Raw genomic sequence first — 70,000 nt, forward strand, 5'->3', positions numbered from 1 at the left:
CACTTTAGCAAACCTTTCCACCTCAACTCCCTTACCTTCTGGTTTACAAGATTTACTTCATCTTCAACACCTGCCTCGTCAATAACACATCTCCACATTGGCCTTCCACGTTGTGAGTGACGTCAAAAGACGAGGAGCGAGACGTACCAGTAGCGGCGCTCCACTTAATGCTAACAATCCAAAAAATGTTTCCAAAGTGCTGCACAACAATATTAAAAACAATATTCAAATATTATCCTTAGCTACACCAATGACTGAATAAAAACAAAAAATAAATAAATATAAAACCAATATGAAAATAAATATGATTAACAACGATTTTAAAAGGTAAAACCAATTAAACAATTTAACACAGAGGACAACAGAGGACCACACAACTCACTTATTGTTAAAAGCCAAAGAATAAAAGTTGGTCTTAAGACGAGACTTAAAACACTCCACTGTGGGAGCACTTTGAACATGGAGGGGCGGAGTGTTCCAGAGCTTAGGGCCGACCACAGCAAGACAGCTATCATTGGCTGTCTGGGCAATGCTAGGCCGAGAGGAACTCTGTCGATGCGCTTCATGTCGGTCATCATCAGCTCCATGACATTGGTGAGCCTTCGACCTGAGCGATGTGGAATGGCAATGCTAATAACACACAATGCTAACAACACGGCAAATGGTTGTAACTGTCCACTTTAACAACTTTGGGCAGAACAATTTACACCCATGGTTTTAGCACGTGGAAGCTCAGTTCTAAATTGGATGTATTTTTATATAGAGGCCGTTTTGTAGTGGCTGGGTGACTTCCATAACAATGACACTTGGAGAATCCTCCGGGCTACCGGTAAGTACTGTAATCTACAGTAAAACCTGCTCAAGGCTACTCTATTGAGTGAAATACGTGTAAAGGCTGTTATTGATTAACTACCATGAATTGATCAACGTGGACCCTGACTTAAACAAGTTGAAAAACGTATTCGGGTGTTATCATTTAGTGGTCAATTGTACGGAATATGTACTGTACTGTGCAATCTACTGATAAAAGTTTCGATCAATCAATTTATGTTTAGAAGGCTTTAAATGTGGTTTTTAAAAAACGTATTTAGAAGGTGTAAACCGTTTTTTATGCTAGCCTCTAGCTATGTAAAAATGTTTAATTTATTAGTAATAATCCTCAAGCCTAAATGAAATAACCACGGGTGGACTGTATTTCCTTATCAGTGACGGAGAAGGAAAGGGCTAGGAATATGTGTGTGATAAACTTCCTTATGAACTTCCCTGTCATTCATTGATTGACATTTGACAGCGCCTGCAGCATCTGATCCCTACTGTAACACATAATGACTAGTAAGACGTGTGTGTGTTGTGATGGTGCGTCGTCTTACAGTGGTAAACAGGCCCACCACTCCTTTAAAAATGGGGTCTCGGTACCCCCACAGCAGCTCTTTGACGGTGCGGCGCTGGAACAAGGAGGACTTAGTGGACTTGATCAAGGTCTCCAGTATGGGGTGCAGCAGTTTGGGAACCAGCTTGTAAGCCCCCTGATTAAAAGAAAAAAAAGACATAAACAGCAAAGTCACATTTCTGCTGATTGAGGAGGAATGGGATGAGATAAAGGTGATAGAGACGGCAGTTTATCAAATTGTATAACCGTTTCCAACTTGATTAGCTTGATAGCATCAGTCTTGGTGATAATTGCTCTTATCTTCGCTGAAGGGTATAATAAAAAAAAAAAACCTGAAATGATTGCTGACCGTGTGAACGCCAACACAGCACTGAGTCACTCAGTGGTAAACAAACAAAAATAGTCCAGCGTTTAAAACATTTTTAACCACAACAAATCCCTTGCAGAATCATTGATTAGCAGGAATAGCTCTGCAGCAGCACTATTCCGCTCAATTCCTCCTGTGGCCACGTTTTTAGAAATACTCTTTTTATTTCGTATATAATGTCCATCCAAACTTCATATATTTAACTCACTAAAACGATAATGTCGTCATAAACATAGTCATATTTTTTTTTTTTTAAAGGCCTGGGGCCGTACTTATCAAGCTTCTTAGAATTACTCCTAAGAAGTCTGCTAAGAGTTGACTTAAGAGTAAATAAATTCTTCGCTGAAAGCTGCACTTAAAAGTTAGTTATCAAGCGTCTTACTCACACTTTCAGCGAAGTGTAGGACTGAATCTTAAGTGTCACACTCAGAGCTGAATTACGACATTACTATGTGCCGTAAACGGAATTTTAGGTGACGTCATTTCTGTGTCCATAGAAATGACCAATCACGGAAGGGAATCCGTTGTCTAAGAATAAAGAAATATCTTGGAAATATTTAAGTGGACAATGGGTGTATATTTTGACAATAAACTACAAAATAATACAAAACAAACTAGTCCCCGCCGGCACTCACGCTACCGCTCCCTCTCTTCTATCGCCCACACACTCACTGACGTCACTCACCTCACGGCCACACACATACGCTACTGTCATAACATTTTCTTTCCAATTCATTAATTAGGCAACTAATTTGAAACTGGTGTGGGTGGCTCTATATATACTAGCCCACTGCAGACACATGCAGAAATCAACAAGGAATCGAAAAGTATTAAATCTGTGACAAAAATAATATCCGCTCTGTCCAAATGATACCGTTTGATCAGCTGCTTGTCATCAAAAAAAAAAAAAAACATTGTTCCGTTCCCTTAACGTTCGCGCACGTCTCTCTCGCCTCAGTGCCATCCCCTGCTGGCAACTCCTAACCACTTAAGACACCTCTGAAGGTCTCTTAAATATCGTGGAGAGTAGGAGTGATTCTTAGACTTAAGAACGTTGATAAAAAGCTTTTATTCTTAAGTTTGAGAGTAGGACTAAATTTCGCAAATTCTCAGGACTTAAGTGTAAAATGGCACTCTAAGAAGCTTGATAAGTACGGCCCCAGGCCAATTTTTGAAAAACCTACAGCCAAACCAAAAACACAAGTCAAAGATTACCTAAATGACAGGAGCTCTCTGCGGTTTCCAAAAACCTACCGCCGGACTGAAAACGGAAGTCAAAGATCCTAATTATATGACAGGAGCGCTCTGGAGTTTTCCAAAACATACTACATGGCCATTTTTGAAATGCAAATCAAAGATCGTTTTTTTGAAAGGAGTGCTGTGCTGTTTTCAAAAACTTCCAGTCGGGCCAAAAACGCAAGTCAAAGATTTTCTAATTGACAAGAGCACTTGCAAGTCAAAGATCCTCTTTATGACAGGAGCACTCTGTTGTTTTGAAAAACCTACCCCCAGGCCAAAAACGCAAGTCAAAGATTTTCTCATTGACAAGAGCACTTGCAAGTCAAAGATTTTCTTTATGACAGGAGTGCTCTGCTGTTTTCAAAAACCTAGTCGGGCCAAAAACGCAAGTCAAAGATTTTCTCATTGACAAAAGCACTTGCAAGTCAAAGATCCTCTTTATGACAGGAGTGCTCTGCTGTTTTCAAAAACCTAGTCGGGCCAAAAACGCAAGTCAAAGATTTTCTCATTGACAAGAGCACTTGCAAGTCAAAGATCCTCTTTATGACAGGAGCGCTCTGCTGTTTTCAAAAACCTACCTCCAGTCCAAAAACGCAAGTCAAAGATTTTCTCATTGACAAGAGCACTTGCAAGTCAAAGGTCCTCTTTATGATAGGAGCGCTCTGCTGTTTTCAAAAACCTACCACCAGGCCAAAACCATAAGTCAAAGATTTTTTAATTGACAAGAGCACTTGCAAGTCTAAGATCCTCTCTGACAGGAGTGCTCTGCTGTTTTCAAAAACCTAGTCGGGCCACAAACGCAAGTCAAAGATTTTCTCATTGACAAGAGCACTTGCAAGTCAAAGATCCTCTTTATGACAGGAGTGCTCTGCTGTTTTAAAAAACCTACCGCCAGGCCAAAAATGCGAGTCAAAAATCCTCTATGTAACAGGAGAGCTTGTAAGTCAAAGATCCTCTATATGTAAAAGGAGTGCTCTGCTGTTTTTAAAAACCTTTGCAAGGCAAAAAATGCAAGTCAAAATCCTCTGTACGATGAATGCACTCTGCTGTTTTTAGGAATGTACTGCTCGGCAAATATGAAAGGAAAATATCCTTTATATGACAGAAGAACTTGCAAGTCAAAGATCCTCTATAGTCTATACAGGTGTTTCTCGACAACATGGCTGGGACCCATTGTTGGGCCGCCAAAAAAATATCTGTTTCTCCATATGGGCACTCAGTTGTAATACACTTTTCCACCAATTGTGGCAGTAATGACAATATCAAACAAACAGAAGAAGTCTGGAGCTAAAGTCATGAAGAAGTTTCATAAGCGCAGAAATTATAATTAAAGTGGTGAATATTTTTATTTGCGCTTTCATTTTACTGACAGTTACTTTAACAAAAATATTGATTTTAATTCAGTTTATTTATTTTAGCATAACATCATTTTATGTGGATGTATTTTTTCAGTTATTTTTGATTCCCTTCTTATGCAGTAATTAAGTTAATCGTTATATTTCTAATCAGCCTGACCAAATCCTAAAGTTTCTATGTGTTAAATAAATAATCTTTGTGATTAACACATGCTTTCGTGTCATTTGACAAGGTCGTAAACTGTAAGTAGGTTAGATATAATTATTGAATATGATTAAAAGCAAGAGTAGGATTACTAATTCAATTTTACTATTTGAGAGAACCTGGTATATATTTATATAAATTTTGTCACAGCCTGGGCGCTCGTTAGTGCGCATTCATGTGTGTGCTGCGCTGAGTGCACCTCCAGGAGCGCGCCAGGCGCGTGTCAGTCCGGCGGCAGCAAGCGACTGCAATCAATCACCAGCAATCAGCGCACCAGTGGCTGATCAGAGGACCTGCCTTCATAAGCCTGTACAACCTGCTATCCCGGGCCAGAACGTAGTCATCTGTTCCAGTACAGTAAGCCGACTAAACAAGCTCTATGCATTCTCTCTCTGTGTTTCTCCACCGTCGTGTTGAATTGTCTCGTGTCCTTCCTTGTCGTCCTCCCTGCAGCCTGCCTTCGTTCCCACGTTACGAGCTGTGTGTCTCGTCTTCCCACGTTCCCTCTGCTTCCCTGGCTGCCTCTAGGATTTCGACCTCCCGCCTGGACACGGACCTTCGACGCCTCGCTACCGCCCCCGACTTCCTGCCTGCTCACGGATCTACGAGCCTGCTCTGCCCCTATTGGACTTCCGCCTCTCTCGCTCAACACTCAAGGTAACACTCAGCAGTTAATTTCCACACATAGTCACACACCATACACTCTTGGGTTTAGTCACACTCCATTCCCTTGGTTATTAATATTACTATTTGTTATTTATATATATATATATATATATAGTGTATGTATATAAATAAGTAAAGTTTAAACGACGTCCCTCCCTGTCTGTGCCATCTCCTCCAACTGTACACGTAACAAATGTATTTATATTAATATTTTTGGCCACTGTAACATTACACACAGTTTGAATAGTAACACTGTGTTTTAATATTTAATCAAGCGATTATATGGCGTACCACTAGATGGTGCCCGCGTGCCACAGTTTGAGAATCACTGCTCTTGAGGCAGTAGTGTGTTGTGGGAGCTGAGGGATCAGGCTAATTGCTGGCTGCTGGTTGATCAGCACACAGCCAGGCTGACACTCACTTACAGCCACAGCCAAGTTGAGCGAGGTGATGTTGTCTTCCTCCGATCCCACGGACAACGCAGGTGCAAACATGGCCTCCTGAGGCAGCTTGTAGGAGACGGTGTGATTGGGGTTCAACGTGATGTTGGCTTTGGGTAAATATCCTACCCTGAGAGAAGGAAAGAAAAAAATTTTTAATTGCGATGTTTTATCTTCATTTGTTTCAGACATGCTTGACAAAAGTTATAGAAAGAACGTCGCTAGTTTACTTTCTAAATACGTCCGAAAAGGATTAGGAAGAAGCAGAGCTTATTTAATCCTCTCCATGGTTTAGCAATAATTTGCAATACTGTGCTCACTCCCAGTGTAACATGTTACCATTTTAAAGTAAACGTACGGCCGGATCAGGCCCGCGAAAAGCTTTTATTTGGCTCGCGGGATGAGTTAGCTAAGTACAAAAATGAGCCGAAATGTTTTAATAAAAGAAACTGCTGTTCTTAATGTGTCCACTGGATGTCGCAATAGCAATTCTTTGTAGATGATCCTACATATGTTAAAAAAAATACAAATAAATCAACCACATGATGTTAGTGCACCAGTTGAGGAAAATGAGCAGACTACATAAATAACATCCTTTAATTTGATTTTGATATTATTTTTTCATCTTGATAGATTGAAATTTAACACCAATGTGTTGACTGATGAACATCATCACATAATTTATTCAGAAAGTATAAATAACGACAAATAAAGATAGAATACTATTAACCGCAACGTGTAAGTATAACAAAAAAAACAACAACAACATTACGAATTGTACATTTTCAGAATGTGCTCGTTCTATTTTTAATCAAAGAAAACAATCTGAAGTTGTCTTTATTTTTAAGTTATCGTGCCGTGATTTTACCAGTTCGGCCCGATAGTAGTAGGAGTAGATTTTTCACCCCCGATTTAAAATTAGTTTGACACCCCTGCAATAGACAAAGAAAAGAGTAATATACACATAATAATAGATGAATAAATAGATGGCTTATTCAGTCATGAATGAAATAAAATCAGACACTGCGGCTTCTAATGGATAACGATAAAAGAAATACAGAAAAAATATACCAGACACCGTGGCATTCATTGGATTATAATAAATTGAGTGAAATCAGGATGAATAATATAATATACTGTGGTATTCATTACATACTAAACTAATTAAATCTGAATAAATTATATTAGACATTGTGACTTATATTAGATAATAATGAAATAATTCAGGCAAAATGACATCATACACCGTGGCTTCTATTAAATAACAATGAAATAATTCTGGACAAATTACAGTATGCCAGACACTCGCATTCATTAAATGATATCAGACACTTTGGCCTTCATTAGATATCAATAAATGAATGAATTCAGGATAAATGACATCAGACACTCTGGCCTCTATTAGACAATAATGAATACATTCAGAATACATGTTATTGGATATTGTGACATCCATTAGATAGTAAAGTAAGTTAATTCGGGGACAGCATGGTGCGGTTGGAAGAGTGGCCGTCCCAGCAACCTGAGGGTTCCTGGTTCAATCCCCACCTACTACCAACCTTGTCACGTCCGTTGTGTCCTTGTCACCCTTGCTCCTGATAGGCCGTGGTTAGGGCCTTGCATGGCAGCTCCCGCCATCAGTGTGTGAATGTGTGTGTGAATGGGTGAATGTGGAAATAGTGTCAAAGCGCTTTGAGTACCTTGAAGGTAGAAAAGCGCTATACAAGAATAACCCATGTACCATTTAATTCTGGTTAAATGATATCAGACACTGTGGCATTCAGTATATTATAAAATGAACAAATTCCGTCTAATTTATATCAGACACTATGACCTTTATAAGATCGTAATGAAAGAAATTGGGACACATGATATCAAATTGTGTAGCAGTGAATATAAATTATTGAATAATTTCAGGATAAATGGTATTACACACTGCAGCTTCTGTTAGATAACAATGAAATAATTCAGGGTAAATGATATCAGACACTGTAACTTCTATTGCATAACAATTAAAGCTTTCTGGACAAATTACGGTATGTCAGACACTCACATTCATTAGATGACAGCAAACAAATGCACATATATCAGACACTGTGGCCTTCATTGGATATCAATAAATGAATGAATTTGGGATAAATGATATCAAGACACTGTGGTCTTCATTAGAAATCACTAAATGAATCAATTCAGGATAAATGATATCCGACAATGTGGCCTTAATTAGTTATCAATAAATGAATGAATTCGGAATAAATGATATCAGACACCTTGGCCTTCATTAGATATCAATGAATGAATTTGGGATAAATTATATCAGACACCTAGGCCTTCATTAGATATCAATAAATAAATACATTTACAACAAATGATATAAGACACTTTGGCCTTCATTAGAAACCCCTAAATGAAAGAATTCAGATAAATGATATCAGACACCTAGGCCTTCATTAGATATCAATAAATAAATACATTTACAACAAATGATATAAGACACGTTGGCCTTCATTAGAAACCCCTAAATGAAAGAATTCAGATAAATGATATCTGACACTGTGGCCTTCATTAGATATCAAAAAATGAATGAATTTGGGATAAATTAGATCAGACACTGTGGTCTTCATTAGAAATCACTAAATTAATCAATTCAGGATAAATTATATCCGACAATGTGGCCTTTATTAGTTATCAATAAATGAATGAATTCAGAATAAATGATATCAGACACCTTGGCCTTCATTAGATATCAATAAATGAATAAATTTAGGATGATGATATCAGACACTGCGGCCTTCATTAGATATCAATGGATGAATTCGGGATAAATGATATCAGACACCTTGGCCTTCATTAGATATCAATGAATGACTACATTTCCGACAAATGATATCAGACACTTTGGCCTTCATTAGAAATCACTAAGTGAATAAATTCAGGATAATTATATCAGACACTGTGGCCTTCCTTAGATATCAATGAATGAATTCGGGATAAATGATATCAGACACCTAGGCCTTCATTAGATATCAATAAATGAATGAATTCAGATAAATGATATCTGACACTGTGGCCTTAATTAGTTAATAATAAGTGAATTGATTTGTGATAAATGATATTAGACACCTAGGCCTTCATTAGATATCAATAAATGAATACATTTACAACAAATGATATAAGACACTTTGGCCTTTATTAGAAACCCCTAAATGAATGAATTCAGATAAATGATATCTGACACGGTGGCCTTCATTAGATATCAAAAAATGAATGAATTTGGGATAAATTATATCAGACACTGTGGTCTTCATTAGAAATCACTAAATTAATCAATTCAGGATAAATTATATCCGACAATGTGGCCTTAATTAGTTATCAATAAATGAATGAATTCGGAATAAATGATATCAGACACCTTGGCCTTCATTAGATATCAATAAATGAATAAATTTAGGATGATGATATCAGACACTGTGGCCTTCATTAGATATCAATGGATGAATTTGGGATAAATGATATCAGACACCTTGGCCTTCATTAGATATCAATGAATGAATACATTTCCGACAAATGATATCAGACACTTTGGCCTTCATTAGAAATCACTAAATGAATAAATTCAGGATAATTATATCAGACACTGTGGCCTTCCTTAGATATCAATGAATGAATTCAGGATAAATGATATCAGACACCTAGGGCTTCATTAGATATCAATAAATGAATGAATTCAGATAAATGATATCTGACACTGTGGCCTTAATTAGTTAATAATAAGTGAATTAATTTGTGATAAATGATTTTAGACACCTAGGCCTTCATTAGATATCAATAAATGAATACATTTACAACAAATGATATAAGACACTTTGGCCTTTATTAGAAACCCCTAAATGAATGAATTCAGATAAATGATATCTGACACTGGTCTTCATTAGAAATCACTAAATTAATCAATTCAGGATAAATTATATCCGACAATGTGGCCTTAATTAGTTATCAATAAATGAATGAATTCGGATTAAATGATATCAGACACCTTGGCCTTCATTAGATATCAATAAATTAATAAATTTAGGACAAATGATATCAGACACTTTGGCCTTCATTAGAAATCACTAAATGAATAAAATCAGGATAATGATATCAGACACTGTGGCCTTCATTAGATATCAATGGATGAATTTGGGATAAATGATATCAGACACCTTGGCCTTTATTAAATATCAACGAATGAATACATTTCCGACAAATGGTATCAGACACTTTGGCCTTCATTAGAAACCACTAAATGAATTAATTCAGGATACTGATATCAGGCACTGCGGCCTTTCTTTGAAATAAATGAATGAATTCAGGATAAATGATATCAGACACCTAGGCCTTCATTAGATATCAATAAATGAATACATTTACAACAAATCATATAAGACACTTTGGCCTTCATTAGAAACCCCTAAATGAATGAATTCAGGATAATGATATCAGACACTGTGGCCTTCGTTAGATATCAATGGATGAATTCGGGATAAATGATATCAGACACCTTGGCCTTCATTAGATATCAATAAATGAATACATTTACAACAAATTATATAAGACACTTTGGCCTTCATTGGAAACCCCTAAATGAATGAATTCAGATAAATGATATCTGACACTGTGGCCTTAATTACTGTAGTTATCAATAAATGAATGAATTTGGGATGAATAATATCAGATACCTAGGCCTTCAATAAATGAATACATTTAGGACAAATGATATAAGACACTTTGGCCTTCTTTAGATATCAATAAATGAATACATTTAGGACAAATGGTATAAGACACTTTGGCCTTCATTAGAAACCACTAAATGACTGACGTCAGGATAAGTGATATCTGACACTGTGGCCTTCATTAGAAATCAATAAATGAAAGAATTCAGGATAAATGATATCAGACACTGTTTTTCTCAGCATTCTTCTGCCATGTACCCTGACAACACCATGCCAGTACTGTTTCTTAAAGGTGACCCTATCATGATGAAGAAAGGTGTGTTGTACAGTATGTACAGCTTACATGTAGGTATAAGGTCCCTTCTCCACCAGCGCTGGACGGGCACCCTGCTCCACCACCTCCTGGGGGTTTTGCACCTCAAAGAACCAGAACTGCCTGTACAAGGGTGCCGGCGATGACGCCCAGTTTTCGTACGCCGGCGTGCCGGGCTCAATGACAGCCTCCTAAACGCCACAGAGACTATTTTTAACATGAATCAATGCTGCCAGCATCCCCGCTGATGCATGAAACTGCAGATGGCGGCAACATTTGCTTTTTGAGCACATGCTTGAAGACAACTTGTCCTCCAGATGGCATCAATAAACCGCCGCCGGTTTCCCACCTTGATCCCCAAAGCGCCGTACCTTCTTGACGGTCTTCTCGATGATGTTGTTCCCCACCGGGATCAGGATGCCTCCCAACAGGGCCACCGCAGCCCCAATGACGGCGCCGGCGATCAGCCCGCACCTGGCGTTACAGCAGGACTCCATGGCAGCGGGTGTGTGCCTGCCTCCGTCTGCCTGACTCTGTCTCCGGGTTGGCTGTCACCGGGGCGTGTAGCTGCAGAGAGCGAGCGCGGACAGAGCCTGCAGCATCAGCAGTGTGCACGGGGCCAGGTGCAGGTGTGAACCTTATACCTGTCATTGAAGGGTCAACGTTCAGGCGCCCTTATCAGCGATAAACGGTTGAAAGGTTGATGGAGGAGTTGCACCAACGGCTTTCCTCCAAACACTTTGCACTGCCAATTAAATGTGCTTATCTATTGCATATTATATGGAAGCATTATTGTCCTATTAGCCTAATAGCATAATGCTACCCCTTACTCCCTTAGGACACATTTTATTTTGCTGTCATCGCTAAGAAAAATATATATATTTTGGTGTCTGGATTGTGGCTTGAAGACGCACGCAGCACATTTACAGAATTGGACAATCTTGCAGGACGTTACAGTTGCCACTTGGGGGCAGTGTCAATCACCTTTCTGCATGTATGATGGACTCTGTGTATGCATGGTGTTATTTTCTTTAGTGAATGATGTGTTATTACTAGGGCTACCAAATTTAACGCATTAACTCATGTAATTATTCACCCAAAAAAATCGCATTATTCAAGTAGAAACACAGAATAATCATGCGATTTTAGGTGGCCAAACCTGGTTGAATGGTTTATTTTGACGTTGCGCTGCCATTTAAAATGACATCTTAAATGTCATTTTTAACAAATCAATGATTTGACAACGCTAATTATTGCATGTTCTTTGTTATCTTCTTTGCTTGTTAGAAATGCTGACATTTAACACAGAAAGTGAACAAACAGTAGTATATAGTTTATCCCACCTTTGTTTGGACATCTTGCGCAAAAAAAAAAAAACGTTTGGTGTACTTTCTTTCTTTCATGTTTATTTCGAATATGTAGACAAAACAAAAACAAACAAATTTTGCAAAAAAACAACAAAAAAGCCATTCAAGAATGAATAACAAAAACAATAATAATAGTAATAATAATAGTAATAATAAAAAGCAAAAAGAAACAAGAAATTAAAATAAACATTAATGTAAACATATCCGAAAAGGAGTGAGAAGAAGTAAAAACGTATGTACTCCCACCCCTCTTATTACTTACTGTATGTTTAATAATAGTATATAAAAATGTTATGTTATATAAATACATATACATATATAAGTATGTACACTACCGTTCAAAAGTTTGGGGTCACATTGAAATGTCCTTATTTTTGAAGAAAAAGCACTGTACTTTTCAATGAAGATAACTTTAAACTAGTCTTAACTTTAAAGAATACATTGCTAATGTGGTAAATGACTATTCTAGCTGCAAATGTCTGGTTTTTGGTGCAATATCTCCGTAGGTGTATAGAGGCTCGTTTCCAGCAACTATCACTCCAGTGTTCTAATGGTACAATGTGTTTGCTCATTGGCTCAGAAGGCTAATTGATGATTAGAAAACCCTTGTGCAATCATGTTCACACATCTGAAAACAGTTTAGCTCGTTACAGAAGCTACAAAACTGACCTTCCTTTGAGCAGATTGACTTTCTGGAGCATCACATTTGTGGGGTCAATTAAACGCTCAAAAGGGCCAGAAAAAGACAACTTTCATCTGAAACTCGACAGTCTATTCTTGTTCTTAGAAATAAAGGCTATTCCACAAAAATGTTTGGTGACCCCAAACTTTTGAACGGTAGTGTACATATATATATATATATATATATCTACAACATACATTTAACAAGTAACTATGAATGTGACTGTAATGTGGTGTACTTTCATGTAACTTTATTGAGCATGCGCCAAATAAACTTCACCACTTTGTTGTGCATGTTTAATTATGTAATTAGAGACTTCCTTATGTGTTTTTTATGTCATGGAAACTTAAATAGAACGTGCTTTGATGGCTCTAACTGCAGGACAGAAAGAGAACTGCAGCTATGAATCCAGCAGAGGGCGCCACTTCACGAGTTAATTCACTCAACCTTTTTCAGCAGGAAGATGCTGTGACATTATGTCAGTGCTTTTACTGCATTTACTTTTTAACTTTTGTATCTTTACCTACAAGACTGTTCGAAAGTTCTCCAAAACAGCAGAGTTACATGGAAAAATAACTTAAGTGCGGAAAGTCCTTTCAATACAGTGTAAAAAAAAACCAACCAACAACTTGCAGCTCAGCCGCCAAAATGTTACTGTAAAATGTATGCTGCCTTTTATGCAGAATTACTGTAAATCAAAATACGGTATGTTATTTTTGTGGTAAAATTCTGACTGAGTTTTCAGTATTTTGCCATAAAATGTTCTAACCTTTACAGAAGGGGTGCCCAAACTACGGCCCGCGGGCCGGATCCGGCCCCCCAGCATCCAAAATCCGGCCCACGGGAAGTCCCAAGTTAGAAAAAAAAGGTGTTTTTTTTTTGTTTTTTTTTTTAATTTATTTATTTATTTATTTTTTAAAATGTATTTTATCTTTCCTTTCTAATCCATTTTATACCGCTTGTTACTCTCGGTGTCTCCTAGCCGCTCAGGCAAGTCATATTGTCTAAAAATGAATTTTCCCATCGATAACGTGACAATGTTAAATGTTGATGAACATTAATGTTAATTGATGTTAAATGACCAAACGGATTAACTCGCTGGAATATAAAGACAATGTGTATATATATATATATATATATATATATATATATATATATATATATATATATATATATATATATATATATATATATATATATATACACAGCCCGGCCCCCGGACAAATTTTTTTAACCCAATGCGCCCCCCGAGTCAAAAAGTTTGGGGACCCCTGCTTTCCAGTGTAATACAGCAAATGTAAAAACGGTAAAAAAAGGTCTATTTTACTGTCAAATTCACGGTCGTTGTTTTTACAGGGAATTACTGTAAACTGAAAAACGGTAACACTTCTATATTTACTTTTTATATTTATTTAATCGATAAATGGATTAATATAATTTTGCAAATGCTGTCAGTTATTAATGTAAAATCCACAGGCCTTTTTTACAGTGCATTACTGTAAATGCAAAAACGGCACCATTGTTATTTTTACGGTGAAATTCTGCCGTCTGGCACCTGAGCTCTCAGTATTTTACCGTGAAATCTGCAGTTGTTGTTTTTTTTATTTTTATTTTTTTTATTTTGCAAATATATTTTATTGAATTTTACAGTTAAAATCAAATTTGACAGTCATACTTTGCTAACGCAGAACCTTCATACAGGCACACATCCACTCATACACACTCACTTGCACACTTGAGGAGAGAGGTGCACTTAAACTTTAACAACTCAAGGTTTCCAGTATAGACATTATTAGAAAAAATACCCAAATATTGTATATATATCCATCCATCCCGCTCTGGCTCAGGATCAGCAGGCTATCCAGACCATAGCAAGATGGATGAATATTCCTCGGCATCAAGGATCCTCAGGAAGTTATCACTAGATCACCTCCCGAGGACCTCTCCACCGTTCACACTTAAAAAAAGAAGAAGAAAGTCACAGGGCTTGGCTTGATCAGATGCAAAAAAAAATACAAAATAAAAAGTCACAAAAAAAAAGCAAGTGAACCGTGACGAAACCATATCAAAAGTGACACAAAAAAGCAATAGTAGTGTGGGATCAATACAACAAAATTATAATAATAAAAAAGGATTACAACTACAAAAAAGATATGGCAATTTTTTTAAATGTCTATAAGTTATGATTCAATATATGTCAGTAGAGGTTTCCAGGTTAGTTCTCATGTATTCATATTTGTAGAGTTTATAAATCTTATTTTTTCAAGAGTCATTACATTCACAAGTTCATTTAACCAGTTCCTGAAGTTGGGTGCAGATGGGGTTTTCCACTCTTTGAGAATGAGTCTTTTGGCCAAGACTGTCCCGAGAAGCAACACAGCTGTAATATATTTTGGAAGTTTTTGTGTTTCTGAAGACCACCCAAACAAGATTATATCCCTGTCAGGGACAAGTTTTCTCTGGTATACCCCCGAGTAAACGAAGAAGATGCTGGACCAAAATGATTGAATAATTGGACATTCCCAAAACGAATGAGACAGTGCTCCTTCAGCTGATTTACATTTATCCCAAAGTGGAGATGTATCAGGATCAAATTTGAAAATTACAGTTGTTGTTTTTACAGTACTTCACTGTAAATTGAAAAACGGTACCACTTTTATTTTCACGTTAAAATTCTGGCTGCCAATTTTTTACTGTAAAATCCAAAGTCGTTTTTACAGTGCATTACTGTGAATTCAAAAAGGGCGCCACTGTTATTTTTACAATAACATTTTGGCAACTGGGCTGCCAGTATTTTACTGTAAAATCAATGTTTTTTTGTTTTTGCAGCGCAGTGCATTACTGTAAATGGAAAAACGGCACCATTGTTATTTTGACGGGAAACTTCTAGCAAATGAGCTACCAAAAAATCTGCAGATTTTTCACAGTAAAATCAAGTGGCATGTTTCCTTAAAGAGACAGTAACTTGAACTTTCTATCCTAACAGAAACATGAAACAAGATGTTTCCATGACATGACCTATTACTGTGACAGAACGATTTGAATAAACTTCATCTCCATCCTCATGAAACAGGACTTACGTTGTTTTGTGTGATCTAGAACATGTAACAACTGAACAAACAAGACATGAAGTGGTTTTGTGTCATGCTCTTGGTGAATCAAAATGTTCTTGTACATTTATTTGACTTTCCAATACAGGGCAGCGCGGTGGAGCAGTGGTTACAGCGTCTTGCAGCGCCCAAACACAGAGCACACACACTGTTTTGGTTTCTAGGAATTGTTTTGGGGTGAAGAAGAGATCAAAAGTGACACCGACCAACAACCTTTGGACACACTGTTGACTTTGTGCATGACACTGGTTCAATTATTTAAAGCACAAGCAATGAGTGTGTACACGAGTCCAACAAGGACATTGCTACTTGTTTGGTTCCCATAGCAACCTACTGGACATTCATCTTTTTTAATGTAACATTGCCAAAAAAGTATAATGTATCTTAGGTCTCTTATTATATAGTTAATTTTAAGCACGTGTTACATTAAATAATAGAACATGTCTGAAAAGGAGTAGAAAGAAGGAAGCAGATTGTTTTTATTATTAGCTTCTTGTTAAACACATGTGAACATTTTATATTATATTCAAATACTACTAAATTAGCATGATGGCATAGCTCTACTATTCAAATATATTGAATTTTCCAATCTTTATATAATAAAAAAAAACATTTTTTTAATAGTTTAGTATACTTGCTAGGGGTGTGGGAAAAAATCGATTCAAATTCGAATCGCGATTCTCACGTTGTGCGATTCAGAATCGATTGTCATTTTAAAAAAAAATCGATTTTATTTATTTATTTTCTTTTTTTTTTTTTTTTTTAATTAATCAATCCAACAAAACAATACACAGCAATACCATAACAATGCAATCCAATTCCAAAACCAAACCCGACCCAGCAACACTCAGAACTGCAATAAACAGAGCAATTGAGAGGAGACACAAACACGACACAGAACAAAGCAAAAGTAGTGAAACAAAAATGAATATTATCAACAACAGTATCAATATTAGTTACAATTTCAACATAGCAGTGATTACAAATCCCTCATTGACATTATCATTAGACATTTATAAAAAATAAAAAGAACAATAGTGTCACAGTGGCTTACACTTGCATCGCATCTCATAAGCTTGACAACACACTGTGTCCAATAATTTCACAAAAATAAAATAAGTCATATTTTTGGTTCATTTAATAGTTAAAACAAATTTACATTATTGCAATCAGTTGATAAAACATTGTACTTTACAATTATAAAAGCTTTTTTACAAAAATCTACTACTCTGCTTGCATGTCAGCATACTGGGGTAGATCCTGCAGAAATCCTATGTATTGAATGAATAGAGAATAGTTTTGAATCGGGGAAAAAAAAATCGTTTTTGAATCGAGAATCGTGTTGAATTGAAAAAAAAAATCGATTTTGAATCGAATCGTGACCCCAAGAATCGATATTGAATCGAATTGTGGGACACCCAAAGATTCACAGCCGTACTTGCTAGTATGTATTACTGTTCGTGTTATTATTAATTGCGTAAGTAAAGTTCTAGGATGTTTGAACCGCCTTGAGCGTGACGTCGTTTCAAAATAAACCTATGGCTACAATTGCTTGCATCGTCCCGTGTCAAGAAAGTCACCTTAATGTGACGTTTAACGTGGCTATCCATTCTCGAGATCAAACATTACAGAGAGCATAATGGAAATTTAATGAGGTTGTTACATGAAAAATGCATGATAGCGTAAACAATGATGATGATCGCAGGCTTTTATTTTTTTTTTATTCTGAAGCAACCCAGAAAAGTGTGTGTATTTCCGGTTAATGAACACAAGCGCGAGGCTGCCCAGCGCTCACATTTCAAGCTGCAACCGCAACGTATGGAGGCGAGAGAGGATCTCTACCCCGCCTGATGAGCTCCATCTCGGATACCACCTCCTAAGTATCCCCGCGGGCTGTGAAAAGACACTTTTTTTTTTTGTTTAAAAAAGAAAGAGCCCACATCCTCTCACCAGGACATCGACCGTGTGAGGGGTTTTATTGGAAAAAAAAGGGCGTGTGTGTTGTCAGCAGTGGATGTGTTAGTGAGGACATTTTGACACCACCTGGCCAGGATGGGCTGCACGCTGAGCACCGAGGACAAGGCGGCGGTGGAGCGGAGCAAGATGATCGACAAGAACCTGCGGGACGACGGCGAGAAGGCGGCCCGGGAGGTCAAGCTGCTGCTGCTGGGTAAGTAAGGCCGGTGGGCGGCGGCGAGGCTGGCGAGCTACGCCCTCGTTGACCATGATGAGCCACGTCGAGGGGCTTCATATTTGTCATTTTAACATCGTTTTTTTTATGCCGTGTCACTGCGAACTTCCATTCTGATAACTTTGAGCGCAGTATGTCCGACAAAAGTTGTTTCTAGTCAGGTAGAAGAACGCAATCAACTGGCGGCACGCGGGCCAAATGTCGCTCGTTAATGACGTCACACTGGCCCGCGACTTCAGTTCAAAACGAGGGAGCAACTTACACAGTATGAAAAAAAATTTGAAAAGGAATTTTACCTTTGCAACCTCATTATACTATTGGCTAAGTTTTATATTCATGAATGTAAGTTTCTCAATACCCGACCTGTTTTTTGTGCCTTTAAAAAAGATTTAGAACTCTACATTAAAACACTCTCTACCTGTAACAACCAAAAAGCTGTGAAAACGATGATGCTGTGTTCCAAATTTAAGTTATTTACTGAGATTGAGGGAGCCTATGGCTTTGCACTTTGTTTATTTGTTTGTTTAGAACACTACTGTCTTATAAGATCTTTGATTAACATCCCTTTTAGTCGGCCCTTAAAAACTGCAGAACACTACTGTCTTATAAGATCTTTGATTAACATCCCTTTTAGTCGGCCCTTAAAAACTGCAGAACACTACTGTCTTATAAGATCTTTGATTAACATCCCTTTTAGTCGGCCCTTAAAAACTGCAGAACACTACTGTCGTATAAGATCTTTGATTAACATATTTTGTAGTCGGCCCTTAAAAACTGCAGAATACTACTGTCTTATAAGATCTTTGATTAACATATTTTGTAGTCGGCCCTTAAAAACTGCAGAACACTACTGTCTTATAAGATCTTTGATTAACATCTTTTGGAGTCGGCCCTTAAAAACTGCAGAACACTACTGTCTTATAAGATCTTTGATTAACATCCCTTTTAGTCGGCCCTTAAAAACTGCAGAACACTACTGTCGTATAAGACCTTTGATTAACATATTTTGTAGTCGGCCCTTAAAAACTGCAGAATACTACTGTCTTATAAGATCTTTGATTAACATATTTTGTAGTCGGCCCTTAAAAACTGCAGAACACTACTGTCTTATAAGATCTTTGATTAACATCTTTTGGAGTCGGCCCTTAAAAACTGCAGAACACTACTGTCTTATAAGATCTTTGATTAACATCCCTTTTAGTCGGCCCTTAAAAACTGCAGAACACTACTGTCTTATAAGATCTTTGATTAACATATTTTGTAGTCGGCCCTTAAAAACTGCAGAACACTACTGTCTTATAAGATCTTTGATTAACATCCCTTTTAGTCGGCCCTTAAAAACTGCAGAACACTACTATCTTATAAGATCTTTGATTAACATCCCTTTTAGTCGGCCCTTAAAAACTGCAGAACACTACTGTCTTATAAGATCTTTGATTAACATATTTTGTAGTCGGCCCTTAAAAACTGCAGAACACTACTATCTTATAAGATCTTTGATTAACATCCCTTTTAGTCGGCCCTTAAAAACTGCAGAACACTACTGTCTTATAAGATCTTTGATTAACATATTTTGTAGTCGGCCCTTAAAAACTGCAGAACACTACTATCTTATAAGATCTTTGATTAACATCCCTTTTAGTCGGCCCTTAAAAACTGCAGAACACTACTATCTTATAAGATCTTTGATTAACATCCCTTTTAGTCGGCCCTTAAAAACTGCAGAACACTACTATCTTATAAGATCTTTGATTAACATCCCTTTTAGTCGGCCCTTAAAAACTGCAGAACACTACTGTCGTATAAGATCTTTGATTAACATATTTTGTAGTCGGCCCTTAAAAACTGCAGAATACTACTGTCTTATAAGATCTTTCATTAACATATTTTGTAGTCGGCCCTTAAAAACTGCAGAATACTACTGTCTTATAAGATCTTTGATTAACATATTTTGTAGTCGGCCCTTAAAAACTGCAGAACACTACTGTCTTATAAGATCTTTGATTAACATCTTTTGGAGTCGGCCCTTAAAAACTGCAGAATACTACTGTCTTATAAGATCTTTGATTAACATATTTTGTAGTCGGCCCTTAAAAACTGCAGAATACTACTGTCTTAAAAGATCTTTGATTAACATATTTTGTAGTCGGCCCTTAAAAACTGCAGAACACTACTGTCTTATAAGATCTTTGATCAACATCTTTTGGAGTCGGCCCTTAAAAACTGCAGAACACTACTGTCTTATAAGATCTTTGATTAACATCCCTTTTAGTCGGCCCTTAAAAACTGCAGAACACTACTATCTTATAAGATCTTTGATTAACATCCCTTTTAGTCGGCCCTTAAAAACTGCAGAACACTACTGTCGTATAAGATCTTTGATTAACATATTTTGTAGTCGGCCCTTAAAAACTGCAGAACACTACTGTCGTATAAGATCTTTGATTAACATCTTTTGTAGTCGGCCCTTAAAAACTGCAGAACACTACTGTCTTATAAGATCTTTGATTAACATCTTTTGTAGTCGGCCCTTAAAAACTGCAGAACACTACTATCTTATAAGATCTTTGATTAACATCCCTTTTAGTCGGCCCTTAAAAACTGCAGAACACTACTGTCGTATAAGATCTTTGATTAACATATTTTGTAGTCGGCCCTTAAAAACTGCAGAACACTACTATCTTATAAGATCTTTGATTGATTAACATCCCTTTTAGTCGGCCCTTAAAAACTGCAGAACACTACTGTCTTATAAGATCTTTGATTAACATCTTTTGTAGTCGGCCCTTAAAAACTGCAGAACACTACTGTCTTATAAGATCTTTGATTAACATCCCTTTTAGTCGGCCCTTAAAAACTGCAGAACACTACTGTCTTATAAGATCTTTGATTAACATCCCTTTTAGTCGGCCCTTAAAAACTGCAGAACACTACTGTCGTTTCAGATCTTTGATTAACATATTTTGTAGTCGGCCCTTAAAAACTGCAGAATACTACTGTCTTATAAGATCTTTGATTAACATATTTTGTAGTCGGCCCTTAAAAACTGCAGAACACTACTGTTTTATAAAATCTTTGATTAACATCTTTTGGAGTCGGCCCTTAAAAACTGCAGAACACTACTGTCTTATAAGATCTTTGATTAACGTCCCTTTTAGTCGGCCCTTAAAAACTGCAAAACACTACTGTCTTAAAAGATCTTTGATTAACATCCTTTTTAGTCGGCCCTTAAAAATTGCAGAACACTACTGAGATAGGCTCCAGCTCCCCCCGCCACCCCAAAAGGGACAAGCGGTAGAAAAATGGATGGATGGATACTGTCTTATAAGATCTTTGATTATCATCCTTAATAGTCGGCCCTTAAAAACTGCAGAACACTACTGTCTTATAAAATCTTTGATTAATATCCTTAAAGGGACAAGTGGTAGAAAATGGATGGATGGATACTGTCTTATAAGATCTTTGATTATCATCCTTTTTAGTCGGCCCTTAAAACTTGCAGAACACTACTGTCTTATTTAGGATCTTTGACCCCAAGAGGGACAAGCGGTAGAAAATGGATGGATGGATGATTAACATGTTTTTCAGTCGGCCCTTAAAAACAGCAGGGTACGCCTGTCATATAAAATAGAATAACTTTTATTGTTATTGTCTTACAAACAAGAAAATACATAGGACCTTTGGCATTTTTGCATTAGGTCCTCGCAAACAAAGCGTTCTTGTCAGTGTTTCTTAACCATAGGGCCGGGGCCGCCAAAAAAAAAAAAAAAGCTCAGTTGTGGTTCGTATGGGCCACAGCGGTACTCAGTTGTAATACACTTTTCTACCACTTGTGGCAGTAATGACAATACCAAACAAACAGAAGAAGCCTGCAGCTGAAGTCATAAGTTTCTTAATCGCAGAAATTATGACTAAAGTGGTGAAGCGGTATTTTAATTTGCACTTTAATTGTATTGACAGTTTATTCAGGAAAATTATTCATTATTAATTTGGTTTTATTTTAGCAAAACATAACTGTATTGAAATGTATTGTTGTCAGTTGTTTACGTTATGAGTCCCTTCTTATGCAGTATACTTGGTTGGCACTTATTTTTCTAACTATCCTGACCTAAACCTAAGGTTTATGTGCTAAATAAATAATAATCTTTGTGATTAACACATGCTTTCATATCATTTGACAAGGTGGAAATCTGTAAGTAGGTTAGATATAATTACTTAATACAATTAAGTAAGATTACTAATAGTCTTAATATTTGAGTGGGTCACAGCCCCCTTTGTAGTGGAAAAGTTGGGCCCTGAGGTCAAAAAGTTTAGGAACCCCTGATATATATGATCTTTGACTAACATTTTTGCAGTAGGTCCTCAAAAACAGCAAAGCGCTTCTGTATTAAATACGATCTTTGCCGTGTTTGTACTAGGTCCTTAAAAACAACAAAGTGCTCTTGTCATATAGAATATCTTTGATTAACATGTTTTGCAGTTGGCCCTTAAAGACCGGGCTACTGATCTTTGGTGTTTTTAGCAACATGTTTTTAAAAACCACAAAGTGTCCTCGTCATATAGAAGATCTTTGAAAATCTGTTTTTTTCCAAGTACAGTAGGTCCTCAAAACAGCAGATAACTCCTGTCATTAATACGGTGTTTGCAGTAGACCCTTAAAAACAACGAAGCTCTTTTGTCACGTAGAAAAACGTTTTTTTGCAGGCGAACTTTAAAAACAATAAAGCGCTCCTGTCATGCAGAATATCTCCAACATTTTTGGCAGTTAAATAAATCCGATAAATAAGAAATTAATTATATCTTTGCAATATGCCGAGGGCCAATAAAAATGAGATGTGGGCTACAATTGGCCACACTTAGGACATTCCTGTTATGAAGGATTTTTGACTTGTGTTTTTGCAGAAGAACCATTGAATATAAAAAGGTCTGACATAGCGTGGCTTTATTCCCAGAGCTGCCCTCTTGGAATCATTTGTGTTGTTTAAATCCCCTCCACAATGGAGGCGTCCTCCTTTTGTCTGTTCCAGTGTAGAACGATGCCCAATGAAGTGAAGTTTTTCGCCAGCTTGCACATTTCCCCATTATAAGCTTGGTTGTGCCCAACATGACTCCTGTGCATGATGGGCAGTTACATCAAATGAAACGTTGACATTTGTGTCAGAATCCCAATGTTTATTTTTGATGGACTTTATTGTTTTCATGCGGGGGAAAATGTTGTTATGCTTGCAAATAGAGAGCACAGGTGAGGAACTTTTCCATCGTGCTTGCAAATGTTGACATGAACACAGCAGTGCAGTATGTGGGTTACCAGGACGGGGCTTTTCATCGAATACCAATACCTCAACCCCAATGTACAGACGTGCACCAGGAGATTCACTTTTTTCGTTTACTTTTGGCAATTACATTTTGCAGGTAGTCAACATTCCTAAGGTGCTTGGAGGCCAAATGAAGCTTGCCCACTTGCAGCCGGCAAGTTTGTACACAGCCGCTTTGAAATGTTTTCATCGGCTCATCACGTGGCTTCTCTGTTTGTTTTCTGGGAATGCGGCTGCTTTGGTTATGATCGCAGCGTGCCAGGTCAGGGCGCCTTGCCTCTTCTCGTCGGCTGCCCGTGTTTTGATCATGTCCGCCGTGGTAATCCGGTAACACCGAGGCCTCTTCAGGTTACTGCCTGAGGTGAGGTCCGGCCGCAGAGGGGGGTGTAAAATGAGAATCTAAGCATTAAAAATGTAGAAAGTCGTCCACCAAAAAGTACCGCAGTTAAGTTATTTGGGCTGCGAAGCACAGTATGGGAGATCCGTGTCAACAGGAATGGAACAAAAAGAACATCAAGTTTTAGAAATAACATGGAACACAATGATTATGTTTAGACCGCAGGCCAAAGTGGCCCAAATCGCATTTTTCCAAATCAGATTTTTTCTAGCTGACTGTTTACAATGCCAGTAAAATTTGATCTTTATTAGACTCCAGTATAATGCCTCAATGTGTCCTCAAAGTCACTTGCATGCGCAGTCCGATAAAGTCAAAACAAGGAAGTTAACCTGATTCCGTAAATGAACAAGGAAGTCGCTGCTGCTCCTACTACAAAATAAAATAAGTCTCCACACCTTAAAAGTGAGTGTCTTTTACGTGAAAATAAATTCAATTAATGTATTATATAATATTGTATAAAGTGTAATATTATATTTGGGAGGTTTCTAATCTTTTTATGGCTATTAAGCAGAGGCAACACAAACATCAGCATGGATCTCCGTTTGCTTCATTTTTCAACTCACATACGTAAGCAACTTACGTAATGTACATAACATTGAAGCAAATACCCCAGAACGTCAATTCCAGTCCTTCAGCAATCGCTATGTATTTATTTTCATATATTACATATAGCCAAATATTTGCGCACTTTTGACGAATGATGCACTGAAAATTTGGTTGGTGAAAAAATACTCTGCAGAACGAAACCGGAAGTTGTGATGACGTATCCACTTCCGCTGGTGCGCTGCATATTTCCCTCAACACACAAATGACGTAACTCGCCCAAAGATGACCCAAAAGTCAATTTGCATTCAGGACTCACTTCCGTATATTCTCAAGTCACATTTGAAAAGATCAGATTCCAATAGGATTTGGACCTGAAAGCGATGTGAAAAGATTAGATTTGAAGCACTTTGGAGCCTTAGGACTGGCAAAAAAACCCAGAACTGTGTCACTTGAGTGCAAACAAAATCAGATTTGGTGTGCTGTGTAAACGGGGCATATGTTAGTATAATATTAATAGATATGTGCTGGTCGATCAGCCACAAATCAGTATCGGCCGAATAATGCTTTTTAATGCGAATAATTGCTTTATAATGAGGACGACAATTGTTGAGCCACTATGAGTCACACTTTATTTATTTTTAGTCCCCCGGCTGACAAGCGGCTGACAGATAATTGTGTGTCTCCATACACAGTATGGAGCCGCTCCTTTAAGCTATTAATAAGCTCCTCCATTAAATGAAATAAGCTGCATTTCTTAGTAACTTTGTACTATCAAGTATCCTTATCAAGTATTTTATCCCTAGAGCACAAAACATGTTACACGCCAGGAGCAGTCATGCTAATAGCTAAGCTAACAGCTAAGCTAGTTAAAAAAAACATAAATAAATGAGTGGCGGAAGCTGCCATGTAAGGCGCTAACCACGACTCATCCGGAGCAGTTAGGGGTTCGGTGTAAGGCTGAAACGACGCGTCGACGTAGTCGACGTCATCGGTTACGTAAATACGTCGACGCCGTTTTTGTGCGTCGACGCGTCGCATATTTACGTCACACTACCGTCATGGCGGACCGCAAAGCAGACGATCAAAGCAGACGATGCGAGCGGTGCGAGCGAGGGGGGAAAAGCATGCCAAAAGTGGTCAAAAGTGTGGGAGTATTTCAATAAACGGCCTAATAATGTTGTTGTATGCACACTGTGTCGAGCGGAAATGGCCTATCATAGCAGCACAACGGCTATGAACGAACATTTGAAAAGAAAACCATCAACTAGTCAATCGTCCGCGCGAGCATACGTTGTCATCATTACACAAAAACATGAATGTGTCATTTGTATCTGCTAGGGGTGTAACGGTACGTGTTTTGTATTGAACCGTTTCGGTACGGGGCTTTCGGTTCGGCACGGGGGTGTACCGAACGAGTTTCTAAGCTAAAGCTAACTTTAGCTGCTAAAGTCTTAACAAGCTGCTTCGCTCTTCTGCCTCTGTCTCAGCACGCAGCATTGTCCCACCCACACAACCACCTGATTGGTACACACGCAGCATTGTCCCACCCACACAACCATCTGATTGGTACACACAAAGCATTATCAGCCAATCAGCAGTGTGTATTCAGAGCGCATGTAGTCAGCGCTTCAGCGTGGAGCAGATAGGTGTTTAGCAGGTGAGCATCAGGCAGCGGACTCTCCCCAAATGATAATAAACACCTCCCAGTCAACTACTAGTAACATCACTATGAGCCCGTTGACCTTCTAGAAATATAAACTGCAGCTCAGCTCACTCGCAGTCCTGGCTTGAGGTGAAGGCTAATTACCTCTCAGTTCCAGCCACATCGACCCCTTCTGAGCGCCTATTTTCAGCTGCTGGGAATATTGTAAACAAGAAAAGAACCAAACATGTACACATGCTAACCTTTCTTCATTACAACTGTTAGTCACTCACTGGAATGAGTAGAATTGGTTATTGTGTACTGTGTTGGACTGGATGTTTATTTTGCACATTTTAAAAGCAATACTTAATGTTTACAGTGCTCCAGAATATTTAGATTGGCACTTTTTTGTATTGGATGTTTATCTTTATTTTTGCACATTTTAGAAAATAAGCAATACTTTCACTTTTGTTGAAATGTTTACACTGTTGTTACAGAATATTTTGTTTTGCACTTTTTTTGTACTGGATGTTTATCTTTATTTTTGCACATTTTAAAGTAAAATAAGCAATACTTTTACTTTTGAAATGCTTATACTATTGCAGAATATTAAGATTTGCACTGGATGTTGACTTTTATATTTGCACATTAAAAAGCAAATAAGCTACTTTTAATTTTGTTAAATGTTAAAAGTTTTAAATGTTTACATTGTTACAGAATATTTAGTCATGTTGTTGTCAATGTTGACTGAGTGGCCATACTTCTTTTTTTTTGTAAATAAAAGCCATGCCTTTTGAAAAAACGGGCCTACATTTATTTTTTCATCTTCATTTTGAATAAAAAAATAATCGGTAAAAGGAAAAATAATCTATAGATTAATCGAAAAAATAATCCATAGATTAACCGATTAATCGAAAAAATAATCTATAGATTAATCGATAGAAAAATAATCGTTAGCTGCAGCCTTAGTTCGGTGTCTTGCTCAAGGACACCTGGATATGCGGTTGCCAGGCCGGGATCGAACCAAGTAAACCACTTTTGTAAATGTTTGGTTACTTACCTTAATTGTTTCCAAACGCTGCCTCTAACACAGCAGTAAAACGGCTGATCAAACAAAACAGAAATGTCATTGATGTCTTTATTCATCCTTTATTAAATGAATAACATTTTCTCCTTTTTTATTAAGGTTTTTAATATGTCTGTCACGATTCTTCTTCTTTGTACTTTGTAAACACTTTGAGTTTGAACAGTTTCTTAAAGTGGATAATTTTAGTACGTGGTTTGATTTCTTTGCTTAATCCATTCCAAAATTTAGCCGATAGCGAATAAAACATCCATAGATGAGCTGCACCTTTGTATAAGCCACAGGGTTCAAAGCATGGGGAAAATGTAGTGACTTATAGATCGTAAAATTTGGTGGGTTTTTTTTTACTTTACTTATTGTGTCCTATTGACTTTGTTTTCATCAAACAATTGTATGTTAAAAAATCAAAACAAAAAAATAGTTTGATATAGTTTTCCTTGCCCGTATGTGGGCTCTGTACCGAGGATGTCGTTGTGGCTTGTACAGCCCTTTGAGACACTTGTGATTTAGGGCTATATAAATAAACATTAATTGATTGATTGATTGATAAACTGTCAATAGCACTCACTGTAAATACACAGAAAAATTAGCAGTTCATACATGTGATCGGTATTGGCATCGGCCGATCTCACTCATGGATGATTGGAATCGGTAGCATAAAATCTTGATTGGAACATTACTAAATACTACGCATCATCCATATACTATGTACAAAAATACAGTGAGAGGTACCTAAAGTGTGATGCTAGGCACGTCCGCACTCTGTTGATAAATTGATTACCGTATTTTTCGGACTATAAGTCGCAGTTTTTTTCATAGTTTGGCCAGAGGTACGACTTATACTCAGGAGCGACTTATGTGTGAAATTATTAACACATTACCGTAAAATATCAAATAATATTATTTAGCTCATTCACGTAAGAGACTAGACGTATGAGATTTCATCGGATATAGCGATTAGGAGTGACAGATTGTTTGGTAAACGTGTAGCATGTTCTATATGTTATAGGTAGTTGAATGACTCTTACCACAATATGTTACGTTAACATACCAGGCACCTTCTCAGTTGGTTATTTATGCGTCATATAACGTACACTTATTCAGCCTGTTGTTCACTATTCTTTATTTATTCTAAATTGCCTTTCAAATGTCTATTCTTGGTGTTGGGTTTTATCAAATAAATTTCACCAAAAAAATGCAACTTATACTCCAGTGCGACTTATATATGTTTTTTTCCTTCTTTATTATGCATTTTCGGCAGGTGCGACTTATACTCCGGTGCGACTTATACTCCGAAAAATACGGTAGATACTGTAGCACACAAATTTGTGATATCAGGTAATAATTAATTGATTTCAGGCAATGGAGACAAAAAAGAGTGCAGTACCTGACTGTAACTAGCAGGGGCGCTGTTGAGTCTATCCCAAGTAGTTATAATAAATGATAAATGGGTTATACTTGTATAGCGCTTTTCTACCTTCAAGGTACTCAAAGCGCTTTGACAGTATTTCCACATTCACCCATTCACACACACATTCACACACTGATGGAGGGAGCTGCCATGCAAGGCGCTAACCAGCAGCCATCAGGAGCAAGGGTGAAGTGTCTTGCCCAAGGACACAACGGACGTGACTAGGATGGTAGAAGGTGATTGATTGTAAAATAGTCTAACAAGCTAATTTAGTTCATTCGGCACGCATTTGTAATCTGGAGCATCCTAAAATGGACAAGAGTCGTGCTGGTGAAAAACTGGGCTAAACGTCCTTCCAAGTGTCTGACGGTCGCAGTAAAACGACAAGTGAATGCCTTCCCGCGAGCCAGCTGGCACTCTGGGAATTTGGCTCTCTGTCTTTATTTGGCTCTCATCATCGCAGTCATCCAATTATCCCGTTGTTCACATCGCCCTGCGGAAATAAGCTGTGTCTCATTCCCAGTTAGTTTTTGTAAGTGCGCTCACACTGACAAGTACGGCGAGTTGCAGTCACCAGAATAGTCACCATGTTGGCTGCGTAGCAAAACGGGAGGGGCTAACTTGGGTGGTTGCAATTCAGAATGAAAAATAAGAGAAGACGAAGAATCCGATAAATATTGCAATTGTCAATCGTAGTCAGTGAAATAACTAACGAATTTGAGAAATGAACAATGTACTTCAGTTTTTGTCATCTGTTCCTAAAGATCAGATGAAACCCAAATAGTATGAAATCAGCAATTTTTTTTCCCCCTAAGAAATAATGTTATTCCAATTATTTTATTCCAGACACCAAAACATATGAATACATTTTATTGGAAGTGTCCCAACACAACTTTTCATTTGTGATATGATATCGTTATTGGAGCCTTGAGTATTGGCCAATACAAATATTGATACAATACGCTATCAGCAGGAATCATACATACAGTTAATTCCGGACTATAAGCCGCTACTTTTTTCCTACACTTTGAATCTTGCAGCCTATAAAATGGTGTGGCTAATTAGTTTTTTTTCTTCGCTGACAGCGATAATGCAAGCAGTTTAAATAAAAACAAGCAAATACACTGAAAAGGTGTGGTATTGTTTGTACTATTGTACAATTTTGCTCACTGTAGGTGCTGCAGTGCTCTTCAGTTTAGAGACTTGAACCGGAAGTTTTGTCTTTTAAGTCATTCATAGCGGTTCTACATAAAAAGGATTCTTCATTCATCACTCTAAGCAACGTTTGTAAGTTTTACAATATACAGCGATGTGAAATGTCCGCGAAAACCAAAACCGAACCAGTAGTAGTTCTCGAGCATTTATTAGTAGCCAGCGAGAAGGTATATTTTTGACGTGTCGGATGTAACCAGAGGTTACAACACCGGAAGTATATTACCCGAGGGTGCGTGGCTATAGGATAGAGTTGCCAAATGGGAAACGTTTTCTGAGTTCTTTGCATGCATGTTATAGAACTTTACATTACATTTTCAATGATAATAATGTTAGTAAATTATCTACTGAAAAAACAAAAAAGTCTATGGGACATGTAGGTATCAGAAAACAGCCAAAAGAGGATGGTGGATGAGGATAAATCTAAAGATAAAATATAGTGTACAAACGCACCCAATTGCAGGAAATGTAGTCTTGATTTTCAACATTTTATTTCGGGGCTTTCATGAAAGCACTTCGTGCTGTCGTCAGTTTTCCTCTCTTTTTCTCAAATGCCCGAATATAACAAAAACTCTTTATACTTAGTAATCCGTCCCATGTGTGATGTTTGTCGGAGTGTTTTCATGCATATTTGTACGTGCAATCGTAATGTAATGAAGCTAGCGTCGTCAGCAAAAGCTAATATGCTAACAAGTATCCAAGTGTCTGTGTTAGTTGTTGGTATTATTAACTTACAATGGCATTATTTTTGTATTGTTTCACTTTCACAAATTCCTCAGTAAATTCACCAAAACCCCTTTGTGGAGTTATTGAGTCTGTTTAGCTGATTGGAGAGCTAGCTTACGTAGCTAGTGGGTCCATGAGGATGACTTCTGTTTTGTTTGATCAGCCATTTTACTTTCGTGTTACAGGCATCGTTTGAAAACAATTAAGGTATGTAAAGAAACATATACAGAATATTATATAATTCATTTCGCAACGTATATATCTGCGGTTATAGTCCGGTGCGGCTAATATATGGAAAAATATTTTTTCCCTAAAATTTAGTGGAGGTGGCTTGTACCATGTGCCAGTGCGTTATATAGTCTGGAAACTACGGAACTTTAGAAAAAGGTTTGATCAAGTTAAAATAATCAAACAGAGAACAATGTTAGGTATGAAAAACTAAACAATTTATTATTAACTGTCTGGAACGAACCTCTGCTGTCTTTAAGTTGAAGTGGAGTGGTAATTATTTTTTGGCAACACTTTATGGCCACAAAAATTTAAATAAGCTCATAATGCAGTAAATTGAATGATACGTTTATTACTGGATACTTTCTAATCCCGTTGCGTGTGTAAAATGCAACTATAATTATTTGATACTTGTTTATATTGAGAAATGTGATGTATTGGATCATATTGTATAATGTTCAATTATTATATATGTTTAGCTTGTGCGCTATTGTGTGCTTAGCTGTTGTGTAGCTTCTAGGTCCTAGTAACCTATAGACTACCATCTTTACTTTTTGTAAATAACCTGACAAAATTATATGAAATTACCAACCTTGTGTGCTTTTTGGAGGACATCTGGATGTTAAATGGCTGTCCAGTAAACATGCTGCAGGATTGCTTGTTTCGGAGCTTACTGTATCTCTGATATTTTACATACAAGTCGATATCTTCCCATACTTGTTTTTTTGCTGCTATCAGACCGATGGCCGATATCAATATTAGATCGGGACACTCCTACATGTTATAGAGAACAATTATAGTTTCACATGCAGAAAACAATGTGAAATACATATACAATGTATAAATGATTGTTTAACATCACTTATAGTTTTAATAACTGTTGTTGGCAAAGACAGTGATGAGCGGAGTGAGAGGCGGGTCAGGTAGAGTGCTGCGGATGTCACCATTGTACTTAAAGAGTTTTCTTCCTGAATTCAATAGTGTTTTCCACTTTCTTTATTAAAGTGCTAGCTAGCACTTAAAACTTTCTTTGGTCCAATGGTGGATTTTTTTTCAGTTGTACTCAATAAAAAAAAGACAGACTTAGTCACCTATGCGTGTGCTCTTTAAGTATACATTCCACTGAAGGATACCATAGTTTGTTACGCACAACCGATTGGCCGTACAATAACCAATACAGTGTACTGATGGGAAAAGTGGATCAGTACATAGTATACAGTTAGAAGTGTAGCTTTAGACTTCAGTCAGCACAAGCGACACGGAACTATGTTTGAGAGCGGAAATCGTTTGTGGTTGTTAATGTTGTTTCTGTGAGTGAGTCATATTTAAATGTCCATCAGGCAGAAGAAGCAGAAAGAAGTGCTGCAGGTCGACTGATCAAAATAGACGACGTGGGAGCGACTTTACTTACACGGAACACCTGAAGCTAATTTATAGTCAAACTGGTGCTGCTGTGCTTTTCCGTATAAAATCCGCGGGTGCGAAACATGACACCACATGAACGGCATCAGGTGGGGCCTGAAGCTCCGCGTAAACCTCAAAGCTGCAAATTCATTTTGAGTGTGAATTGTTTGTGTCTGGAGGCGCTGTATGGGTAGCCCTGCCCCCTTGTAATGTATTTTATGCTGCCAATAAGGTCACTGCATGAACACTGTTGCTTTATTATTAATTATTTATACCTGATAATGGACCAGAACATCAGCAAGGCTGCAGCCTTTTTTAATAAGAGCCAACATAAACAGCAGATATATGCGTCTAAATGTGTCGGAAGAGATTTGTTCTTATCATGTTTACATTGGTTACAGAATCTGGATCAGATCTGAAATCAGCTTGCTAATTGTGACCCAGCATGCACAGTAATTATCATTATATGAATGGAATATAGAGTTGTTCCTATCAAAACATTTTGAGCTTTTTTGTATTTTTTACAGGGTCATTAATGTAAAATAAAATAATTAGTGCTTTCAAATGATTATTTTTGATTAATCATGATTAATCACAGGTTATACTCGCTTGCATAGTTTAAATTAACTTCAAAAAGACCCCAATATTTGGACACAAATACCATTTTATTGTAAAAATATCATGCAGGAACATTTTTAAAAAGTCTTACTTGAATCCACATAATTTTTCTGCTCAAACTTGGTAACAGTTTTATCTAAACTTCCGTCAGGGTTTATTTTGGAAGCGAATTTGGAATTTGCTCCTCACTTGTCTTTGCACTGGAGTATGCCTGACCTGATCACTGGCCGTATACCAACTAGCGCCACCTTTCAGGTAACCATCTGCTGGTAATGTAAAAGAGCAAGTATGGTCAAAATAAATTGCATGTATGCATAACATTTTTATCTGTATGTATACATGATTAATGGTGTAATTTTTGTGATTAATCACATGAGTTAAGTCACTATTTTTGACAGCCCTAAAAGTAATCAAACACACAATGATGAAAAATATTACCAACTTGCTATGTGTTTTATACAGATATTATTTTCACAATTTTGTGAGTACTTTTAATGCCAAAACATGTTTTTGTCATTTGAAATAAAAATTAAATAAAGTGTCATATATTATTAGGAAAATAAAATGTGTTTTGTGAGATTTTGAATTTTTCATCAAAAAGTGATGACAATACTTTTAGAAACAAATAGTCCAGCTGTTTCTTCTAATTAAAATAAAATATTCACAGAATGTCACATGTTTTTAGTCAGATAGCAGCAGTATATATTTATTCAAATAAATGGTAATAATTTTCTATGAGGTTGTGATTTATTGATAAACTGCAATAGGAATATATTCATAAAAATAAAATAAAACAGTTTGACAATTAAAGGGGTTTGTTTGCAACCTTTATGCAGCTGCCTGGAGGCCGCTAACTTTATAACAGAGTTGTAAGCATTATATCCTGCCCTCATCCGACTTTAAGCACGTGATTTACGCCTCATGTAACACACACGAGTTATGTTTGCAATTTAACAAAGTTCATCGACTAACGTCAGCTATCATTGAATGTATATTCTGCCATAACAACAACTGCAAATTGTTGAAAAATGTAACTTAATATACAGGACTGTCTCAGAAAATTTGAAAATTGTGATAAAGTTCTTTATTTTCTGTAATACAATTAAAAAAACAAAAATGTCATACATTCTGGATTCATTACACATCAACTGGAATATTGCAAGCCTTTTATTATTTCAATATTGCTGATTATGGCATACATCTTAAGAAAACTCAAAAATCCTATCTCAAAAAATTAGAATATTTCCTCAGACCAAGTAAAAAAAAAAAAGATTTATAACAGCAAAACAAAATCAAAGATTTGAAAATGTCATTTAATGCACTCAGTACTTGGTTGGGAATCCTTTTGCACGGATTACTGCATCAATGCGGCGTGGCTTGGAGGCAATCAGCCTGTGGCATTGCTGAGATGTTATGGATGCCCAGGATGCTTCAATAGCGGCCTTTAGCTCATTCGCATTATTGGGTCTGGTGTCTTTCAGCTTCTTCTTCACAATACCCCACACATTCTCTATAGGGTTCAGGTCAGGGGAGTTGGCAGGCCAATCGAGGACATGGTCAGTACACCAGTTACTGGTGGTTTTGGCACTGTGGGCAGGTGCCAGATCATGCTGGAAAATAAAATCATCATCTCCATTGAGCTTTTCAACAGATACTGTATGTTGCAAGAAACAAAGTCGTTTTTGTTCAACATGAAATAAGTACCGGTATTGAAGTTGTCTTTATCACAAAATGTGTTGGGATAAAATTCCTTTTAAGTCATGCCGCCAAACATTTCAGATTATATGAACGTTGTTTTATGGCTGATGATCACAACAACTTAGCAGCCACGGCAGATTTTATCAAGCCTTCCAAACACAACATCAGATTTAATGGCACATTCTTCTGTTGTCATCTGACGGGCTGGCAGCGCCTGCAGCGAGCAGACAGATCACAACCTTTTTCCACGTGCACAGCACGGCTTCCATTGCACTTTCACGCCTCGTTCGTGGTGGTGCCATTTTGCAAATATGAAAGGTATTATTAAATTATATTAAATTTTTTTGTCTTCTTTTGCAGGCGCCGGAGAGTCGGGAAAGAGCACCATCGTCAAGCAGATGAAGTAAGTTTACCAAAGACACGTCCACGACACTTTTTTTTTTTTTAAATGCACAATAATTTGTGCTGTTTTTATCTTGATTGACGTTATATATAAAATATATCCATTTATAACATAAAGATACTAGTTTTTTCCAACACAACAAACCAGAAATACTCTTCATCTACACCAGTGGTAATCAAACTGTTTCCCCTAAGTACCATAATGGCCAACATTAAAATACAGTAGCGTATTAGGCCTAAGTATTCACTAAAACAAGGCAGGTGTTGATTTACACACAGTTTATACAGTAACAATGTATTCAAATATAAGAAAATAAAACACTTTACTTAAATTATGAATCAAATCTTTGGCATACCACTGAATGGAGCACGCATACCATATTTTGGTAATCACTGAGCTCAAAGAGGGGAAAAATAACAATAATTGTCATAAAAAAATAATAATAAAGAAAAGAAAGATTGTGTGTTTGAAAACGAGCAGGAAGAAGCAACGCTTATAATATCCAGTTTAACCACTCAGATATATTAATCTGATTCTTAATCAACAATCACCTGATAAATAACAATAGTCAATACATTATTACAAGATACATATCATATGTAATTACATCCACTTATATTCACAATAATGAACCCACTCATCATGTCTTTGAATTGTGTATAAATACATTACACGTTAAAATAATATTAATAATCTTGTATTAAACTCTAATAAAGTATGTATAAATCTGTTTCATTATCATAATACAGGTGTAATAAATCAGTCTTAAACTTTAAAAAAATATATATATATATATATATATATATATATATATATATATATATATATATATATATATATATATATACATATATATATATAATGTGTGTATATTAGTAACTAAAATAGCATGTTCCTGTATTTCTGTTTATATCTAAATAATATGATCCGATATTATATCAGCAGGAATCTACATACTTTTATTTTTTTGTAGTGTGGAATTTTAGAAAAAGTTTGATCAAGTGAAATTAGTCAAACAGAACAGTGGCAGGTATGAAAAACACTAACCAATGGTTGTGGTTTAAATTACAATATGATACATCATGTAATCCATATATTCTCATTTCTCTTTACAACATGTTCGAAAAGGAGTAGGCAGGAGAAAAGCTTTTTTAATCCTACCCCTTCAGTTAATAGCAATTACTAACACTTGTATTCATTTCCTGTTCTCATCTTGTAGCACATTTTACATGAATGAAACACTTTGTATAATTTTAATGAGATTTCAAGTTCATTTTAATATCTATTATTACACCCAAAAATGTGGTTTCTTTGCCCTTTCGATGTCTACTCCGTCTATTTGTATTTGTGTTTCTTTTTCTTCAACTGCTACAAAATAGCCTTAATTTAGTTTTACTGAATTTCAAAGATAATCTGTTTTTGTCAAATCATCTGTTTAATTTGTTAATTTATTCTGTTGTTATTAGTATCAGCTTCGGTGTATTTTCTCTTGAACAAAACGCAATTGTGACGCCCGCAAACAATACTAACTATTGCGGCCTTTAAGTTGAAGTGGAGTGGTAATAATAATAATAATTCATTAAATTAACCTGATGACGCGATAACTTCAATGATGCGAACACGTTTGCTTCTGGATACTTTTTAATATGCTTTTGCTTTGGAGACTTTGTATTTGTTAGTAATATGTAACTATAATATGCAATATCATTCAATTAAGGACATTTACTATGTTTGTACTAGCTTGTGTGCTTAGCTGTTGTGTAGCTGCTAGCTCCTATTAGCCTACAGCCTACCGTGTTTTTTTTTGTAAATGACTAAAATAGAAGAAAAGACCAACATTGTGTGCTTATTGGAGGACATTTAGATGTTAACTGGCTGTCCAGCTTTGCAGGACTGCTTGTATCGGACATTATACATGCAAATCGATGTCATTTTGCAGATATCGAACGTATATCTTATATCACTTTTGGATAGGGACACCCCTACATGTTACTGTGTACTAGTATATATACATTATTATTGTTATATATTTTTAAGTATCACAAATTATTTATCAAACTAGAGTATAGTAACAAATTTTTTTTTAGGCCAACTTGGTTTATTTTTAAATTATTTTATCCCCTTCCTCACTTCCATTGTTGTTATTTTGTCTTGTCGGTAGCTTTATTTTTACTTCTGATTGGCTAAAACTAACTTTATGACTTGATTGGTGGCAGTTAGAGCGCCTTGTGTTACTTTGAAATGCACTTCATTTATTTAAATGGTGTTATTTTTTTCCACATGGATGTTGGTGAATAAAATACAAGTGAGACAAAGTGTGTGTTTGTAAAGTTTCACACTGTCAATCAAATCTTCGCCTACTTTTTTGGCTAATTAATCGACCATTTGGCGGAGAAGATGTGATTTTCACACTTCTTCTCCACATCTGTCCATAAAAAACACTTTGCGTGGAGGCTGTAGCAAAAACGTCATGCACCTTAAAGAACTCGCAGGGAGGACTTGAAGGAGTTGTGATGACGGCGGGTCACAGGACCGATTCAACTCCACCATTAAAAGCGTAGCAAAAGCGAGTCATCGGAGGAAAACGGGACAACCTGCGGCGAAACTTGTCGCTCCAGGGAAACCACAGACACTTTTCCTTTCTCCCGACAGGATCATCCATGAGGCGGGCTACTCGGAAGAGGAGTGCAAGCAGTACAAGGCGGTGGTCTACAGCAACACCATCCAGTCCATCATCGCCATCATCCGAGCGATGGGCCGCCTTAAGATCGACTTTGGCGACACCGCCAGAGCCGTGAGTGAGATTCACATGCGTTTTGTTTGATGGAAAAATAACTGAATAATTATTTTGGAAAAGGCATATATTGCAAAAACAAACAAAAACAAGGTAGGTTACGGTAATGCAAGTATATCTGGGGAGCCTCACTCCATCAATATTTGTAAACCTACTTTTAAATTCAGCTTTCGCTTTATCACTAAATCATGTTGCAATTTCTACTTCCTGTTTCTCCTAGCTACCTAGTAATTGCGCCATCTGCTGGTTGCGTTTACATCCCTTTTACCTCAGATTAGAGATGTCAGATAATGGCTTTTTTGCCGATATCCGATATTCCGATATTGTCCAACTCTTAATTACCGATTCCGATATCAACCGATACCGATATATACAGTCGTGGAATTAACACATTATTATGCCTAATTTTGTTGTGATGCCCCGCTGGATGCATTAAACAATGTAACAAGGTTTTCCAAAATAAATCAACTCAAGTTATGGAAAAAAATGCCAACATGGCACTGCCATATTTATTATTGAAGTCACAAAGTGCATTATTGTTTTTAACATGCCTCAAAACAGCAGCTTGGTATTTGGGACATGCTCTCCCTGAGAGAGCATGAGAAGGTTGAGGTGGGCGGGGTTGGGGGTAGCGAGGGGTGTATTTTGTAGTGTCCCGGAAGAGTTAGTGCTGCAAGGGGTTCTGGGTATGTCACGGTGCGGATGTTCTCCTGAAATGTGTTTGTCATTCTTGTTTGGTGTGGGTTCACACTGTGACGCATATTTGTAACAGTGTTAAAGTTGTTTATACGGCAACCCTCAGTGTGACCTGTATGGCTGTTGACCAAGTATGCTTTGCATTCACTTGTATGTGGGAAAAGCTGTAGATATTATGTGACTGGGCCGGCATGCAAAGGCAATGCCTTTAAGGTTTATTGGCGCTCTGTACTTCTCCCTACAACTGTGTACACAGCGGCGTTTTAAAAAGTCATAAATTTTACTTTTTAAAACCGATACCGATAATTTTGAAACCAATACTGATATTTTCCGATATTACATTTTAAAGCATTTATCGGCCGATATCGGCAGTCCGATATTATCGGACATCTCTACATATAAACATTAAAAAAAAAACACACAAACGAGAAACGATCAACAGTATACAGGCACACTTTGTAGAACAATAAAAATGTAATACCTAATAAACCAATAAAATCATAGTGATTAAAGTGCTATGGCAAAATGAATAAATACAATCACCATGTGATAGCTTTATTTAAGCTTGTGATTGCAGCAGGTACACACGTATTCTTATATCGTTTAGTCTTACAAAGAGGAACAACGAACCGCCGACCAGAGCGAAGGAGCTGGAATTCACTGTGAAAAGGATTTTAAAGCTCATACAGAGCTAGATAAATCTGGTGGATGTTACTTTCGATACCAGCCTGTAATCTTGTGGAGTTAAAATAAGCTACATAAAAAGGTTATAAAATAATATATATATATATATATAATATATACACACACACACGTAGTCACTTTATAAGCAGTCGGCTTTCGGCCCCCGGCCAAATTTTTTAAGCCCAATGCGCCCTCCAGTCAAAAAGTTTGGACACCCCTTTCTCAGTACCTTTATCAGGAGTGTTGATGGATGATGGACCTAAAGCCATACTGACCGTCATTGAAGTATCATATAATCAATGTCGGTCAGTATGGCTTTAGGTCCAAACGAACAACCTCAATGGCGATAACTGAAGCTATTAAAGAAATTACTAATGTACTGGAGCATAAAAGATATGCAGTTGGTATTTTTATTGATCGATCTAAAGAAATCCTTTGATACCATTAATCATTCAATTCTACTACGTTTGTAGATAAAATGGGAAGATATGGAATTAGGGGGCTGGCTGGTGACTGGTTAAAAAGTTATTTAACAGGGAGGGTACAGTTTGTTAAAATGGGTCAATTTTTATCTGATACTCTTGGCATTGCTTGTGGTGTCCCCCCAAGGGTCCATGTTGCCAAAACTGTTTAATGTATATATTAATGATATGTTTAATACATCCAAAGTACTGAAATGTATACTATTTGCAGACGACACAAATATATTCTACAGTAGTGATGACTAAAATGAGCTCATAAATACAGTAAACACAGAACTAAACATAGTAAAAAAAAATGGATGGTCAGAAATAAATGATCTTTGAATATAAATAAAACTAAGATAGTGATGTTTGGAAATCGCAACATAATGTCTGAACAGAAAATAAGTATTGATGGTACCCAAATTGAAATCGTAAATTGAGAATACATTTTTGGGAGTAATAATTGATAGTAAACTATCATGGAAACCTCATGTCAGACACATTAAAACAAACATTTCCAAAAGCCTCTCAATTATAAACAAAGCAAAACTATACCTCAATGAAAATGCACTCCGTACTCTATACTGCGCCTTGGTACTCCCATACCTTACATACTGTGTTGAAGTATGGGGGAATACTTACCACAACACAATTCATCCTTTGATCGTATTACAGAAAAGAGCAGTGCGGATCATTCACAACGTTGGTTATTTAGAACATACTCATAATGTGTTTATGCAATTAAAGTTGCTCAAATTTGATGACCTTGTTAAATATAACACATTAATAATCTTATATAAAGCATTTAACAAATTATTGCCGCCTAAACTACGTTTTTTTATAAGACGAGTGCAGGCTCATAACTTGAGAGGCTTTGGATATTTCTTATTGCCGAGAGTTCAAACCACTCGTAAACGTTTTTGTGTGTCTGTATGCGGAGTAAAACTATGGAACAAACTGGACTTACAACACAAGCAATGCCAAGCTATTAATCGATTTAAACTATTATACAAACATGGGGTCTGGTTCAAATATAGAGATGAGGGTCTTTAATTTGACCTGCTGATGTACTCTGTCTCAAAGTGTTAACATGTGCTCAATGTTTCCTTACCATTATTGCTATGTTGTCTATTACCATTATTGCTATGTTGTCTATTACCATTGTTGGTATATTCATTATTCCTACATTGTTGATACTAATTATTGTTACAGTGTAATAATGATTGTTACCTGTAGTAATGCCACTATGATACAACATCTGTATTATAATCCTTGAACAAAGTAACAGTGAAACTCATGTGAATAATCACTGAATGGAGAACTGGGGGTGGGATTAAATAAGTTATCTTCTTCCCACTCCTTTTCAGGCAAAACTGGACATCATGCATTACATACCGGTACTATACGTTACCTTTTGCACTATATTAATTTAAATGGTTATGTGTTCAACTTTGTACTTTTTTATGTCATCGCCTGAAATAAATAAATAAATGAAATGAAAAATAAAAAATGAATGAATGATGCCTCCAACAGGACGATGCGCGGCAGCTGTTCGTGCTGGCAGGCTCCGCTGAGGAGGGCTTCATGACCGCCGAGCTGGCGGGCGTCATCAAGCGGCTGTGGAGGGACGGTGGCGTCCAGGCGTGCTTCAGCCGCTCGCGGGAGTACCAGCTCAACGACTCTGCCGCATAGTAAGTCACTTCCGGTGCACTAGTCGGCCACTTTTTAGGTACACATTCAAGTGTTGACAGACTTTTAATGACTTTAAAAAAAATCTAGCATCTGTTTTTGGTATTATTATAGAATGTATCGTATTTTCCAAACTATAAGGTGCGCGCACCGGATTATAAGGCGCACCTTCAATGAATGGCAGTGTTTCCCACACATTCATTTATTTGTCGCGGCCCGCCACGAAAGAATTACGTCCGCCACAAATAATTATTTTTTTTTTTTTTTTTGTCCTGTCCAGCTTCTCAGGCAAATCATATAGTTGATGTAGATGCCCATATAGGCTGTTCAGATTTACTTTACAAAAGAGAAGTGTAGGATACTTTTCTTGTTGCCTTATTTGTATTTGACAACTACTGTTTTCTGTTTATTTGTTACTGACTGTGGCAGGACACCTCTGCCTCTGTTTCACTTTATGTTGCTCGTAAATAATATGGTTGTAGTAGTAGGCTAAAGTTAAATTATTTAGTATGCACTAACTAAAGGGGCAGAGCTTTAAGAGACATTTTAGCTTTTATATTTTATAAGATATATTTTTTGTAATAACCACAATTAATAAATATATTTCAGTGAATAACTTATTGTTCAAATCTGTATATAAATATGTACATAAAGTGTTGTAATTATATTGTAAAATGGATGGATGGATGGATGGACGTTTAAAACAAAACTGTTATTATTAATTAGTAAGTATACATTTTTTGAGCCTTTTTAGAGAAAATCATATCATTGTAGTAAATTATGCAAATTACTCGATGGTGTCATGGTGACCACGCCCATAGCCACGCCCCCACCGCCACAGGTATCTTGGCAGTTTATGGGAAACACTGAATGGCCTATTTTAAAACGTTGTTCATATATAAGACGCACCGCATTATAAGGCGCATAAAATAGACACTACGGTAGAGGCTGGGGTTACGTTGTGCATCCATTAGATGGAGCTGCGCTAAAGGGAATGTCAACAAAACAGTCAGATAGGTCAGTCAAACTTTATTAATAGATTACAACTCAGCGTTCTGACAACTCCGTTCACTCCCAAAATGAATAAACGGCTGTTTTATTATTTTCCCCGAGGTAAAGTCAGTGACGTGGTATTTCGTTTATCTTTTAACAACAGCAAGGTATAACATGTAGTACAACATTTATATCACATAGTGGAGGGGAACTTTTCCTCGATTCAATAAACACGTAAAAAACAGTCTGATACTGTTACGGTAAATCAAACGTTAGTGCAATCACAATATAGTAACACTCGAAATAGTGCAAGGCAATAACAATATATCAATAACTCAATGTTGCTCAAACGTTAATGTCACACAACACAACACACAAAATAAACATGTAAAGTTATTCGTCATCCACGCCTCGAATTCTTCTTCTTCAGTGTCCGAATTAAACAGTTGGGCGAATACGGCATCCAACATGCCCGGCTCCGTCTCGTCGAAGTCGTCATTAATCGAGTCAGTGTCGCTGCTGTTGTCTAGCAGTTCAGTGACAATTCCTGCCTTCCTCATATATCCCAGCATGCACCGCGCGCTTCTTCTTCTACGGGGGAAAATGAAGTCGGCGGCTGCTTACTGTAGTTGCGAGACCTGTTGTGGCTCAATATTGGTCCATATATAAGGTGCACCGAATTATAAGGCGCACTCTCAGCTTTTGAGAAAATTTGAGGTTTTTAGGTGCGCTTTATAGTGCGGAAAATACGGGGTACTCGTGTTTAGAGAGACTCTACTTCTGTCCCTGGAAGTTCCTGACTAATGAGGCTGAAGCGAGCATGACACTTGCTTGGCACTGTTGCTCTAGTTGGACTTTCTCTTCTTAAAAGCTGCCACTGTCCTCTTAATATTTGCACATTTTCTAGATAGCTGTCTGTATAATCTATAATAATTACAGTGTTTCCCACACATTCATTTATTTGTGGCGGCCCGCCACGAAAGAATTACGTCCGCCACAAGTAAAAAAAAAAATATATATATATATATTTTTTTTTTGTCCTGTCCAGCTTCTCAGGCAAATCATATAGTTGATGTAGATGCCCATATAGGCTGTTCAGATTTACTTTACAAAAGAGAAGTATCCTACTTCTCTTGTTGCCTTATTTGTATTTGACCACTACTGTTTTCTGTTTATTTGTTACTGACTGTGGCAGGACACCTCTGCCTCTGTTTCACTTTATGTTGCTGGTAAATAATATGGTTGTAGTAGTAGGCTAAAGTTAAATTATTTAGTATGCACTAATTAAAGGGGCAGAGCTTTAAGAGACATTTTAGCTTTTATATTTTATAAGATACATTTTTTGTAAGAACCACAATTAATAAATATATTTCAGTGAATAAATTATTGTTCAAATCTGTATATAAATATGTACATAAAGTGTTGTAATTATATTATAAAATGGATGGATGGATGGACGTTCAAAACAAAACTGTTATTAATTAGTAAGTATACATTTTTTGAGCCTTTTTAGAGAAAATCATATCATTGTAGTAAATTATGCAAATTACTCGATGTCATGGTGACCACGCCCATAGCCACGCCCCCACCGCCACAGGTATCTTGGCAGTTTATGGGAAACACTGAATTCATTACAGATTAATTACACATTTTTTTCAAAAACTTGACAGCATCAATAATAATACGGTGTTGTGTTCCAACTTGACAGCATCAATAATAATACGGTGTTGTGTTCCGGATGTGGTTAGATCGTGCAGGTGTACCTAATGAAGTGCCTTTACATTCTTCCTGGAGAGTGATCTCCCACTTTTGCCAACAAGATTCCTGCGTAGCTGTCAGAGGGATGTTGGCCTGTTGTTCCAGCGTCTGAGCACTGGTGTGTTGTGCAAGTGCAGAGCAGCTGATAACAAAGCAGCGCTTGTGTGCTCTGTTTGCTGTTTTCATTGCGCCTTTTAACACGCCTGTTGCACAACCAACAACAGCTTGGCTGTCAGGAGACACACATTTTTTCCCAAAATTTGATTAAATGAGAAACAAATGACCAAAATAAATACATAACATTTTTTATTATATTCTGTCCTGTCCTGACCTCAAAGAGTTTATATTCAAGCGTGAGCGCGTCTGTTTTATTTTGGCAGCTACCTGAACGACCTGGATCGGATCTCACAGGGAGCCTACATCCCCACGCAGCAGGATGTGCTGAGGACCCGGGTCAAAACCACGGGCATCGTGGAGACCCACTTTACTTTCAAAGACCTGCACTTCAAGTGAGCACCAACTTGGACATTTCTTTGACTTCCTGTCGGTGATTTGTTGTCTCTAAGAAAATCCACCTTTTTTTCTGTGCTAGCGCTGACACAATTAAGGAAGTTTGTCAGCATCAGCTGTGATGACTCACTTGTGGTCTATTAATGAACTTAGGCAGGAAGTGTGTGGGGGTGGGAGGGTGTGGCAGGAGATGGTGTCACTGTAGATGCACTTTGCAAGCATCATCCACTTTGCTATTGTTGGCACTTATTGTGTGCTATTGAATGTAGTAGATGTTATTTACTGTTTTATTTCTTTTTTTATTGAATTTATCTTTTTTTGTGCAAAATTTGTTAAAATAGTTATGTTTTGAAATTTACCTTTTCTATATTTATTTTATTTATAAACTCTATAAGCCTAACTGACTGACCAATGCCTTTTCCTGAAATGACATTATTTGGGTTTATAGCGCCACCTGTTGTTTTTGTCGTACACATGTGGACATTTAGATATAAAGGTGTGCATGGACGTAGTCTAACTGTGCCCTGTTTCCAGAATGTTTGACGTTGGCGGTCAGCGCTCCGAGCGTAAGAAGTGGATCCACTGCTTCGAGGGCGTGACCGCCATCATCTTTTGCGTGGCCCTCAGCGACTACGACCTGGTGCTGGCCGAGGACGAGGAGATGGTGAGTATTTTCAAGCAAAGGTGTCTTCGTGAAACTAGATTGTCTTGCTTTCACCTCAGAACCGAATGCACGAGAGCATGAAGCTCTTCGACAGCATCTGCAACAACAAGTGGTTCACGGACACGTCTATCATCCTCTTCCTCAACAAGAAGGACCTGTTTGAAGAGAAGATCAAGAAGAGTCCTCTCACCATCTGCTACCCGGAGTACGCAGGTCAGACTTCCACCTGAAAACATAAGTGTAAATGTTGCCCTGAGGTTATGGTCCTCCATTTGTTCAAAACTGGGTAGGAAAGCTGCCTGTTATAACCAAAAATTCAATAGGTCTTCGTCTATTCAAAATTATGTAGGAAAACTGCCTATTTTAAGCTGAAACTTGTACCACTCCTTCCTTTGAACAACAGAAGGAAGAAAAACTGCCTATTTCAGCTCAAAACTTAAATACAACTTACCAGTACTTTATTCAAAATTTAGAAGGAAAACTGCCTGTTTAACCCGAATCTTGAGTAGTACTTCTTACCCCACTGTAAGGTTGAAAGGTACTTTGTTTTCTTTTTTTTCTTTCTATCTTCTCCTGATACGATCAGAACACTAAATATATCTAAACATTTAATCAAATCAAACACAAATAAGGCCATGGAGAAGTATCCCACACTTTTTGTAAAGTAAATCTGTACAGCAGATACATGCATCTACATCAACATGATTGGCCCATGTGGCTGCACAAAAAAAAAGAAGGTACATTGTCTTTTTTTCTTAACCCCTAACCCGTTTTTTTAAGTATCTACAAGGACCCAATTGTACTCCTTTATGCCCTTGAGGGGTCCAGTAAGGTCCCAAATGCTCCCAATGATAAATGGGGTGCCCAAAAAGGTCTGAAATGGACCCTTACGGGCGCCAGCTCTGGACCCGCCCCTGACTCTGGGTACATTTTGCACCTTTTAGAGCAGGTCTGGGCAATTATTTTGACTCGGGGGGGCCAAATTTTGAGAAAAACATGTGTCTGGGGGCCGGTATATCTATTTTTAGGAACACTAATACAAAACCTCACAACAATGTCTGATTGAATACTAAAAACGTTATGACAGACCGCTTAGAAAAATGGAATGGAATTTTTAATTGTTTTACTGAATGAGACCCAGAATGTACACGAAAATAAAGAATGTGGGATTTACAATGAACGTCTCACCCCCTCTCGATCGACATATTTTACAATCAAGCGAAACGCAACAAACAATATCAACGCGACGGGTAAAACAACCCCACCTACAATCTGATATATCACAAAGCTTTAGAACTTTGTTGTAAAAATCTTCTTCCGTGTCTGTCCCTGACACCCACGTTTCAGGCTGGCCGCCCTGGAAACACTCTGTGGAAACGCTCCCCACCCACAGTGCTTGGTGCTTCGTCTGAGCTGCTGTGATGTAGATTACCATAGTAACTAGTATATCATGCAATAGTATTGGATTGGGATTGTGCTGAAAATTGTAAATTCCCCTCGGAGAAAAGTATTTCTGATTCTGATTCTGATGCAAAAGCGCAGATTCCAACTATTGAAATACTTTGTATAGTTCAAGACTCACGGTAATTTTGAAAACATCACTGCACATCATAATGGCAGCGACAGTTTCGATCTTAAAGATCTAAAAAAAAAATTTGCGAATGTCCAGCGGGCCAGATTGAAAAGCTTAAATTTAATTTGCCCAGGTCTGTTTTAGAGCATCAGACTTTTACAGGTGAGTCTGTTATGGAGTACTTTGCCAATTGGTGCCCCTTACAGGTATAACAGGATAACACAACAAAAAATTCAATAGGCCTTCCTCTATTCAAAATGAGGTAGTAAAACTGCCTCTTTTAAGTGGAAACTCAAATCACTCCTTCCTTTGAACAACAGAAGGAAGAAAAACTGCCTATTTCAACCCAAAATTTAAATACAACTTACTCTATTCAAACTATGAATGAAAATTGTCTGTTTTAACCTGAAACTTTAATACTCTTTAATCTATTCAAAACTATGAAGTAAAACGGTCTCTTAACCCACACTTTAAAGGCCTACTGAAACCCACTACTACCGACCACGCAGTCTGATAGTTTATATATCAATGATGAAATCTTAACATTGCAACACATGCCAATACGGCCGGGTTAACTTATAAAGTGCAATTTTAAATTTCCCGCGAAATATTCTGCTGAAAACGTTTCGGTATGATGACGTTTGCGCGTGACGTCACGGATTTTAGCGGACATTTTGGGACAGCATTGTGGCCAGCTATTAAGTCGTCTGTTTTCATCGCAAAATTCCACAGTATTCTGGACATCTGTGTTGGTGAATCTTTTGCAATTTGTTTAATGGACAATGGAGACAGCAAAGAAGAAAGCTGTAGGTGGGAAGCGGTGTATTAGCGGCCGGCTGGACTCTTACCAGGAGGACTTTGAGTTGGATAGCAGACGCGCCACCGTGAGTACGCAGCTTTAGCTTCCAAACATTTGATCGCTTGCCCGTACGTGCGTGCCGCTATGTGCATGTCACGTACGTAACTTTGGGGAAATATATGTGCTGTATGAACTTTACGGAGGTGAACGGTACTTTGGGCTGTGGGATTGAGTGTGTTGTGCGGGTGTTTGAGTTGTATTGGTGGGTTATATGGACGGGAGGGGGGAGGTGTTTGTTATGCGGATTAATTTGTGGCATATTAAATATAAGCCTGGTTGTGTTGTGGCTAATAGAGTATATATATGTCTTGTGTTTATTTACTGTTGTAGTCATTCCCAGCTGAATATCAGGTCCCACCCGCCTCTCACAGCATCTTCCCTATCTGAATCGCTTCCACTGCCCTCTAATCCTTCACTCTCACTTTCCTCATCCACAAATCTTTCATCCTTGCTCAAATTAATGGGGAAATCGTCGCTTTCTCGGTCCGAATCGCTCTCGCTGCTGGTGGCCATAAATGAAAACAATGTGCAGATGTGAGGCGCTCCACAACCTGTGACGTCACGCTACTTCCGGTACAGGCAAGGCTTTTTTATCAGCGACCAAAAGTTGCGAACTTTATCGTCGATGTTCTCTACTAAATCCTTTCAGCAAAAATATGGCAATATCGCGAAATGATCAAGTATGACACATAGAATGGACCTGCTATCCCCGTTTGAATAAGAACATTTCATTTCAGTAGGCCTTTAAACTACAGTCCTGACTCTATTCAAAACTAAGATAGAAAACTGCCTCTTTTAAGTCAAAACTCTTATGCTTCAGCCTCCATTCATAACTAATAAGACAAACTGTGCGTTTGAACTCGAACGTTAAACAACACGCCTGACTATTAAAAACTAGGAAGGAAAACGGGCTGTATTAACCTGAACCTCCAACTATACTCTTTACTCCATTCAAAACTGCCTCTTTTAATCCAAAGCTGCTTACTACACTACCGTTCAAAAGTTTGGGGTCACCCAAAACAATTTTGTGGAATAGCCTTCATTTCTAAGAACAAGAATAGACTGTCGAGTTTCATATGAAAGTTCTCTTTTTCTGGCCATTTTGAGCGTTTAATTGACCCCACAAATGTGATGCTCCAGAAAGTCAATCTGCTCAAAGGAAGGTCAGTTTTGTAGCTTCTGTAACGAGCTAAACTGTTTTCAGGTGTGTGAACATGATTGCACAAGGGTTTTCTAATCATCAAATAGCCTTCTGAGCCAATGAGCAAACACATTGTACCATTAGAACACTGGAGTGATAGTTGCTGGAAATGGGCCTCTATACACCTATGTAGATATTGCACCAAAAACCAGACATTTGCAGCTAGAATAGTCATTTACCACATTAGCAATGTATAGAGTTAATTTCTTTAAGATTAAGACTAGTTTAAAGTTATCTTCATTGAAAAGTACAGTGCTTTTCCTTCAAAAATAAGGACATTTCAATGTGACCCCAAACTTTTGAACGGTAGTGTACATTCAAAACTATGATGGAAAAGTGGCTATTTTAACGATGTGTGGCCATGACTTCCAGGCTCCAACACGTACGAGGAGGCGGCCGCCTACATCCAGTGTGAGTTTGAAGACCTGAACAAGCGCAAGGACACCAAGGAGATTTACACTCACTTCACCTGCGCCACCGACACCAAGAACGTGCAGTTTGTCTTCGACGCCGTCACCGACGTCATCATCAAGAACAACCTGAAAGACTGCGGCCTCTTCTGAGGGCCACCGCGCACGACGACATTTTGTGGGGTTAGGTAAGCAAACAAGAAAGACTTGAGTTCTTGTCCTCGCCTCCTTCCGGCATTTTTACCTGTCTTTGTCTCACCTTTCCTCAGGCTGGAATGTAAACCGAGCGGGAGAAAAATCGTTCCCGCCGCCGCACTGTACCATAAACGCCACTTTTATCAGCTTTATTTATGTCTTTTTGTCCATGAACTATTGTGTTTGCATCCGTTTGTCGGAGGAAGAAGACACTCTCTCTTGTTGTCAAGAGCCAGAGGGGGGTTAAGGATCCCACGTTTGAGTCCCAGTCGGTTTGGTACTCGTGCCTTTGCATGCCCTCAAGTGCGGCCGCGGCCTCCAAGCTCGCTCTATTGCCTGCTGACTCCTTTTATTGTCCCCCATCATACGCCCGGGTCCTCGCTGTCGGCTGCGTGGACGCCGCCCTTGTCAAGAGAATGACACAGGAAGTCTCCATGGTGACCGACGTGTCGTCTCGCCATCGCCCGTGCAGCACAATAGCAAAATGTATATCGTTACATTCAGATCAGGGCTTGTCTTTTTCAAGGCTGTAAAATAATATCATCCTTTCATCTGACATTTTATTGCGGGGAGACGTCGCCGAGTGTTTGGGAGACACAAAGAAAGAGGACATGTCTTGTAGCTGTGGTTTCCGGCCCAACCACAAACAAAGATGGTGGACGTTTGAGTCCCGGTAGCCTGGCACTACTTTCCCGCGCGGAGGGATACAACATGTGTAACGGTCTCCACAGAGACTGATAACCTTTGTAGACTCACCTCCCTTATTTTGATAATAAAAACACACAAGTCACCTTTTGTGTCGCGGTGTCTTAACACTCAAGCAAGAACACTATTGGTTTGTTTACACAGCTGGGAGATTTGAGTCTTGAACTGTATCACCTAAAACTGGATCAAGACTGGGTTAAGACTAAGACCACTTGACTTTAGACTATGTTAATATTTGAAAGGGACAAGCGGTAGAAAACCTAGACCACTTGACCTTAGACTGGGTCAAGATGTTGAATGCATTACTGGAGGGTGGATTACGACTGGAACCACATGAGGTTAAGACTTACCCCATTACCTATTGCTGTATCAAAAATGGGACCACATAATTTTAGATTCGGTTAAGACATAGACCACATGACCTAAAGCTGTATTTAGAATAGGAACACGTGTCTTTAGAATGGGTTACGAGTTGGGCTTTTCGACCCAGAGCTGGGTCAATACAGGGACCACATGACCTAAAGCAAGATCAAGACTGTTACCACGTGACTTTGTATACTGGTTTAAGACTTGAGAATGGGACCACAAGCCTTTAGACTAAGTTAAGAGTCGGACCGCGTGACCTAAAGCTGGCCCTAGACTGGGAACATATGACCTAAATCTTGATCAAAACTGGTACCGCTAGACTTTCAAATGGGTTAACATTTAACCCACATGACCGAAAGCTGGAAGAAGACTAGAACAAATTGACTTTAGAGTTAAGACTTGGACCACATAACCCGAGTCAAGATCAAGCCTGCTTCCACATGACTTTAAACTGGGTTAAGATTTAGACCACATGACCTAAAGCTGGATTGAGAATGGAAACTTGCCATTAGACTAAATGAAGAGTTGGACCGTGTGACTTTTAAGATGGCACAAGACTGGGACTATATGACCTAAACCTGGACTGGTACCACGTGACTTTAGACTGGTTTAAGACGTAAACCACATAACCTAAAGCTTTATCAAAACTAGGATAATTTGACCATAGACTGAATTAAGATGTATATCACGTTACCAAAAGATGGATTGACACTGGCATCACATGACTTTAGACTGGGTTAAAACTTAGACCACATGACTTTAAAACAGATTGAGAATGGGAAGACATGACTTGAGATTGGAATAAGAGTAGGACCGCATGACCTGAAGCTAAATCAAGACTGGGACCACTTAAAGTTAAAGTTAAAGTTAGTTAAAGTTAAATTGACCTAAATCTGGGCTCAAGACTGGTACCAAGTGACTCTAGGCTGGTTTAAGACACCCCACAAGACCTAAAGATGGATCAAGACTAGGTCAATTTTACCTTTGATTTGGGTTTCATTACCCAAAGATGGATTGAGACTGGAATCACATGACCGTAGACTGGGTTAAGACTTAGACCACATGACTTTAAGACGGATTGAGAATGGGAACACAATCTTGAGACTGGGTTAAGAGTTGGACATAATGACCTAAATTTGGATCAAAACTGGGACCACGTGACTTAAATTTGGGATAAAGTCTGGTACCAAGTGACTTTAAACTGGATTACGATTTAGCCCACATGACCTAAAGCTGGATCAAGACTGGGATCATTTGACCTTAAACTGGATTGAGAATTGTAACACATGACTTTAAATTGGGTTAAAACAAGTACCACATGACTTTAAACTGGTTTAGGAAGGCGACCACGTCAAGCGAGGAGGGATTCAGACTGGATCAAATGACTTTATTGTACCCAGGATTAAAGCCAGGATTCCTTTAATGGTCAAAGAGGACTTCCTGGACGTCGGAGGGACCTTCTTTGCATGCGAACACATCCTCCAAGCAGGGACTTTTATTTGTTTATATTCCGCTAGAGCGCCCCCTTCTGCATCCAACATGGCTGTGAGAGTGGGCGTGGCCTATAATGCTGCTGTAAAAGCACACATTGATAAGTCATGTCTGCAGGCTGCAGTGTAAATAGAAACAACAAAGGTGTGTTTATTCTTTAAATGTCTGCTCTCTGCTGCCACCTACTTCTGGGACTGGGGTGCGGGGGGGAGATAAGAGGTCTTATCAGCCCCCTCCACACAAAACCAGCAGACTTTATCCTTGAGGGTGCTGATATCACGGGTCTGGACAGTTTTAAAAGATAACTCTTGTTATGAAGTGCTTTCTATTTTGTGCTGCAAACCAGAGTGAAAGTTGCAACTATTTCACACCCTATTCACCTTCCAGTCTTAAATCCATGACCCAATACTGCTTTCAGAATGACACCACATAACCCGGTTAAGATCTGCTTGAAACGTGGGTCTCCTGTAAGTCTTAGGCCTCCTGACCTTGAACTTTTTAATTACACTGCAATTGAGACTGGAGCCCCAGTATCTACAACCTGCAACATCATTTTAGACTGGACTAAGACTAAAACCACATTATTTTAGACTGGGCTAAGACTCAAGCCCCATCCTTTTAGACTGAACTAAGACCAAAACCCCACAATTTAGACTGAAATAAGACTAAAACCCACATCATTTTAGACTAGTCTTAAGACTCAAGCCCCATCATTTTAGAATTGACTAAGACTCAAATCACAATTTAGAGTGGAATAAAACTAAAACCACATCATTTTAGACTGGGCTCCAAGCCCCATAATTTTAGACTGGACTAAGACTAAAATATCATTTTAGACTGATCTAAAGACTAAAACCTCATCATTTTAGACTGGGCTAAAACTTAAGCCCCATAATTTTAGACTGAACTAAGACTAAAACCACATAATTTTAGACTGAGCTAAGAATCAAGCCCCATCATTTTAGGCTGTACTAAGACCAAAACCCCATTTTAGACTGAACTAAGTCTAAAACCACATCTTTTTAGACTAGGCTAAGACTCAAGCCCCATCATTTTAGAATTGACTTAAGACTCAAAGCACATTTCAGACTGGACTAAAACTAAAACCACTTAATTTTAGACTGGGCTCAGACTCAAACTGGGCTGAGACTCAAGCCCCATCATGTGATACTGAACTAAGACTAAAACCACATCATTTTAGACTAGGCTAAGACTCAAGCCCCATCATTGTAGACTGGGCTGAGACTCAAGCCCCATCATGTGATACTGAACTAAGACTAAAACCACATAATTTTAGACTAGGCTAAGACTCAAGCCCCATCATTTTAGAATTGACTTAAGACTCAAAGCACATTTCAGACTGGACTAAAACTAAAACCACTTCATTTTAGACTGGGCTCAGACTCAAACTACATCATTGTAGACTGGGCTGAGACTCAAGCCCCATCATGTGATACTGAACTAATATAAAACCACATCATTTTAGACTAGGCTAAGACTCAAGCCCCATCATTGTAGACTGGGCTGAGACTCAAGCCCCATCATGTGATACTGAACTAAGACTAAAACCACATAATTTTAGACTAGGCTAAGACTCAAGCCCCATCATTTTAGACTGAACTAAGACTAAAACCACATAATTTTAGACTGGGCTAAGACTCAAGCCCCATCATTTTAGAGTAAAGTAAGACCAAAACCCCACAATTTTAGACTGAAATAAGACTAAAACCCACATCATTTTAGACTAGTCTTAAGACTCAAGCCCCATCATTTTAGAATTGAGACTCAAATCACATTTTAGAGTGGAATAAAACTAAAACCACATTTTAGACTTGGCTCAGACTCAAACCACATCATTTTAGACTGGGCTCCAAGCCCCATTATTTTAGACTGGACTAAGACTAAAATATAATTTTAGACTGGGCTAAGACTCAAGCCCCATCATTTTCGACTGATCTAAAGACTAAAACCACATCATTTTAGACTGGGCTAAAACTTAAGCCCCATAATTTTAGACTGAACTAAGACTAAAACCACATCATTTTAGACTGAGCTAAGAATCAAGCCCCATCATTTTAGGCTGAACTAAGACCAAAACCCCATTTTAGACTGAACTAAGTCTAAAACCACTACATTTTAGACTAGGCTAAGACTCAAGCCCCATCATTTTAGAATTGACTTAAGACTCAAAGCACATTTCAGACTGGACTAAAACTAAAACCACTTCATTTTAGACTGGGCTCAGACTCAAACTACATCATTGTAGACTGGGCTGAGACTCAAGCCCCATCATTTGATACTGAACTAAGACTAAAACCACATCATTTTAGACTAGGCTAAGACTCAAGCCCCATCATTGTAGACTGGGCCGAGACTCAAGCCCCATCATGTGATACTGAACTAAGACTAAAACCACATAATTTTAGACTAGGCTAAGACTCAAGCCCCATCATTTTAGACTGAACTAAGACTAAAACCACATAATTTTAGACTGGGCTAAGACTCAAGCCCCATCATTTTAGAGTAAAGTAAGACCAAAACCCCACAATTTTAGACTGAAATAAGACTAAAACCCACATCATTTTAGACTAGTCTTAAGACTCAAGCCCCATCATTTTAGAATTGAGACTCAAATCACATTTTAGAGTGGAATAAAACTAAAACCACATTTTAGACTTGGCTCAGACTCAAACCACATCATTTTAGACTGGGCTCCAAGCCCCATTATTTTAGACTGGACTAAGACTAAAATATAATTTTAGACTGGGCTAAGACTCAAGCCCCATCATTTTCGACTGATCTAAAGACTAAAACCACATCATTTTAGACTGGGCTAAAACTTAAGCCCCATAATTTTAGACTGAACTAAGACTAAAACCACATCATTTTAGACTGAGCTAAGAATCAAACCCCATCATTTTAGGCTGAACTAAGACCAAAACCCCATTTTAGACTGAACTAAGTCTAAAACCACATCATTTTAGACTAGGCTAAGACTGAAGCCCCATCATTTTAGAATTGACTTAAGACTCAAAGCACATTTCAGACTGGACTAAAACTAAAACCACTTCATTTTAGACTGGGCTCAGACTCAAACTACATCATTGTAGACTGGGCTGAGACTCAAGCCCCATCATTTGATACTGAACTAAGACTAAAACCACATCATTTTAGACTAGGCTAAGACTCAAGCCCCATCATTTGATACTGAACTAAGACTAAAACCACATCATTTTAGACTAGGCTAAGACTCAAGCCCCATCATTGTAGACTGGGCTGAGACTCAAGCCCCATCATGTGATACTGAACTAAGACTAAAACCACATAATTTTAGACTAGGCTAAGACTCAAGCCCCATCATTTTAGAATTGACTTAAGACTCAAAGCACATTTCAGACTGGACTAAAACTAAAACCACTTCATTTTAGACTGGGCTCAGACTCAAACTACATCATTGTAGACTGGGCTGAGACTCAAGCCCCATCATTTGATACTGAACTAATATAAAACCACATCATTTTAGACTAGGCTAAGACTCAAGCCCCATCATTGTAGACTGGGCTGAGACTCAAGCCCCATCATGTGATACTGAACTAAGACTAAAACCACATAATTTTAGACTAGGCTAAGACTCAAGCCCCATCATTTTAGACTGAACTAAGACTAAAACCACATAATTTTAGACTGGGCTAAGACTCAAGCCCCATCATTTTAGAGTAAAGTAAGACCAAAACCCCACAATTTTAGACTGAAATAAGACTAAAACCCACATCATTTTAGACTAGTCTTAAGACTCAAGCCCCATCATTTTAGAATTGAGACTCAAATCACATTTTAGAGTGGAATAAAACTAAAACCACATTTTAGACTTGGCTCAGACTCAAACCACATCATTTTAGACTGGGCTCCAAGCCCCATTATTTTAGACTGGACTAAGACTAAAATATAATTTTAGACTGGGCTAAGACTCAAGCCCCATCATTTTCGACTGATCTAAAGACTAAAACCACATCATTTTAGACTGGGCTAAAACTTAAGCCCCATAATTTTAAACTGAACTAAGACTAAAACCACATCATTTTAGACTGAGCTAAGAATCAAGCCCCATCATTTTAGGCTGAACTAAGACCAAAACCCCATTTTAGACTGAACTAAGTCTAAAACCACTACATTTTAGACTAGGCTAAGACTCAAGCCCCATCATTTTAGAATTGACTTAAGACTCAAAGCACATTTCAGACTGGACTAAAACTAAAACCACTTCATTTTAGACTGGGCTCAGACTCAAACTACATCATTGTAGACTGGGCTGAGACTCAAGCCCCATCATTTGATACTGAACTAAGACTAAAACCACATCATTTTAGACTAGGCTAAGACTCAAGCCCCATCATTGTAGACTGGGCCGAGACTCAAGCCCCATCATGTGATACTGAACTAAGACTAAAACCACATAATTTTAGACTAGGCTAAGACTCAAGCCCCATCATTTTAGACTGAACTAAGACTAAAACCACATAATTTTAGACTGGGCTAAGACTCAAGCCCCATCATTTTAGAGTAAAGTAAGACCAAAACCCCACAATTTTAGACTGAAATAAGACTAAAACCCACATCATTTTAGACTAGTCTTAAGACTCAAGCCCCATCATTTTAGAATTGAGACTCAAATCACATTTTAGAGTGGAATAAAACTAAAACCACATTTTAGACTTGGCTCAGACTCAAACCACATCATTTTAGACTGGGCTCCAAGCCCCATTATTTTAGACTGGACTAAGACTAAAATATAATTTTAGACTGGGCTAAGACTCAAGCCCCATCATTTTCGACTGATCTAAAGACTAAAACCACATCATTTTAGACTGGGCTAAAACTTAAGCCCCATAATTTTAGACTGAACTAAGACTAAAACCACATCATTTTAGACTGAGCTAAGAATCAAACCCCATCATTTTAGGCTGAACTAAGACCAAAACCCCATTTTAGACTGAACTAAGTCTAAAACCACATCATTTTAGACTAGGCTAAGACTGAAGCCCCATCATTTTAGAATTGACTTAAGACTCAAAGCACATTTCAGACTGGACTAAAACTAAAACCACTTCATTTTAGACTGGGCTCAGACTCAAACTACATCATTGTAGACTGGGCTGAGACTCAAGCCCCATCATTTGATACTGAACTAAGACTAAAACCACATCATTTTAGACTAGGCTAAGACTCAAGCCCCATCATTTGATACTGAACTAAGACTAAAACTACATCATTTTAGACTAGACTAAGACTCAAGCCCCATCATTTTAGAATTGACTATAACTTAAATTACATTTTAGACTGGACTAAAACTAAAACCACATAATTTTAGACTGGGCTCAGACTCAAACCCCATAATTTTCGACTACAATAAGACTCAAACCACATCATTTTAGACTGGACTGAGCCCACATTATCGAAGAATGGTTTGAGTCTTGAACGTCATAAACTGCCTGGATTTAAAACTTTGACTACATGACCTAAAACGCAATTAAGATGTGTACTAAATGTCTTTGGACTCTACTTAGTGTTGAACCATATGAATTCACACTTGACTGGGAAAACAAGCTAGGATCGGCTTTACTCTTCGACCACGTGATGTAAAACTGTATCGAGTCCAGGAATACATGACCTAAAACTACCATACATTTAGACTGGGATCACATAATTTTATACTGGAGTAAGAACTGAACCACCTAACTTTAAACTAGACCAAGACTGGGACCACATGACCTAAAACCAGATTGAGTCTTGAATTTAATGAATTGAGGCTGTATTAAAAATGTAACCACACGCTCTTAAACTGGATTAGGTCTTTGACCAAATCTCTTTCAAATGGTTTAAGACTTTGGACCACTTGACATTAAACTACATTGAGATAACATAATCCGGGACCTTTTTAATTCCTGGACTAAATTACTTTAGATTAAATTTATGACGACATGATTTTAAATTGAATTGTATTACGTACCAAATCCACAAATTTAGACTGGGATGAGATTTGGACCATAATTTTAGACTATAAAGTCATGGACAACATGATTTAAGACTGGAGTAAGACTTGGACCACATCATTTTAGACTTGTCAAAAATTTGGACCACATGATCTGAGACCTTTTTGATTCCTGGACCAAATTACTTTCGATTAAGACAATGAACACATGACCTAAAACTGGATTGCGTTTGGGACAAAACCCTTATAGATTTTTATTCCTTTTTGGAGAAATCATTTTAGCCTGGGATAAAATTAAGACCACATAAATTTGGACTGGTTTAAAAGTTAAAGTGCCAATGATTGTCACACACACTAAGTGCGGTGAGGTTATCCTCTGCATTTGACACATCCCCACAGGGGAGCAGTGAGCAGCAGCGGTGGCCGCGCCCGGGAATCATTTGGTGATTTGACCCCCAATTCCAACCCTTGAAACGGGTCCCATTTTTATAGTCTTAGGTGTGACTTGGCCAGGGTTTGAACTCACGACCTACCGATCTCAGGGCGGACACTATAACCACTAGGCCACTGAGCAGGTGTTAAGACATGAACAACATAATTTTGGACTGGAATAACACTTGGGACCGCATGATCTGGGACCTTTTTGATTCAACTATATTGAAATTGGGACCAAATCCCTATAGATTGTGAATACCTTTTAGACAACATACATTTAGACTGGATTAAGACTCGGACAACATCATTTTAGAGTGTATCAAGTCTTGGACCACATGATTTTAGATTGAATAAAGACTTGGACCACATCATTTTAGACTATTGAGTCTTGGCCTACATGATTTAAGAGTGAATCAAGACTTTGACCACAACATTTTAGACTAGGATATGACTTGGACCACATAACTTTAGACTGGATTAAGATTTGGACAACATAAATTTAGACAGTATCCAGTCTTGGACTACATGACCTTAGATGAAATAAAGACTTGGACCACAACATTAGAGACTGGGATAAGACTAAGACCACATACATTTAGACTGAATTAAGATTTGGACAACATCATTTTAGACTGTATTGAGTCTTGTCATGCATGATTTAAGAGTGAATCAAGACTTTGACCACAACATTTTAGACTAGGATATGACTTGGACCACATAAATTTAGACTGGATTAAGATTTGGACAACATAAATTTAGACTGTGTTCAGTCTTGGGCTACATGACCTTAGACGGAATAAAGACTTGGACCACAACATTAGAGACTGTATTCAGTCTTGGACTACATGACCTTACACGGAATAAAGACTTGGACCACAACATTAGAGACTGGGATAAGACTAGGACCGCATAAATTTAGACTGAATTGAGATTTGGACAACATAATTTTAGACTGTATTGAGTCTTGTCATGCATGATTTAAGAGTGAATCAAGACTTTGACCACAACATTTTAGACTAGGATATGACTTGGACCACATAACTTTAGACTGGATTAAGATTTGGACAACATAAATTTAGACTGTATCCAGTCTTGGACTACATGACCTTAGACGGAATAAAGACTTGGACCACAACATTAGAGACTGGGATAAGACTAAGACCACATACATTTAGACTGAATTAAGATTTGGACAACATAATTTTAGACTGTATTGAGTCTTGTCATGCATGATTTAAGAGTGAATCAAGACTTTGACCACAACATTTTAGACTAGGATATGACTTGAACCACATAAATTTAGACTGGATTAAGATTTGGACAACATAAATTTAGACTGTATCCAGTCTTGGACTACATGACCTTAGACGGAATAAAGACTTGGACCACAACATTAGAGACTGGGATAAGACTAAGACCACATACATTTAGACTGAATTAAGATTTGGACAACATAATTTTAGACTGTATTGAGTCTTGGCATGCATGATTTAAGAGTGAATCAAGACTTTGACCACAACATTTTAGACTAGGATATGACTTGAACCACATAAATTTAGACTGGATTAAGATTTGGACAACATAAATTTAGACTGTATTCAGTCTTGGACTACATGACCTTAGACGGAATAAAGACTTGGACCACAACATTAGAGACTGGGATAAGACTAAGACCACATACATTTAGACTGAAGTAAGATTTGGACAACATAATTTTAGACTGTATTGAGTCTTGTCATGCATGATTTAAGAGTGAATCAAGACTTTGACCACAACATTTTAGACTAGGATATGATTTGGACCACATAAATTAAGACTGGATTAAGATTTAGACAACATAAATTTAGACTGTATCCAGTCTTGGACTACATGACTTTAGACGGAATAAAGACTTGGACCACAACATTAGAGACTGGGATAAGACTAGGACCACATAAATTTAGACTGAATTAAGATTTTGACAACATAATTTTAGACTGTATTGAGTCTTGTCATGCATAATTTAAGAGTGAAACACGACTTTGACCACAACATTTTAGACTGGGATATGACTTGGACCACATAAATTTAGACTGGATTAAGATTTGGACAACATAAATTTAGACTGTGTTCAGTCTTGGGCTACATGACCTTAGACGGAATAAAGACTTGGACCACAACATTATAGACTGGGATAAGACTAAGACCACATACATTTAGACTGAATTAAGATTTGGACAACATAATTTTAGACTGTATTGAGTCTTGGCATGCATGAGTGAATCAAGACTTTGACCACAACATTTTAGACTAGGATATGACTTGGACCGCATAAATTTAGACTGGATTAAGATTTGGACAACATAAATTTAGACTGTATTCAGTCTTGGACTACATGACCTTAGACGGAATAAAGACTTGGACCACAACATTAAAGACTGGGATAAGACTAGGACCACATAAATTTAGACTGAATTAAGATTTTGACCACATGACTTTAGACCGAATAAAGACTTGGACCATATGATTCTAGACTGGATTATAATTTGAACCACCTGATAGAAGACTCGATTGAGACTTGGACCGGACCTGCTTTACTTTTGGACCACATGATTTTGAAATAGATCAAGACTAGCAATACATGATTTAAGACTATATTGCAATTTGGACCACATGAATCTCGACAGGAATAAGTCTTGAACTACATGATAGACCAGGACCACAAGACCTGTGACCTGTTTGGTGGTAAACATATGACTTTACATTGCACCATGACTTTAAACCGGAATAAGATTTAAACTATTTAATTTTAGACTGGATTGAAACCTGGACCAATTATTTTTGCTTTGATGTGTGGAATAACAACATGATGACGTAAGGTCACATGACAACATGCGTCAGGTGGTCTTTTTCTCGTCCATGCGCTCTCTTGCCTGCTTTCATCCCCGCGCACACGCAGCCTGTGATGTCATTGATTGCCTGCGCCATGGCAACGGGGGAGTGGAGACGAGAGATGGCGACACAAAGATATTCTTTCATAGCTGAGGGATGAAGTTAAAAATAGCTGCTGGAGGTTTGTTTCCACGTGGGAACACAAGCAGCCTTACAACCTTGCTCAAGCTCTTGACAAATATGGCCCCCGAGTGCGCGACATCAATGCAATCCAATTGGACGCTTTCTAGTGGCGGAGTAGCCGTGAAAAAAGAATTACAGATTGTGCTTCGATAAAATGCTTTCATAAGCGGCTAACGAGTATTAGCATTTTTTTCCCCCTTGTTCACACTCCAGGCCAATAGGGGGCAGTGTTGTACCAAAAGTGACGTCAACAATTGGGATAAAATGACTCAAAACTGGATTGATATCAGGACTAAATCATTCTGGACCACATCATTTAAAACTGGGTTGTTATTGGGACTAAATCACTTTAGACCACATGACCTAAAACTGAATTGTGATCAGGTGCTATTTTGAACCGCATTGAAAAGACACAGCTAATTACTGGACTAAAACTTGAACATGACTTGACATCTACTTCAGGCTTAAACCACATGACTTAAAGGCCTACTGAAAGCCACTACTACCGACCACGCAGTCTGATAGTTTATATATCAATGATGAAATCTTAACATTGCAACACATGCCAATACGGCCGGGTTAACTTATAAAGTGCAATTTTAAATTTCCCGCCACACTTCCGCTTGAAAACGTTTTATTATGCTGACGTATGCGTGTGACGTCACGAGGACAAGGGAAGTATTCGGAGCCCGAAAAATCCTATACAAAAAGCTCTGTTTTCATTTCATAATTCCACAGTATTCTGGACATCTGTGTTGGTGAATCTTTTGCAATTTGTTTAATGAACAATGGAGGCTGCAAAGAAGAACGTTGTAGGTGGGATCGGTGTATTAGCGGCTGGCTGTAGCAACACAACAAGGAGGACTTTGTTGGATAGCAGACACTAGCGCCGGCGACCTCACCTTGACTTCCTACGTCTCCGGGCCGCCGACCGCATCGTCGATCGCTGGAACGCAGGTGAGCACGGGTGTTGATGAGCAGAGGAGGGCTGGCTGGCGTAGGTGGAGCGCTAATGTTTTTATCATAGCTCTGACGAGCTCCCGTTGCTAAGTTAGCGTCGTTAGCAACAGCATTGCTAGGCTTCGACAGGCGTCGAATACACATTAACCGTGTATTTACATGTCCAGTGTTTGGTTCGGTGTCTCCTGATAGTAGTATTGTTGAACTTCTGTCTATCCTTCCAGTCAGGGATTTATTTATTTAGTGTCTATCTGCATTTGAGACAGATGCTATCACGTTAGCTCATGCTAAAGAGCTTCGTCGATGTATTGTCGTGGAGATAAAAGTCACTGAATGTCCATTTCGCCTTTTCGACTCTCATTTTCAAGAGGATATAGTATCCGAGGTGGTTTAAAATACAAATCCGTGATCCACAATAGAAAAAGGAGAGAGTGTGGAATCCAATGAGCCAGCTTGTACCGAAGTTACTGTCAGAGCGAAAAAAGATATCTCTTGAACTGCATTCTTGTCCGTCACTCTAACGTTCCTCATCCACGAATCTTTCATCCTCGCTCAAATTAATGGGGTAATCGTCGCTTTCTCACTCCAAATATCTCTCGCTCCATTGTAAACAACGGGGAATTGTGAGCAGCACTACCGCTTGTGACGTCACGCTACTTCCGGTAGGGGCACGGCTTTTTTTTAATCAGCGAGCAAAAGTTGCGAACTTTATCGTCGATTTTCTCTACTAAATCCTTTCAGCAAAAATATGGCAATATCGCGAAATGATCCAGTATGACACATAGAATGGATCTGCTATCCCCGTTTAAATTTTTAAAAAATCATTTCAGTAGGCCTTTAAAACTACACTGAGACTGGGGAGACTTTAGACTGAACCAATACTTGAACCACATGTCTTTGAACTGGATTAAGACTTGGACAATGTGATTTAAGACCTGGACAATATGTCTTGAGACTGGATTGACACTTGGACCACGTTATTTTAGTCTGGGTTAAAACTAGGACCCCATGATTTTAGACTGTACTGTATGGAAAATTGGCTCCCATAACTTTGGACTGAAGAATCAGCACCTCCAAATCCGAGTCCATGGTTTTCGCCCGGAAAAGGGTAGAGCGCCATCTGCGGGTTGGGGAGGAGATCCAGCCCCAAGTGAATTGACTGAATTAGGACGGCATCATTTTAGACTGGATTAAGATTTGGCCTACATCTTTTTAGACTGGATTCAGATTTGACCTACATCTTTTTAGACTGGATTCAGATTTGACCTACATCATTTTAGACTGGATTCAGATTTGACCTACATCATTTTAGACTGGATTCAGATTTGACCTACATCATTTTAGACTGGATTCAGATTTGACCTACATAATTTTAGACTGGATTCAGACTTTGACAACATCATTTTAGACTGCATTAGGTATTGGACCACATGAATGGATAAGGAGTTTGACACATAATTTAGACTGGATTAAGACTCGGACCAATGATTTAGGCTGGATCGAGTCTTGGAAAATACAATTTTAGACTGGATCAAGACTTGGACCACATGATTTTAGACTGGATTAAGACTTTGATTACATGGTTTTAGACTATATTAAATCTTGGACCACATGACTTTAGATTGGATTAGGTCTTTGACTACATAATTTTAGAATAGATTAAGACTTGGGCCACATGACTTCAGACTAAATTGAGACTTGGACCACATAATTTTAGACTGGATTAAGATTTGGACCATGTGATTTAAGAATTGATTTAGACTTGACTACATAATTTCATACTGGATCAAAAATTATTTAAGACTACATTTAAACTCGGACCATGTGATGTTAAACTGGATTAGGATTTGGACCACATAATTTTAGACTCATTTAAAACTTGGACCATGTGGTTTAAGACTGGGTTAAGAATTGGACCATGTCATTTAGGACTGAGTTAATATGACTTGGACCACATGACTTTAGACTGGATTAAGACTTGGACCATGTGGTTTAAAACTGGATTAAGAATGGGACCATGTAATTTAAGACCGAGTTAATATGACTTGGACCACATGACTTTGGACTGAATTAAGATTTAGACCATGTGATTTAAAACTGGATTAAGACTAGGACCATGTGGTTTAAAACTGGATTAAGACTTGGACCATGTGATTTAAGACTGTATTAAGACTTGGACCACATTACCTTAGACTGGAATAAGATTTAGACCATGTGATTTAAAACTGGATTAAAACTTGGACCACATTACTTTAGACTGGATTAAGACTTGGACCATGTGGTTTAAAACTGGATTAAGAATGGGACCATGTAATTTAAGACCGAGTTAATATGACTTGGACCACATGACTTTGGACTGAATTAACATTTAGACCATGTAATTTAAAACTGGATTAAGACTAGGACCATGTGGTTTAAAACTGGATTAAGACTTGGACCATGTGATTTAAGACTGTATTAAGACTTGGACCACATTACCTTAGACTGTAATAAGATTTAGACCATGTGATTTAAAACTGGATTAAAACTTGGACCACATTACTTTAGACTGGATTAAGACTTGGACCATGTGGTTTAAAACTGGATTAAGAATGGGACCATGTAATTTAAGACCGAGTTAATATGACTTGGACCACATGACTTTGGACTGAATTAAGACTTAGACCATGTGATTTAAAACTGGATTAAGACTAGGACCATGTGGTTTAAAACTGGATTAAGACTTGGACCATGTGATTTAAGACTGTATTAAGACTTGGACCACATTACCTTAGACTGGAATACGATTTAGACCATGTGATTTAAAACTGGATTAAAACTTGGACCACATTACTTTAGACTGGATTAAGACTTGGACCATGTGGTTTAAAACTGGATTAAGAATGGGACCATGTAATTTAAGACCGAGTTAATATGACTTGGACCACATGACTTTGGACTGAATTAAGATTTAGACCATGTAATTTAAAACTGGATTAAGACTTGGACCATGTGGTTTAAAACTGGATTAAGACTTGGACCATGTGATTTAAGACTGTATTAAGACTTGGACCACATTACCTTAGACTGGAATAAGATTTAGACCATGTGATTTAAAACTGGATTAAAACTTGGACCACATTACTTTAGACTGGAATAAGACTTGGACAATGTGATTTAAAACCGGATTAAGACTTGGACCACATGGTTTTGGACTGGATTAAGACTTGGACGACATGAGCTGAGCGCTGCTTAAAAAGTAAGTATACAAATAATGGTTACGGGGTGGTAAAATGTGGTTTTCCCTCAAAGTTGGTGACCATTTTGAATGTGTGTGTGTGTGTGCTGGGGACAATGTGTGTGTGTGTGTGTGTGCTGGGGACAATGTTTTGCTTCTTCTCCAAGTGTACACGGACACATTCCTCATCACCACAGCAGCTCCAATACCAGGAAGAGAGAATAAGAAACGCCCTTTAAGCAGTTCGTCCTTCAGCAATCACATGTGGATTTGTTTCTCTTTCTGTTCTTTTTTTAGTTTGACACCACGCTTCGTCTGCATGTAATCCCGCTTTAATAAGAACTCAAATCCAAGATGAGCTGCAGCATTGTTCTACCGCTTCTGACGGAACCAAAATCCGGCACAGGGCGGTTCCGCCGAGGATTACAAATGCGCATTTTTACCCTCTTAACATTCCTGCATGACCTTGGCGGAAGCCAACCGAAGGAGGAGGAGGCCAGGTGGCTTCTGTCATGTCCCCCCTCCTCATCCTCCGCCCCCTCGCTGTGACTCAATCGTGTTCATGCGGCGCTGACGCATCCCGCTCTTTTTGGGACAAACATGCTGATGCTCATCAATCTGCTACCTTTTCTACCCGCTAAAGTCACACACAAAGCCCCAAACCACCTGCGACTGTTGGCACGTCAATATGTGGAGTAAAATGATGAAGGTTATTGAGCAAACAATGTACTAATTCATTATCGAGCTAACAATGTACTAATATGATCCAGCATAGTTGCTGTGCGCTCTATGGAAGAAGTACAATGCTGTGAAGCCAAGTGTCTGATATCATTTATCCTGAATTAATTTATGTATTATTCAATTAATGCCACCATGTCTGATATTACTCCTACTGAATATGTATTATTATGGGCCTGCTGCAATGCGAGCAGCCCATATTATTATTGCTCACACTTCAAACTTTATTATTATAGTTTTTCTCTCTTATTCCGCCGTGAATAATACGAGACGAATCGGCCCACATACGCTATTTTGCCAAAAGTATTTGGCCACCCATCCATTTGATGAGAATCAGGTGTCCTAATCACTTACAAAGTCAAGCACTCAGGCATGGAGACTGTTTCTACAAACATTTGTGAAAGAATGGGCCGCTCTCAGTGATTTCCAGCGTGGAACTGTCACAGGATGCCACCTTTTGCAACAAATCCAGTCGTGAAATTTTCTTGCTCCTAAATATTCCAAAGTCAACTTTATTATAAGAAAAGTGAAGAGTTTGGGAACAACAGCAACTCAGCCACGAAGTGGTGGGCCATGTAAACTGACAGAGGGGGGTCAGAGCTCCGAACTTCATGTGACATTCCAATTAGCCCACGTACAGTACGCGGAGAGCTTCGTGGATTGGGTTTTCATGGCTGAGCAGCTGCATCTAAGCCAGGGGTGTCAAACTCATTTTAGATCGGGGGCCACATGGAGAAAAATCTACTCCCAGGTGGGCCGGACAGGTAAAATCACGGCACGATAACTTAAAAATAAAGACACATTCAGATTGTTTTCTTTGTTTAAAAATAGAACAAGAAAATTCTGAAAATGTACAAATCATAATGTTGTTTTTTTGTTTTTTACACTTACATGTTGCGGTTAATAGTATTCTATCTTTATTTGTCGTTATTTATATTTTCTGAATACATTATGTGATAATGTTCATCAGTCAACTCATTGGTGTTAATTTTCAATCTATTACGATAAAAAAATTATATCAAAATCAAATTACAGGATGTCATTCATGTAAGTTTGCTCATTTTCCTTAACTGGTGCACTAACATCATGTGGTTTATTTTATTTTTTTACATATTTAGCATAATCTACAAAGATGCAAATAATTGCTATTGTGACATCTAGTGGACACATTTAGAACAGCAGTTTCTTTCATTCAAAAATGTTGGTTCATTTTTATACTTAGCAAACTCATCCCGCGGGCCGGATAAAACCTGTCCGCGGGCCTGATCCGGCCCACGGGCCGTACGTTTGACACCCCTGATCTAAGCCATACATCACCAAGTCCAATGCAAAGCGTGGGATGCAGTGGTGTAAAGCAGTGGTCCACAACCGTGGACCGATTGGTACCGGGCCGCACAAGAAATAAAATTTAAAAAATATATATTTTTGTTTAATTAAATCATCATAAAAAACACAATATATACATTATATATCAATATAGATCAATACAGTCTGCAGGGATACAGTCCGTAAGCACACATGATTGTCATTTCTTTATGACAAAAAAAAAAAAAAATACCATAAACCCGCTCACGGCTTTCACGAAAAGTCGATATCTCAAAGCGTTTGCCCACAGTCAGACTTCGTTCGGCATGAAGTTTTTCAACAGATAGTACATAAAATGCTTTGTCATTGTGTAATAGTGGCAGGTGCAGCTAATTACATGAAGTCCTCTGAAGTCATGTGACAGCACACAGCAATGGCCATTCATCCATCTTCTGCTAAGACTAAGCATTGAAACTCCGTTAGAAAAATCATGTTTTTTCCAATACACGCTGTTGTCGAACAAGAATGCTAACAGTTAACGTGCGCCAAGAAAAAAATAATAAAAAATTAACATGCTAACTTTTTCAGCTGCACATGGGCGGAAGGCGGGGTACACCCTGGACAAGTCGCAACCTCATCCAGCAACCCTCGCGACCCGGAACGGGACAAGCTGTAGAAAATGGATGGATGGATGCTAACTTTTTAAGCTAATTTTGCAACTGTTTACCCCAGAGTTATATAACTTGGTATGCGACACTTCTTAACTGTTAGTGTGCTAATGTTAGCATGCTAGCAAGCTAACAATTGGCATGTTAACTTGTTCAGCTAATTTTACACTTTTTTCTCTACTTCCGCAGCCATATACCTTAGAGCAGTGGTTCTTAACCTGGGTTCGATCGAACCCTAGGGGTTCGGTGAGTCGGGCTCGGGGGTTCGGCGGAGGTCAAAACACACCCGACTCATCATGTAAATAAAAACTTCTCCCTATCGGTGTATTACGGATACGACAACAGCAGAAGTCAGACTGATTTGCAGGTGTGTAATTTGTCGTGAGTTTATGCACTGTGTTGGTTTTGTTCTTTGAACAAGGTGATGTTCATGCACGGTTCATTTTATGCACCAGTAAAAAAAACTCTTTAGTATGGGGAACATATTCACCATTAATTAGTTGCTTATTAACATGCAAATTAGTAACATATTGGCTCTTAACTAGTCATTATTAAGTACTTATTAATGCCTTATTCGGCACGGCCTTATTATAACCCTAACCAAATGACTCTAAATTAAGTCTTTGTTACTTAGAATATGTTCCCCATACTAAAGTGTTACCAAAAACATATAAATTTGTCTTGAATTTGAAAAAAAAAACACATTTTATTTTTCACTAAAGAAGGGTTCAGTGAATGCGCATATGAAACTGGTGGGGTTCGGTACCTCCAACAAGGTTAAGAACCACTGCCTTAGAGTCATAAAACTTGGTATGTGAAACATGATAACTGTTAGCATGCCAACGTTAGCAACACATGCTATGTGTTAGCAATTTTAATGTTAGGATGCTGACGTTTTAGGCTAGCTCTGCAGCTAATTTTGTACGGTTATACCTAAAACACACATATTCGGTCACTCGACACCATCTTAAAGGTACGCCAGCTTTGGGGGAGGTGAAACACCTCCACACGACACAACAAATCAGCGATATGCCTAGGGGCCCCACCATGCTGCGCACGGAAAGTCACTGACTACTGTCTGAGAGACACAGGTGTTACCCCGGGTGAAGAGTCGGTTCAGCTAGAACTAACCAGCGCCTGGCTGGAAAGTTCCTGCACACATTGCATTTGTCGTAGAATAACACACAAGTCACATTTCCTCCAGATACTGTGCCAGAGGTGCATGTCCAGATACTGTGCCAGAGGTGCATGTCCAGATACTGTGCCAGAGGTGCACATGCAATCTACTGAGGTGGCAAATCATTAAAGACAACAATCTTAGTATCGTCTCTCTCAGCGAGACGTGGTCTGTGGAAAGTTTTCCACTTAACAAGGCATCTCCTACGAGTTCACATGTCGCTATGCCACTGTGTCTGATATCATTTATCGTTAATGCATTCATTTATTATTTAATTAACTCCACTTTGTCTATTTTGAATTGGTTAATGTAGTATTGTTTGATATGGTGTCTATGGTATGTTTTGTATTTCATTTATTTATTAAACAATATTTAAATTAGTTTTTACTGCTAGATTTATCATTTTCCTTCACAAATAAGAAATGTTTATTTACTTACTATCTTTATTATTTTCTTTCACCATAATTACATGTTAAACCCAGGCAGTCAACAGTTGATCAGTCATTGCCGAGATAATGGCAATGTGTCTGATATCATTGATCCTGAATTAATTAATATATTATTTAATTAATGCCACTAGGTGGCGACTTGTCCAGGGTGTACCCCGCCTTCCGCCCGAATGCAGCTGAGATAGGCTCCAGCACCCCCTTCGACCCCAAAAGGGACAAGCGGTAGAAAATG

General features: G+C 38.0%; 2 protein-coding genes across 2 annotated transcripts in view; one reads left to right on the forward strand and one right to left on the reverse strand.

Moving 5' to 3' along the window:
* Positions 1 to 11,394, reverse strand: part of cd36 (CD36 molecule (thrombospondin receptor)) — a 32,213-nt gene extending 20,819 nt beyond the window's left edge. The window contains exons 1-4 of the mRNA XM_062064746.1: positions 11,062 to 11,394; positions 10,721 to 10,881; positions 5,648 to 5,792; positions 1,371 to 1,526 (exon numbers count right to left, since the gene is read on the reverse strand). Coding sequence (XP_061920730.1) covers positions 1,371 to 1,526; positions 5,648 to 5,792; positions 10,721 to 10,881; positions 11,062 to 11,187 — 588 coding nt within the window. The 5' untranslated portion in view covers positions 11,188 to 11,394. The remainder of the gene's footprint in view (positions 1 to 1,370; positions 1,527 to 5,647; positions 5,793 to 10,720; positions 10,882 to 11,061) is intronic.
* Positions 11,395 to 17,587: 6,193 nt separating this feature from the next.
* Positions 17,588 to 49,366, forward strand: gnai1 (guanine nucleotide binding protein (G protein), alpha inhibiting activity polypeptide 1). Its single transcript, XM_062064731.1, has 9 exons — positions 17,588 to 18,019; positions 34,682 to 34,724; positions 37,377 to 37,518; positions 40,896 to 41,053; positions 44,183 to 44,311; positions 44,847 to 44,976; positions 45,036 to 45,189; positions 48,982 to 49,207; positions 49,289 to 49,366. The coding sequence occupies exons 1-8, from the start codon at positions 17,902 to 17,904 to the stop codon at positions 49,170 to 49,172; spliced, it is 1,065 nt and encodes a 354-aa protein (XP_061920715.1). The 5' UTR covers positions 17,588 to 17,901; the 3' UTR covers positions 49,173 to 49,207; positions 49,289 to 49,366.
* Positions 49,367 to 70,000: the final 20,634 nt, after the last annotated feature.

The sequence above is a fragment of the Entelurus aequoreus genome, linkage group LG12 (assembly GCF_033978785.1).
Source record: "Entelurus aequoreus isolate RoL-2023_Sb linkage group LG12, RoL_Eaeq_v1.1, whole genome shotgun sequence".
In the NCBI taxonomy this organism is placed as follows: Eukaryota; Metazoa; Chordata; class Actinopteri; order Syngnathiformes; family Syngnathidae; genus Entelurus; species Entelurus aequoreus.

Coding starts and splice junctions, on each gene's coding strand:
- gnai1 (XM_062064731.1), top strand. CDS start 17,902: ATGGGCTGCACGCTGAGCACCGAGGACAAGGCGGCGGTGGAGCGGAGC. Junction 37,519..40,895: donor TTGGCGACACCGCCAGAGCC/GTGAGTGAGATT, acceptor TGCCTCCAACAG/GACGATGCGCGGCAGCTGTT. Junction 45,190..48,981: donor CTGCTACCCGGAGTACGCAG/GTCAGACTTCCA, acceptor CATGACTTCCAG/GCTCCAACACGTACGAGGAG.